Genomic DNA, 72,089 nt, shown 5'->3' on the forward strand with positions numbered 1-72,089 from the left:
AAGAAAATTTGATGATAAACTAGTAGAATAGTACATGTTATGCATGCTACAAGAATTAGTATGCATCCTTCAAATTTAAAAATTAGAATTTTAGCATACATTTCTATGGATCAACACTACCTACAGGTGAAAGAAAATATACATCAAGAGGATGTATCGTGGAAATATAAAGAGTAAAAGCTATAGGAATACAAAATAATTTTATATAAAGGGAAAGTGTATGTTCCTAATTCCTAGGAATTCAAGAATTTAGTTATGAAAGAGATGCATAACATTCCATACGCAGAACACCCTAGATACCATAAAACAATTTCAACACTAAAAAGTGAATATTTTTTAGTAGGAATTAAGGGGGATGTAACCGATTATATTTCCATATGTATGGAATGTCAAAGAGTGAAGGTTGAGGATAGATGTGTAGTTGGTTTGATACCACCATTACTAATTCCAAAGTGGAAACACGATATTATAACTATTGATTTTATAATAAAATTCCCTAGGATGGAAACATGATTCTATATGGTCATAGTGGAAAATTTAACAAATGTTGCTCATCTTATTCTAATGAAATTCAGTCATCATGAAGCTAACAATGCAAAAATATGCATGAATTTAATTCCTAGATTACATAGAGTGCGAAAGGAAATTATTTCTGATAGAGATCCAAAGCTCACTTCAAACTTTTGGATATAATTGTTTGAAGAGTTGGTTAAATATGAATTTTAGTATACTATATGATCTAGAATTATATGTGAAAATCGAGAGAGTTAATTAAATAACTAAAGATATGTTGAGAAACTATTTGATGGATAAACAATCCAAGTGAGAAGATTATTTTCATTTGGTTGAGTTTGTGTATAATAATGGGTATGAATAGTCGATGATTACATTTGAAACTTTATATGGATGAAAGGGGAATACTCTAATAAGTTGGGATAGAGCAATAAAGAGAGTAGTAATTGGGCCCTAATTACACAAGGAAATGCAAGAGTAGATGATTAAAATTAAGCATAACTTGAAAGAATCCCATGTCATACAAAATAGTGATGTAGATAAGAATATGATGTCCAAAAAATGTATAGTGGGGAAGAATGTGTTCTTAAAAGCGAATCCAAATAAACGCTCAATGAAGTTAGGCAGTTTTACTAATTTGGTAGCTAGGTTTTCTCATCTATTTGAGATACTAGATATGCTATGACCAATGACCAATTGCCTGCAATATTCCATTTCCTACTTCCATGAAAGTGCATAATGTATTTAATTTGTTTTTTTGAAAATATATGTACATGATTGTAACCATGTCATTGATTGGACTTTGACTTAGGTGGATCCCGAGGGAGACGTCTAGGTCTCACCAATGTGTATACTTGACAAGAAGGTCACGCTCTTTTGAACAAAACCTTGGATAAATGTCACTATAGCCCAAAAGAAGTGACATGGGATCTTGAAGATGTTATGCATGAGAAATACTCACATCTATTTTTAAATTTTAATGTAAATTTTTCTATGTGTACACCTTCATGGTGTTCAGCACTGAGAAAAGTGATGAAAATAAGGTGAACGTTTAATGTCTTAGTTAAATAACAATAATCATATCAAAGTAGAAACTATAGTAATATTCTTTAACAGAGTATTGAGGGACATTTCAATCTTACTACCACTAAGCACCACACTCTCCTCATTATTTATCATCATATTTATAGGGACATTAAACCAATTAGAAAGTAATAAAAAATATATTAAAAATAATCCTAACATAAACTGTAGCCCTCTAAAAAATAATATGTCATTTGTACACATAGATTAATGGAATCTACTTATATCTACAATCCACCATTGAATATAAAGATAAAAAATAAAATTAACTTACAACATTATTGCTCGGGAAAACTTTACAACATCGTTACATATACGTACATATTATATACATAATGATATTAATTGTTAAGATAATTTTTGGGTATTTTTTTTATATTTTTCGCATTACTAACCTCAGGTTTTATTACATTGTGTCGGGCGCAGCACGAGGTTCACAAGGGGGTGGCAACTCCCCTTTTCGGGGGTCTGCAGGGGGACAGTAGCCCCCTCTGCAGGAGGTTTAGGGCAGGACCCTGAAAAAAAACATGTGGACCCAAGGATTTTGGGTCACAGTCAAGTGGACCCAAAGATGGGAGTGAACCAATCCATGGTTTTTGTCATGGTTTTTTACGAATAGTTTTGGGCATAATGGTTTTTCCCATGGTATTTTCTAGATCTGGTAAAGGGAACTACGATAATGTTCTAATCCCGGGTTAATGGATTAGGGGTTTATGAATGCTTAAGAAGGTATATAATGTATTGTAACATAGAAAGGAACATAATGAAAAATTAATCTTCTTTTCCCAGTTTTTTGTTTGAAGAGAAAATTTTGTGTATATTTTATGTTCTCACGATCATATATTTTTTCATTTTTTAAGAATTCATTTGCAGGTAATTTATGTACAGTGCTAAAACCTTCAATGATGATGCTTACCATGAGAGATATTGACTTTAACCTATTGAAATTTAAGTAAATTGTTCATTAATTGATTTGATATACAATTTTTTTAGTTAATTGATTAATCATACAATGTTTTTGAATTGGTCTCTCAAGCACATAGAGGAAGGAATTTCTAAGAAAAGAAAAAATTCATCCTTTATTTTTTTATTATTATGAAGAATGCAATTACTTTCTTCCCATGGTGTTTTATGTTTGTCCAATGACAAGTTTCACTATAAAGTTTGTATGAATTTTATTTTCTTAGTAATGTCAATTTTATTCCTTTTTTTATGGTGTTCTATTAAGGCACTCTATGGTGAAAAAGGTCACTAGTTCGAAAACCCCATGGGCACAAATCTAACTCACTATACTTATATATATATATATATATATATATATATATATATATTATATATATATATATATATATATATATATATATATATATATATATATATATATATATATATATATATATATATATATATATATATATATATATATAACTTATTGATAAAAGAAGAGTAAATTTAATCTTCCAACTTATTGTTAACCATTTTTTTATAATGCATTAGCTTTCTATTTTCTTTATATCTTTACATCATAATAATTTCTCCCAAATTTTTGTTGTGATAGTATTTTTTATGCTATCAATATCTTGAAGAGTTGCCTCCACTTAAATTCTCTAGCTAGTGATTTAGCTACAAATCTAATACTAGAAAGTTTATGCACATGTATCATTACTAAAAGAGCTCTCTCAAATCACTTACTAATTTTTCATGTATACATGAAGTTCTAATTTATGGTGTTTGTGTAGTTAAAATAATCACAACCATCTACAACCTCAACACATAAGATTATGTCAAACCATGTATACACAATTAGGTTTATCATTTGTTATAATTCTATTGCTGGAGGAACAAGCTTGTTAAATAAATTGTGAATGATCACATATAATTAAATTGGAGCATGGATATTAAAGAAAACATTGTATTGTAATGGTTTCTTTAATAAAACATTTTATTTTAGAGTTTTGTTCAAACTGCATGTTAATTACAATTAATTATTTTAAATTCTTTATTAGAAAACTTATTCAAACACATTGAGATCATTGTTAGAATAAAAACTTAAATATTGCAGCGATCATAGATTTAATAGCCACAATTCATACTTAGACTTAACAATTGCAAAAAACATAGCACTTTGACTTAGTATTTAACATGCATCAAAGGATTAAGAAGAGGTTGTAGTGAATGGGATCTTAATAAGGGAGGACCTAGATGCATTAGTGAGTTCATATCTAACCAAACATAGTAGATATGTGTCACAAGGGATTCAAAGGGCCAAGTGCATTGGTAGCATGGGTAGAATTGTTAGAATGAAGGATGAAAGGATAAGTGACTATTTTATGTTGTAACATGTTTGTTTATTTATCAATACACTGAATAGTATCAAGATTATTAGTAACATTTTAGTATTAAGATTATTGGTAATAAAAATGTCACTAATATGACATTTATGATTATGAATATTGAGAAATTGATTTTGTAAGGAAAATAGTAGTTTAAAGTGTAAAATTATGCGAACAAAATATTTGAAAATATTCTAAACCCACCTTTTAATTACTTATTTTATTTTATGAGGATAATGACCATACCATATACTATGATGTAATAAAGCCACATGATGCACCATAATTAAATAGCATGAAACTTTATATGTCAATCCAACCAAAGGGACAATTAAGATATATTCCAACCAAAGGGAGCTATTAATATATGAACACCATATCATCCATACGATGACCAATATCAACGGTAACGCATAATTCCAATTGGATATCACCAAGGTGAATACTAGGCAGATCGGTTACACAGGAATAATGATATCTACCTCTGATGAGCCGAGGAAACATATTGTTTAAGTATAATGATGTCTCCCAATACTTGTATAATGAGCTAATGGTGTTTTGACTCCATGATCATGTGCAATTAAATCAACATTGAATTGATGGCCCACGACATGTATGGTTTAGTAGCCCTCTAATTTTTGGTGGGTTAGATGTATGGTACCAAAACCTTGGAGCTCCTCCACAGCGTATTGGATTTGAATATCACCCACCACGCAGTTGGTCAACTTAATAATCCACTAGTGCAAACCCTTTTCTTTTGTAGCAATAGCGAGCACATCGAGCCCTGGAATTTTTCTCACAACTATCCAATACTTCCACCTATGGCCTTGCGACTTTTCTTACTCTTCATGTAGGTCCCTCAAGTGATTTAGAGGGAGATCAATTGACCCCTCGACCGGTTATGTCTTGATTCTGAAAATTTCTGTTTAATGGGTCCCATCCAACATTGGCAGATAACGATGGCTCCTATGGTAGCAAGTTCCACAACTCCCTGTATGGTTCTCTCACACTGCAAATGGGAGGAATGAACTCATTGTATCTGCTATGTCACAGAGAATGGCCTCACTGCCTCACAATTTGATTTTCACTTGTTTCAGCGCCTCTGCCTTCTAGCTACCTGCCTTATGATTGATGGGACTGTGTGCAAGCGACTCCATCCACTGCCTAGTACTTTGATCCAGATAAGTTTGATATGATATCTGCAAAGGAACCCAAGAAACCAATACCGAGAACCAGAAATACAATAATGCATAAAATAAAAATTGGACCAGCTAGGGTGATTTCAAGAACCACTGAAACTGGATTTGCCAACTAGGGTGAAATTGAAACCCAACGAAGTTAGCTGGAAGGTATCCTTTGAAACCCTTCTTGTTGAAAACTCGTTTGAGCTCTCAAACCAATGTTAACAATGTTAAGATAAATTCAAAATCCATGTCTGCTACCATTCCTCCTCCGCCCTTTTAAACCTTGATTGCTTGAAAGAAATGACGAGAAAATACCTTGGTTGAGAATTGCCTCGGGCCAAAACCATGTGCTCTTCGCCCCTTATTCCATTATTTATTTATTTATTTATTATTGTTATTATTATTGATCCAGGTGGATGTTGGTGGCCACCCACCTATCCCATTTGGACCCCCACAACTTTCTCTTTCAATTTTTCAGTTTCCTTAATTATAGCATAGTTTACTATTTTTAGCAGTTTTTCAGGTCCTAAACTTCCGGAGCCGTTTTGAGGCCCTAAACGACGTTTTTTGGGAAATCCACCGCCAGTGTTTTTTTTGATAAGAAACATCTTTTCCATCGTAGTCCTCGGAGATATCTTTCCAACGGGCTATCATGCGCGTAAAACGGAGATAGTACGACCAATTCGCGACGCCGGGAAGTTGACGTACCAACTTACCCAAAAACGGGGCCCACAATTTGGCGTTTCATCTTCTAGGGTTAGGTTTTGGAATGTGAAGGGTTTTCCATTGTTTCTCAACAATAAATAGGCCCTCGAGCCTCATTGTAAGACAGTTCGAAACGGTTCAGAGGCACGTAGCCGACACATCTCTTCTCAGAGATAAGCTACCATCGCCCTAGCTGGTTTATTTCTATTTGTAAACATATTTCAATATTCTCCATTAATGAAATGAAGTATTATTTCCGTTGCATCTCTATTTTTATGGTTATCGCATCTCTGTATTTATGGTTATCTCTGTAATCTATTGGGGTCCTGCTTAAATCCGGATCAGTGGTATCAGAGTAGTCTGATTTTTCTCTGTTTTTCTTTGCATGTCCCCAACGAGGTCGGGATATAAGGAGTTAGGGCTTGAATTGGTCGAACCTTTGCAAGACCAGCCTCGCAAATCTCGACGACCTCTCATGGCGGATGAGAAGAAAGACGAGGGGGCAGGAGATCCTATCAGAATATTGCTCGAAGAAGCCCTGGAGCGACAAAGGAACGCGATGATGGACAACTTTGCCCAAATCCTTCAGCGGCTACCTAGAGGCGATGCATCGGCTTCCAACAGTTACTCTGGAAATGCCACACCATTTAAGGTACAAGTAAATTTTGAAATCCCCATCTTCGAGGGTCAAATAGACGCAGATGCCGTAGATAAATGGTTAAATCTGCTCAATGGGTATTTTTCTGTTCATGAATTTTCAAGTCGGGAAAAGATTGTTTTCGCTCTTCTCAAAGCAGCCCCCCACATCAAGGACTGGTGGGAAACCTACTGCGAACAAAAGGATGAAAGTACAGGCTCACTGTTTTCAGCCGCACCCACTTGGAATGACTTCCGGGATGCAATCAAGGAGCAGTACTACCCTGTCAAAAGCTATGAAGACAAATACATCAAATGGACCACACTGCGGCAGGGACGAGACCAAGATGTGCCGGAGTTCACAAACATTTTTCATACCCTTCGCACACAATTGGGTATCAAAGATTCTGAGCTGCATCTGGTACTCAAATACCGCGGCTGCCTACACAGATACATCCAGGAAGAGATGGAGTTCCTGAACATCTCCTCACTTGGCACAACATACCGATACGCTGTCAAAATCGAGCAAAAGTTCAAACAAAAGAAGCGAGACTTTGGATCTGCAAATCCAAAGCCCAAAGGACAAAGCCAAGGCGGGGTGACCCAAGACAACCCGTCAGAAAAGAACAACACCACGAAGCCGAAGAAGGACACAGGAAAGTGGTGTGAGTTCCACAAGAGTCCCACTCATAACACAAGTGAGTGTCGGACCAAGCAGTCGCTGGTGGCCGAGTTGAAGGCTTCCGAATCAGATGCATGTTCCGACTCTGAGTCAGAACCTGACAAGGGGAATGACAAAGGGAAGCAGATCATTGATGCGGATCCCAGCGCCACTGTTGCTACTGCCAAGATCCAGAAAAATGAGCCTGAAGATCCAGAGGAGGGGGAACGTCTTTTCCACTCACAGATGTGGGTGAAGGGTTCGCCGCTGCAATTCATTGTCGACAGTGGCAGCCAAAAGAACCTCATTTCAGCAGAGGTCGTGAAGCGGTTGGGCCTACCAACTACACCACACCCACAGCCGTACAGTATCGGTTGGCTTCACGAAGGACGAGATCTCAAAGTTCGCCAGCAGTGCCACCTTCCCTATAGCATCAAGCCCTTCACAGACGAGGTATTGTGTGATGTTACACCTTTGGATGTTTGTGATGTACTATTAGGCCAGCCATACTTGTGGAGGCGACATGATGTGTATGAGTCAAGGCCTCGTGCTGTCATCATTTCTTTGGATAATTCATTATACAGGATACCGGAGGTAGCCCCACCTACTGCCACCTCTTTGATCACTGCTAAGAAAGGCAGCAAGCTCATCTCACAGACTAGGAAATTTATTTTTTGTCTGGTTTGCTCCCAAAGTAAGGGGAAGATCACTGCTACGTCCATGACCCCAGCGAAGGGTTCCTCCACACAGCAGCAGCAACAGAGGGATACAATCGTGACAGAACACAGGAACAACTTCTCCTTACCCAGAGGGGTACCACACAAGTTTCAGGTGGACGACAAAGTTTGGTTACATTTGCGGAGGGAGCGCCTTACCAGAACCCATCAGAAACTCAGACCACTTCGACATGGTCCTTACACCAGTAACAAGGATACGAGAAACAATGCTTTGAAGCACAACATTCCTCCATTCCTTTGCTTGCACCAAGTGTTCAATGTGGACCATCGCCAACCATGCTCCCCACCATTTCTGGACACATCAAAGATTGCAGAACAACTCACCAGAGACCCAGATCAGCAGAAGCTTCCTCATCTCAGGGAGGAACTCAACGCAAAGGGGACCATTGCTTCCTAAGGGGGGAGGAATGATCTAGGTGGATGTTGGTGGCCACCCACCTATCCCATCTGGACCCCCACAACTGTCTCTTTCAGTTTTTCAGTTTCCTTAATTATAGCATAGTTTACTATTTTTAGCAGTTTTTCGGCTCCTAAACTTCCGGAGCCGTTTTGAGGCCCTAAACGATGTTTTTTGGGAAATCCACAGCCAACGATTTTTTTGATAAAAATCGTCTTTTCCGTCGTAGTCCTCGGAGAGATCTTTCCAACGGGCTATCATGCGCGTCAAACGGAGATAGTACGACCAATTCGCGACCTCGGGAAGTTGATGTACCAACTTACCCAAAAACGGGGCCCACAATTTGGCGTTTCATCTTCTAGGGTTAGGTTTTGGAATGTGAAGGGTTTTCCATTGTTTCTCAACAATAAATAGGCCCTCGAGCCTCATTGTAAGACAGTTCGAAACAATTCAGAGGCACGTAGCCGACACATCTCTTCTCAGAGATAAGCTACCATCGCCCTAGCTGGTTTATTTCTATTTGTAAACATATTTCAATATTCTCCATTAATGAAATGAAGTATTATTTCCACTGCATCTCTGTTTTTATGGTTATCGCATCTCTGTATTTATGGTTATCTCTGTAATCTATTGCGTTCCTGCTTAAATCCGGATCAATTATTATTATTCTTTTTTCTTTCTTTTTTTCGGTCCAACTGGGTTAACTAATTCAGGATATTACAATTCCCTCTGTCTGAAATTGTTTTTGTCAAGCAATTTCAATGTTGGATGTTGCAATATGTGCTCTCCTTCTCAGGTGGTCGTCTTCATCAAACAAATCTTTCCATCATGCCTAATATTCTCGGATGGTCTTGCTTCAAAGCTTCATTTCTTGAACCTCCAACACCTCCTCTGGAACTAGTTGAAGATGTCCTCCTCATCTAATGGGGGTAAATCAGGTGATGATTTGACATTATCTCCTACTGTCTTCTTCAAACAAGAAACATGAAATATGTTATGAATTATGATCTGTGTTGGAAGCTCCAATTCATATGCCACCTCTTCTATTTTTCGGATAACTCGATAGGGCCCATAGTACTGTGGCTTTAACTTTTCTGCTCCTTTTTGCTTCTAGGTAGACTATTTGTACGATTGTAGCAAAAGGTAAAATACATCTCCCACTTCGAAATTCATTGCCAGCCTTTGTTGATATGCATATAACTTCTGTCAATTCGGAGTTGTCTGTAGGTTATCCTTGAGTGCCCGAAGAATATCCTGACATCCTTGGATCCAATCCTTTGCTAATGGTTCCTTGTTATATCCAAATGTTGTGTCTACAAAAGATAGGGCCTCATATCCATATAAGGCTCTGAAAGGTGACATCCCTATGGACATGTGATAAGTTGGGTTATAGAAATATTCTCCTAAGTACGACCACTTGACCCATGCTCTTTGTTTCCCTGTGACATAGTTCCATAAGTAACCTTCCACCCATTTATTTATTGATTTTGTCTATTCATATATTTGTGAGTGGTAGCTTGTACTAGGAGTGAGTTCTATACCTGCTAGCCTGAATAACTCCTCCCAGAATGCTCCCATGAACCTACTATCATGGTCACTGACAATGTTTTTTGGAAAAATCATGTAGAAGGAATACTCCTTGGAAGAATATTTCTACTATCTGAGATGCAGAGCTCCTGGAGGAAATCTCAAATAAGTGGGCATACTTGGTTAGATGATCTAGCACCATGAAGATACAATCTCTGCCTTAGGATGGGGGTAACCCTATAATGAAATCCATGGAGAGACTCTCCCACTTTTGTTTCGAAATGGGCAACGGTTGTAACACGTTGGCGAGGTGTGTATATTCATCCTTATTTCTTTGACAGATAACACATTCTTAAACGTATTTGATAATGTCCCTCTTGAGTGCCCTTCCATGTGAACCTCTCCCTAATGGTCCTATAAGTTTTCAAAAATCTCGGATGTCATGCTAGAGGGGATTTGTGGGTTGCTTGTATGGTATTCATCTTCAACTGGGACTCTGGTACTATATAGATTTGGTCCTTATAATAGATAATGTCATGGGAAACTCTATATCAGTTTTCTAATCACTGTCCATCATGAATCTCACAGGATGACTGGTTCTTTGAGTATTCCACCAAAATATGGGACTTCCAGTCTTCTACAATGTTTATGAATGAGAAGGTAGTTTCCCTCCTGGATAAGGCATCCTCTACCACATTGTTTTTTCCTTTGACGTATTGAATATCTAAGTCATAGGCTTGGATCTTGCTAACCCATTTTTTTCACCTCTCATTCAATCCATTTTGATCCAAGAAGTACCCGAGACTATTATGATCAGTTTTGACCTTGAACCTGTTTCCCATTAGATATGGCTGAAACTTGGCTAGTGCATGCATAATTGCTAGCATTTCTCTGTCATAAATGGAATAAGAGCGCTCATAATCCTGGAGCTTCCTACTCTCAAAAGAAATTGGATGATGATTTTGTGTTAAAATAGCCCCCAATTCCTTCTCGAGAAGCATGACAGTCAATACAAATGTTTGGGAGAATTCCAACAAGGCTAGAACTCGACATGAACTCATCACTTCCTTCATTTGCTCAAATTTCTCCTGTGATGTCTTTGTCCATATAAAGGCTCCCCTTTTAGTCATGTCAGTGAGATGTGCTGCCAGATGTGAATATCCCTTAACAAATCTTCTATAATAAGTACAAATACCCAAGAAGATCCTTAATTTTGTTACATTTTTGGTCGTCGGCCAATTGAGAATGGCTTCAATCTTCTCTTGGTCCACTTTGACTTCTTGGCCTCTGATTATGTGACCCATATATAACATTTTTGTGATGCTTAACTTACATTTGGCTATTTTGGCATAGAATTTTTGTGCCTCTAGTATTCCCAAAACCTCGTCCAAGTGTTTTAGATGCTCCTCCCATGTTTGAGTATAAATCAATATATCGTCGAATAAGAACAACACAAATTTGCGTAGTTGATTGTTAAACACATGGTTCATACATGACTGAAATGTCATAGGTGTATTGGTCAATCCAAGAGGCATCACTAGGAACTAATAGTGTCCATAGTGGCATCTGAAATTTGTTTTTGTAATGTCCTAATCTCGAACTTTTATTTGGTGATAACATGAGCAGAGGTCAATCTTTGAGAAGTACTTGTCCCCCTTCACTTCATTCATTAGCATATCGATCTTGGGGATAGGATATAATTTTTTATGGTCTTTTTGTTTAGTTCCCTATAGTCTATGCACATCCTTAAGGACCCATCCATCTTCTTGACGAAAACCACAAATGAAAAAAAAGGGCTTGAGCTTGGTCCAATGTGTCTTAATTCCAACAACTCTTGGATTTCCTTCTCTATCTCATCCTTATATGCTTTGGTATGTCGGTAAGGGGTAGTGATGACAACTTGGGCCCCTTCCTCTAGTTCAATGATGTGCTCAAATTCCCTATCTAGTGGTCGTCCTTGTGGTATATCTCTAAAAAACTTTTGGTGCTTTTGCAGCAATGCCATGATGTGAGGGGGGTAAACATTATGTTGTTTTGTTGGTTTCTTCTCCATGATTCAACACCCCACAACCCATACAATATCCCCATGTCGAAGATATGTCTCCATCCTGTTGGATGTCACAATATTGGGTGATTATGGATGCATTCCTCGCAACATGACCTTCTTATCATTTGTACCTGCAAATGCAAATTCCAAGTCTTGATAGTTCATTGTATGAGTCCCAATTGAATATAGCCATTGAACCCCTAATACTACATGGGAGTCTGTACAATCCACAACAAAAACATTATCTGTAACTGTGTAGTTTCCCATTATTAGACTCATATTAGGGACTATTTTTGTGCATGGCATGCAGTTGTGCTCCTTCTTCCCAGTAATCAAAACTATAAAACATCCAAATTCTTTAGTTTCCAATCCTCTTCTAGCTACAACTTTTGCATCAATGAAGTTGTGGGAGGCCCCACCATCAATCAGCACGGTCACCTTCTGTCCTTGTTTAATGTCCCTGACCCGAAGAGTGTGGTATCTTGGGACCCCTATAAGAGGAGTAATAATCCCTTCCTGGGTCTTCTCCTGTATTGCCCCCATACCTTGTGATTCTCCCTGATCCAACTTTGGCTCCTCTTATTCGTCTTCACTCTCAAAAAATACTTCAATATAGTGGGCAGTACATTAATGCCTTGGTGACCAAGGTTTTTGATAAGACAAGCATAACCTTCTCCTCCTCAGATCTTTCATGGTTTCATCGTCCAACTTGCTCTTCCCTGGTGACTCCCTTTGTTGCGTAACTTCCTTCCCCCTTTGAGGAATAGTTGGTTTGGGTAGGAATCTAACATTTCATATTGCATCTTGCTTATCTCGTGGCCCCAAGTGCCCCTTTCACCCAATGCCGAACACATCCATTCATTTACTTTACCATGGAGTTGCACTAACCCCCTTACTCTTTTAAATGGAGTTTCAATTCTCCCGTACTCTTTTCCATGTAGTGGGATTCACAACCAAACATTGTTTTATTAATAAAAATATGTACAATGTTTACAATATTTATAACTTGGCCATTCGACCTTTTTTCCAACATAACATACATGTCCTAGGTCAACTAGCCCCAAAATCCATTTACATGTATACATAGGCATGCAGGCCTACAAAAATGGCTTTGAATCATCAACCTAATCGTTATGTATGTTCGTCTCACCAGCCTAATATCAAAGTATTTATATTTACATCATAAGTTAGCAAGGGTATTACATGAAGACTCTACCACCTTGGGGGTTTAACAGGTTAATGTGAGTACTCGTCAGGGCTTGGTCTCAGTGGAGAATGACAGTTGGCCTGGATCCGAGATTCATCCCCAATGCATGGTGTTTGTATCCCTGGTAACTATTTCTCTATGGTTGTTGCTTGTTGCTTGGACTATGAAGTTTTGGTCTAGCATCTTTCTAGTGACATGAGTTGCACTACCGAAGGAGGAGGATATTTTACTCCTATGTTACCTATGAGGTGGTGGGTACTTGATATTTTGTCTTTTTTCAAGATCTATTTGGTTATCTAGTAGCATGGCTCATCCTTGTGGTAATGGGTGTTGTGGTGCAGGACGATCAATCCAACCTCATAAGTCTCGTGTAGAGGTTCAAGCCATGGATATCGTTGTAGCCTTCCATGCAGTGACCCCCCCACCAATCATTCAAAATGACATTCGCAAGTGGGAAGGCCATGTTTCAAAGGGGTATCTTGCTTGATCTAACATTGAGGTGCTTAATGAGGTATCTTACTGGCTTCCTGACCCTAGTCACACTAGGGGAAGAAGGGATCAATATGTACAATTTGTCACCCTTCATTTGAAGCTAAAGAGATTGTTGGGATATGTCCTCTGCAAGAAGCATGAAGATAGAAATTATGTCATCTCTTTCCTAAATGAACTCCATAGGAATCAGTGGAAGATGCGGGACAATATGAAAAAGTTGGACTCTTTCCTGGCTCACATAGAAGAACATGTCCAATGTGAGTTTAAATTTAAAGAGCCTCCTGGTTCAAAGGTGGATAATTCAGTTATTGTTACCTCTTTGGATTCTTGATACAGATGATATGTAATGGTCTTTGCTAATGGTGCCCTCTAGAAGAAATCTAATAGCTTTTAGTGACTCTGCCCATGGGATTTTCTTCTCCTCCCGTGAACCCATTTCTGAATATGGCATCATGTTCAACCGCAATGCATTTTGTCAATGAAATGAAATTTTTTCGAAACTCAAATGGTTTTGATTCTTCAAAATTGACAATTAGTTACTACTGTTTGGATATAGACATATTAAAAATAGATTCAGATGATGTTTTCAGACATTTTTTTGGCTTTGAGAATGTGTTTTACAAATGGTTTCTACTTTCAACAAATTTTAGCGATACAAAAGTAGGAAAACGACTTATAGAATATTGTTGCAAACTCTTTTTTTACACAAATACAAAAAATGAATGTGGGTCAATGCCTGCAAACAGTGTTGGGGAGGTTGGAACTGGATACAGTGGCTTACTGAAGCTTGCTGCGAAGCATATTTTGACCGAAATTGATGTCGATCGATAGTTTTCAGCAAAGGGATTTGAGTTAATGGTTTTGAGAAAATTTTAGAAATGGATGTGGAACAATAACATAATTGAATGCGGGTCAATCGTTTTAAGCATATTTTCATAGTTAAGAACGGAAGTAAATGGCCAAGAGAATGTTTCTCAAGCAATTTTGAGAAATGAATATGGGTATTTCCACCAATTACCGACAACAGATCATAAGAGATGGTCTACAGATGGACTATATGGTGATATGGTGAATGTTTGAGAAGAAAGATAATAAGAAGGGCTTAAAGGGTTTCACTGAAAAATAATTCAAGTAAATTGGTTAGATAAATTGGTTTTCATCATGTTGGCAATGGGAGTGTTGAGCTTATTGTTGGTATCAGACCCCAACTCTGCTATGGACACCAATTCCCATATGCTACAAGATCCTCAGTACCCCCAAATGAAATTGCTACAAATGTTTTAAGTTTCACAATGACATTGTTTCACGAGCCTTGGGACAAACTAGCTTATTATAAATTAGTAGTCATTAAATGCGCAAGGGTATTGATTGGATGATTCTTTTAAACGAAATCTTCTCTATAGATAGTCTCTTTGCAAACCTGCAATGGGACAGATATCAAATAATTGGTGAGTCAAATTCTTAATTCAAAATATGAATCTTAGGTTTCTACATATATAATGGCAATGGAATATATACTTTGAGTTCTGAATTGTTTGGATTGTGGAGCATAATCATATCTTGACAATGATGGTAAACTTCTGAAGCCATTTGTATGACTTATCTAAATGAAGAAGCTCTAATAGGTGAATCATAAACTCCTGCATTACCATGAATAGACTTCACCATCATTCAAACTCGAAAAAAATGTCATGTAGACACGTGCCCTGCATGCAATGCCCGCTAGTGCCCTTTTCATAATAAAACTATGGTCAATTAAAAAAGGAACAACTAGTGGGCACGTGGGGATGTGAGCTTGGATGCAATCCACTCATCCCCACTGTGTGGAACCCATTGCTTTACATTTTATAAACACGGGCTTGATGCAATCCACTTGCCCCCACTACATGGAGCCCATTGCTTTACATTTTATAAACATTGTAACATGTAAAGGGTAAGGCTATGGTCATGTTTGTCGATTTTTTGTTACAAATAGCTTCAAGAGATGACCACCTTCTTTGAAGACAGAATTAGGACACATGGCAATCATCTTTGTTTATCTAGGATGGGTGTCTCGTGGAAAATTTAGAGTTATGAAAAGGCGTTATCACATAAGGTTAAAGTCTTGAACAATTTGGTAACGAACTGTGCTTTCCAGACTCCATTTTTAATGAATTGAATCCTCTTTTCCTCACACTCTTGAACAAAGTGGATTTTCATACTCTTGAACATAATGGAGTTGCAAAGCGCGAGCACAGAATCACTTTCTAAATGTTGGATCGACTTTTGTTGGAACCACTAGTTTAGGGTCAACCATAGGGAAAAAAAAGTTTGATAAACACTGCAAAAAAGAAATCTATTGATCAGGGTGATGACGCTACCATAGAATGCTCATGAATGCCTAGCCATTTCTATTCAACAGGGGATGAGTTGTAGAATTCTTGTTTATAATTTCCTTTTTTATGCTCTTGTTAGCTTGGGAGAAGCAAGGAGAAAGGGAGAAAGGTTCAAAAAAATTTCTTCGCCTTTTGTTTAGAGTGGATTTGTATAGGGTCTTGACTGAACAAAAGCACTATTTATTTGTGTAGGTGGTTCAGAAGTTGGTTCACCGAGCTAGCCAGAAAGAAGACAGATTGTACTCATGCATTCTTCAGTGAACTACGAAAGGGAAACAAATGGAAAAGAGGATTATGGGGTGCGTTGGGGAGGACAGCCCCTAATAGAAACTTGATTTAATGTTTAGTGTTGCACAGAGGAGAAAAACCCTGATCATATTCAAAAAAATATTGGTATTCTTGCAGGAGGAGTTGAAGGGACGCTGGCAAACCCTGAGGATTTTCAAAAATGTCTTGGTATTCTTGCAGGAGAGGGATGATGGAGGAGGAGTCTTTTTATCTGGTTTGGTGGCTTCATGAATAAGCTTTTCCTTTGCATTTCTATTTAGAAATAGTAAATAGTAAATATCTATTTTTTTTCCTACAAAGAAAAAGCACAAGCACTTTGCATATAATAAATAGTAAATAACAAAAATTGCAGTTAATAAATAATAAATATTTGGTTTTTTCCCCTAGAAACAAAAATATTTGCTTTTTTTATTAAGGTGACTCTAAGATATCTGATTAAATTGGTCAAGGGATGTAGCGATAAATGATTAATACAAGTTCTGAGCATCTTCTTTTGCTTTGCTATGATGCCTTTGCTTTAGCATCCACTAGAAATGGCTTCTCAGTAAACTACACTTGCCTGTTGCTTTGCTTTGATGCCTCCGCTTTAGCAGCCACTAGAAATATGGCTTCTGGGTAAATTTCACATGCCTATGATTTTGTTGCTAGCTTCTTACCCAATTATTCACTTGAAATACTTGAAATAGAAAAAGTTGAGGGATAGAAGCATGCCCTCCTTGTTTTGTCGTGGCTAGATGGTCCTTAGGAATCTTACTTGGCTGACTAGTATGGCTCAAAGTTCTGTTAGCGAGGACATAAATTCATGAGGAAATCCATGTGTTTCCAATATCATGAGCTAGAACAGGTAACACTACCAGATAAATATGCTTTTTGTGCCACTTTTATCTCGGTAATTTCACTGGTAATTCTATTGGTATTTTTATTGGTTATACTTGAACTACAGTTGTACCTGGAATTAAAATTGTTGGATATGTGGTAGAGTCTACGACTGTACCTAAAATTAGAATTGTAGGATATGCAGCAGAGTCTGTACCTCACCAACTATAGAACAAACGAGCCAAGTTGCACTAGAAGGGGAACAGGCCCTATGTGCTCGCCACGGAGTGTTACAAAGGACCAGATGAAAGTGTCACAAAGACAACAAGCGTTCGATCAACCAACTTTGATATTGCATTTACCTCGCATATCATTTAATGTGTGGAACTAATAAGAGCATTAGTTTAATACTTTCAAAATGTAAACAAAACATATAAATATGAATGAATATAAAATATGGTTTAGTCTCCCTGCCTTACAAAGATGCCAAATAAAATGGTGAACAACATTGCATCCACTACCATTTAACAACTTTGGTTACTTCCAGAGTCATCACAGTAATCAGCTTAAACTAATATCAATGCAGCCAATTTGGATTACTATAATCCCAACGAATAAGGCATACCCATTCTAAAATATTTCAACTTACACAAATAAATTTGATATAAATAGAAATCTTGCAGAATTCTTTCGCACTTTTTAAAACCATGCGGCTCCTTACCCATAGAACAATAGACCCTTTTTCTCATTATTAAATAGACATCCACATACTCTCTAAATATCATCTTTTCCATCAGAAATCGGACTCTAATCTTATTAAATGCTTCATGTCGGTAGAAACAAAAGACTAAGTTGTTGAATTTATATATAAAAATCCACTCTTTGTTTGGCTTGGTTTGGCATGTTTCCAGGTGGGGAGACATGATCCATAGACAAGTAACACCTACAGAGGGCGTAAATTAAAATAGTGTGATCACCTTTCCTCTCAGCTATTCTTTATGTCAACAAGTAACGCCCATGGATGGCGTAAATTAAAATAGTGTGATCACCTTTCCTCTCCACTATTCTTTAAGGGTTTTATTTCATCTCCAAGGGTCAAATCAACAAAACTCCTAGTGGATTCACACCCACAACCTTGGGTGCAAAGCCCCTTGCTCCAAATACCACAACAAACTATTTTGCACAACGAAATATAAAGAACAACAAATCTACTAATGCATAATATAGACAACTTTTTACAATTTTCAATAACCCAATTTTTTATATTAACAAATTGTAATACAACTATATAGGGCTCTCATACCGTGGATAATGGCCTTCATACATCCACTAATACAAGAATAGAAATTAGGTATTTTTTTCAACAACTATGACAACCAACTTCCCTAAATAAGATACATTGAATGTCTAGGTAATGTAGATCTCCTCACAATCACCTTGGTCGTACCCTGAACACACTTTTCAGTCTTTTTTATCCCAATCTGTAGCACTGACTCTATCAATGGTTCTGGTCTTAGGTCATTCAACACGACTTAACAATCTTCCCTCTAGTTGATCATTCGTCCATCAATGCATCAACACATAGCGACTCTTGTTGAGTTATTCACTGCTCCATTTGAGAACAACTCTCAATTGCCCACTACTTCTTCTCATCTCCTTTGGGACTTCTTCCCTCTATTTCCTATCTGCGCTACTCCAACGAAGACAAACTTTGGGTCGGTGTGTTGCCATCTATCACTGAAAGATGTCCTTATCTTCAATGAACTTGACCTGATCCAATCTACACACTTAGTTATCCTTTTTCCTTTAAGGTTTCAACACTTGATCTTCTACAACATACTACCACTCCTAGTAGATATGATATCCTTCTCTAGTTTTCACTTAGGGCTCCTTACCACCTAGTTACAATCAACAACGTGAATAATGCATACCTTGCAAATGGTTGTGTATACCTCCTAAAGTTTTTTATCAATGGTTATGGCACACTACATTCCATGTCAGCCCTCGAACTGTGGTCAAATGCTCTTCAAAAACATATGGTCTCCTTCCCTTTACAAACCTTTCCATCTGCTTCCCTAAAAGACTGCTACAACCACCTGTTTAGGCCTTTCAACCCTCCCAATTGAGACTATAGTGGCTCGACCCTATATCCTTAGGTCACAGAGCTTCTCGGCCTATATTATGAGAGAAAACTTCCACAAATGATGCACATAACTGCTCCTCCTTCACTCGGCATGATATGCATCCTACATGGCATAGAGAGTTATGATGAGCCCCAAAAAAATCAATCTATCTTCTTCGTCAAGCTCCGAACGTCTACGACCAAGACATGATTATTCTTCCCTATGTGAGTTTCTCTTTTTTGCTTTGATGCTAAAATGGAGTCTCACAATCCTTTATTTATATGAATAGGTATGTGAAAATGAATAGCCCTCTCTTGGGTTGTCCTAAAACTAGGTCAACTTGTCTTTTGTTGAACAAACCCATATCCATACAAAAAATAATCATTTCTCCACTTTGGCACATGCTATCTTGGTGCTTGAAGTTTCTCATTGTTACTTTAAGGGTGCTCTTTCATCTCCAAGGGTCAAATCAACAAAAATCCTACTAGTTTCACACCCATAACCTTGGGTTCAAATCTAACTTGCTTGTATTCTTAGCCCATAAAAGTCCATTTGTGGTGCCAATTCCTCAAAAATCCCAAATGCTATGGCTTAGAGCACCTCCCAAGCTACAAATCTCAACATAGGTGGGGTTGCAAGTCTGTAGGAAATGATGAGAACCAAAATATTAACATGTCCATGAACAAGGTGCTAACCTAACAACCATAACTCAATTAGTGTTTTTTTCCTCCCAAGTGGAATACCCTTCCTCGGGACCTACTAGTTCCTCTGTGATGCCAACCTTCCATGGATCCTTATGACTAGCCAAATTTTTTTTATTAATAGGGCTCTAGGTGCTCATGCTACATCTAGGGATTTGAGGCCATAACTTGATCAATTAGTTCCATGACCTAAGTGGCACACTGTTCTTTGGAACCTACCAATACCTTTCTGATTCCCACCTTCCAAGGCTCACCAACGGATCACTAGTATCTATTTGGTTCTAGAGTCCAAGCATATAACTCAACAACAAAAATCCCTTATCGGTTCTAGAACCCCTCACCAGGATCACCAAGTCGTTCATAACTGAATCCACTATCCAATTGAGTACCTGCATGAATGTGTGTGTCCCCAAATGATGGAATAATCAATGGATAATGAAGATGGATGAAGGTATGAATGAGATGACTAAATGAATGCCTTCACATGAAACACCTTTATATATGCATGGATTTTCCACTGCCATAAGACACTCCTATAATTCTCGTGGCCCCAGGTGCCCCTTTCACCCAACACCGAACACATCCATTCATTTCCTTTACCATGGAGTTGCACTACCTCCCATACTCTTTTACATGGAGTTGCACTTCCCCCATACTCTTTTCCATGTAGTGGGATTCACAACCAAAGATTATTTTATGAATAAAAATATGTACAATGTTTACAATATTTACAATTTGGCCATCTGACCATTTTTCCAACATAACATACATGTCCCTGGGTCAAATAGCCCCAAAATCCATGTACAAATATACATAGGCACGCAGGCCTACAAAAATGACTTTGAATCATCAACCTAATCGTTATGTACATTTGTCTCACCAGCCTAATATCAAAGTATTTATATTTACATCATAAGTTAGCAAGGGTATTACATGAAGACTCTACCACCTTGGGGGTTTAACAGGCTAATGTGAGTACTCGTCAAGGTTGGTCACAGTGAAGAATGACAGTTGGCCTGGGTCCGAGATTCATCCTCAATGTATGGTGTTTGTATCCTTAGTAATAGTTTCTCTATGGTTGTTTCTTGTGGCTTGGACTATGAAGCTTAGGTCTAGCATCTTTCTAGCGACATGAGTTGCACTACCGAAGGAGGAGAATATTTTACTCCTATGTTACCTATGAGGTGGTGGGTACATGATATTTTGTCTTTTTTCAAGATCTATTTGGTTATCTAGTAGCATGGGCTATCCTTGTGGTAATGGGTGTTGTGGTGCAGGAGGATCGATCTAGCCTCATAAGTCTCGTGTAGTGGTTCAAGCCATGGATATTGTTGTAGCCTTCCATGCAGTGACCCCCCCATCAATCATTCAAAAGGAAATTCGCAAGTGGGAAGGCCATGTTTCAAAGGAGTATCTTGCTCGATTTGACGTTGAGGTGCTTAATGAGGTATCTTACTGGCTTCCTGATCCTAGTCACACTAGGGGAAGAAGGGATCAATATGTACAATTTTCACCCTTCATTGGAAGCTAAAGAGATTATTGGGATATGTCCTCTGCAAGAAGCATGAAGATAGAAATTATGTCATCTCTTTCTTAAATGAACTCTAGAGGAATCAGTGGAAGACGCAGGACAATATGAACAAGTTGGATGCTTTCCTGGCTCACATAGAAAAACATGTCTAGTGTGAGTTTAAATTTAAAGATCCTCATGGTTCAAGGGTGGATAATCCAGTCATTATTACCTCTTCGGATTCTTGATCTGTATTATATGCAATGGTCTTTGCTAATGGTTACCTTTGGAAGAAATCTAGTAGATTTTAGTGACTTCGCTCATGGGATTTTCTTCTCCTCCCCTGAACCCATTTCTGAATATGGCATCATGTCCAACTGCAATTCATTTCGTCAATAAATGAAGTTTTTTCGAGCCTCAAATGGTTTTGGTTCTTCAAAATTGACAATTAGTTACTACTGCATGGATATAGACATATTAAAAAGAGATTCAAATGATGTTTTTAGGAATTTTTTGGCTTCGAGAATGTGTTTTACAAATGGTTTCTACTTTCAGCAAATTTTAGTGATACAAAAGTAGCAAAACAACATATAGAATATTGTTGCAAACTCATTTTTTACACATACAAAAAATGAACGTGGGTTAATGCCTGAAAATAGTGCTGGGTAGGTTGGAACTAGATATAGAGGCTTACTGAAGCTTGCTGCGAAGCATATTTTGATCGAAATTGATGTCGATTGATAGTTTTCAGCAAAGTGATGTGAGTTAATGGTTTTGAGAAAATTTTAGAAATGGACGTGGAACAATAACATAATTGAATGTGGTTCAACCATTTTAAGCATATTTTCACAGTTAAGAATGGAGGTAAATGGTCAAGAGAATGTTTCTTAAGAAATTTTTAGAAATGAATATGGGCATTTCCACCAATTACCGATAGCAGGTGATAAGAGCTGGTCTACAGAAGGAAGACATGGCGATATGGTGAATGTTTGAGAAGAAAGATAACAAGAAGGGCTTAAAGGGTTCCACAGAAAAATAATTCAAGTAAATTGGGTAGATAAATTGGTTTTTATAATGTTGGCAATGGGAGCATTGAGCTTATTGTTGGTATCAGACCCAAACTCTGCAATGGACACCAATTCCCATATGCTACAAGATCCTCTGTACTGCCAAATGAAATTGCTACAAATATTTTCAGTTGCACGATGACATTGTTTCGCGAGCCTTGGGAAAAATTGGCTTATTATAAATTATTAGTCGTTAAATGCGTGAGGGTATTGATCGGATGATTATTTTAAATGAAATCTTCTCTACAAGTAGTCTATTTTCAAACCTGCAACATGACAGATATCTAATAATTGATGAGTCAAATTCTTAATTCAAAATATGAAGCTTAGGTTTCTACATATAACTTAGCATTGGAATATATACTTTGAGTTCTTAATTGTTTGGATTGTGGAGCATAATCATATCCTCATAGTTATGCTTGTCCTTTGCATTTCTATTTAGAAATAGTAAATAATAAATATCTATTTTTTTCCTACAAAGAAAAAACACAAGCACTTTGCAAATAATAAATAGTAAATAACAAAAATTGCAAATAGTAAATCATAAATATTTGGTTTTTTTATTAAGGCGACTCTAAGATATCTGATTAAAATAATCAAGGGATGTAGTGATAAATGATTAATACAAGTTCTGAGGATCTTCTTTTGCTTTGCTTTAATGCCTCCACTTTAGCAGCCACAGGAAATGGCTTCTTAGTAAACTAAATCGGCCTGTTTCTTTGCTTTGATGCCTCCACTTTAGTAGCCACTGGAAATATGGCTTTTGGGTAAATTTCACATGCCTATGCTTTTGTTGCTAGTTGCTTACCTAGTTATTCACTTGAAATAGTTGAAATAGAATAAGTTGAGGGATAGAAGCATGTCCCTCCTTGTTTTGTCGTGGTTGGATGGTCCTTAGCACTCTTACTTAGCTGACTGGTATGGCTCAGTGTTTTGTTAGCAAAGACATAAATTCATGAGGAACTCCATGTGTTTCCGGTAGCACGAGCTAGATAAAGTAACACAACCAGATAAATATGCTTTTTGTGCCACTGTTATCTTGGTAATTCCAGTGTTAATTCTATTAGTATTTTTATTGGTTATACTCGAACTATAGTTGTATCCAGAATTAGAATTGTAGGATATGTAGCAGATTTTACGGCTGTACCTGGAATTAGAATTGTAGGATATGCAATAGAGTTTGTACCTCACCAACTATAGAACAAATGAACGGGGTTGCACTAGAAGGGGAACATGCCCTATGTGCTCACCACCGAGGTGTTACAAAGCACCAGATTGGAGTGTCAAAAAGACAACAAGCGTTTGATCAACCAAATTTCATATTGCATTTACCTTGCATAGCATTTAATGTGTGGAACTAATACGAGCATTAGTTTAACACTTTTAAAATGTAAACAAAACAGAGAAATATGAATGAATATAAAATATGGTTTATTCTACCCACCTCAGAAAAATGCCTAATAAGATGGCGAACAATATTACATCCATTACAAACCGGAAAGGGAAGATAGTGAAGAGGAACTAGCGGAACCTTCAAAAGGGGATAAAGGAAAAGACACAATGCAAACAAATTTAGAATAGGATAAGGAAGGAGGAGGCATGGGAACCCCCCAAGATCAAACCCAAATGGAGATAGATCCACAAAAGGATAAAGGGAGCAAAAAGGAACAAGTAATGAAGAGACTTCTGAATGAATGGAGGCATCTGGATGAAAGATTCATACCAGAAGAACAAAATCAATTATACAAGGACATGCTCCAAAAATATAAGGAGAAAGGAGGGGTAGCCATAACAAACCAACCAGAACAGCCAGGAGCGCAAGGAGGCCAAGGCACAGAAATGGGTAATACCAGAAAATGAGGGAGGAAAAGGGGAAGAAGACCCATGAGCGAAACCATCCAAATGGTTGGAGATATGTTAGTCAATTCAGGAAGAGTTATACCTCTCTCAGAGGTATTCCAACAACCCCTTAAATTTTTAAAATGATAATTACAATATGGAATATTAGAGTGCTGAATAGTAAGGGGAAACAGAGATATCTGAGAGACAGATTGAAAAAGGATAAACCCAATATAATGATTATTCAAGAAACAAAAATTAGTGAACAGAAATTGAAAGAGATAATGAGTAAATTTCATCCTCATTATGAAATAATGGGTTAGAATGCCATAGGCAGTGCAGGGGGCCTAGCAATTCTTTGGAACCCAAAGGAATTTCAATTTGAAAATTGGGTAAGCGTGCCCTGAATTCTTTCAGGAAAATTCAGGAATATAGGTTCTCGGGAGTGGGTCCTTCTCAGTGCAGTATACGGCCCCCATTTAACAGGAGAAGGCATGAGCTTTCTTCAAAATGTGGGAACAATCCGAAGTTTATTCCCAGATTCACCATGGATTGTAAGAGGTGACTTCAACATGATCACATCCCTAGAGTAAAAACGAGGAGGTCTGAGAAGAACTGATCCGGACATGGAAGCCTTTGGCGATATGATATCGGAACAAAGAATGGTGGACATACCCACTATAAATGGGATTCATACATAGAATAATAGAAGAGGAGGTATAAACCAAATTGCATCAAAACTGAACAAATTCTTAATATCTGTTAGGCCCCTATACTACTAGTGTAACCCCTTATTGTTATTAGTACAACCCCCTTATTATATTGTTGTATCCATGTAGTCCCCATATTGTTAGTATTGCCCCATAGAAGCCCACTATTGTTACTATTGTGCCCTTACATTATTACTGTTATGTCAGCTCTGATTATATTATGATCCCTTAGACTCCTATATATAGAAAGGAGGTCTTTTCATTTGTATCATCCAAGAATTGTTCATATATGTAATGTAAAGGAGGTTGCCCCCTCGAAGAGGCTGAATTCTAAGGCGTTGATCTATCTTTTCTATCTTTTTGTGAGTTGGTTTCATAACATTTGGTATCAGTGCTTTGGATTCTAGGGTTTCGCCACTCCAAACAGGTCATCGTGGAATTTTCGCTATAACTTTTTTTCTTCAACGTTTCAAATGATAAAACAAAAATAAATATCGTCACCATGATTATTTGCAGTCAGTATGGGTCTATCATCACTTGTACCGTCCTCCTAAGCAAGTCTCACACCTCAGCTCTTCAAGTCGAGCTTTGAAAATGGGAGAAAGACTTTGAAAATCAATGAAACTCTAGTTCCGCACTTTCTCTCACTGTCACCTGCGGTCCCCCACCTTTTGTTTACAAAAACTGCGGACCTGCCCGCTCTGTCCCTAAAGGTGTGGGTGCGGACCCTTGTGAAAGTCAAAAGGCGCAAGTTTTATCTTAAAAAACTCACTTTGGGTTAATTCTAGATGATTCTAGAAGGAATTTTGACGTGGATTGTTCGCTCTGAGGTGGTTCATGCATCCCAAAAGAGAAGGAGCTAATCCCTTGATGAGAGGAGCTATCTCATTGAAGGAGGGCTTTATCCCTTTGAAGGAGGACCTAGTAACCTCCCTCCATTGCACTATAAATTCAGGCATTGGGCTGGTTGCTGGGGAGGTTAGAAGCTGAACATTTTTTAGGGTAAATGCTAGTGAAATCAAGACTTTCTAGTTGAGCTTAAGAGGAGAGATCACATACCTTTTTGGCTTCATTGGGGAGTGAGTGAAACTTGTCAAAGTAGAGGAGACTTCTTGCTGTACCCTGGGAGGAGCTTGTACAGTGTCAAGGCACAGGTTGTAAAGTTCTTCTTCTTTTGAATTAATACAATCAAACTCATTTTTCTCAACAAGTATCTCATGTTATTCGTTTCATGAACTCCTTGACTTTCATGTTAAATATGTTTTATGATATTGGCTTTTCAGGTGCTATTTAATTTGTTTGCCTTGTTTGTGTTTGCAGATTCGCGACAAAGGAGCTCATTTGGATCGAAGGAGCGAGGGCATCCACAAACTTGCGTTGGACCTAAGGTAGGCCCTAAAAACACTTGTTTGCCATTCTTTATAAAAGCATATTTAGAGAAAGATAGTGTCTGGTTGGTTTGCTTGTCATTAGGTCTTCTTTAGATTCTAGGAAGGTCTATCTTGTCCGCAAGATCTACTTATTCCGTGTGACAAAATGGCGACTCCACTGGGGACTTGATTGTTTTCCTTGTTTTTACTTTGACCTGAGAAACTGTGTTTTTGTTTCTGTTTTTGGCTTGTTGTGTGTAAAATTGGGTAGAGTTTGTAGATCTAGGGCTATTTTTCGTTTTTCATAGCTTTGGGAGAGGACCGCACCCTAGCCTTTTGACATAGTGTGTACCTATCCGCACCTTTGCTTTTAGCACAGAGTGGGACCGCACCTGTGTTAACTGTGGGCCTGCGGACCCTGTCAAAATTTTTGAAAAACCTAAGATTTCCTCTGTTAGTTAGCTTAGTTTTTTGTTTAGAAATTGTTATCCACTGCCCAGACCTGCATATAACCCGTCAGAAGCTTTCCTTAGGTTGATTTCATTAGTGTTAGGGTTTTAGGTGAAATTCTTAGGAGTTTTGCTTGTTGGGTTTGTTTTTCATTTTGGTTTTGTAGTGGCTCTGAGCTTAGAAGCTGTAGGGACTTCAGATCACCTTAGTGTCTACCAGCCTTCTTATGAGTCTGACCATTTATGAAATCTCCCCTTGTTGAGGAATCCGCTTTGAGTTTTCTCTTTACAAAACTTCGAAAAGCTTGTGTTTAAAAGTTTGGATTTTCATTTTCAAAAAGAAAACAAAATTGGTTGTTCTTGACTGATTTGTGATTCTGCATAAATTGGTCCTTAGCTTACATCTAGCTAAGTAAAACATCCTTAAAAAAGACATCTTGTAGGCTTTGACTTCAAATAGGTTTTTATAATTTATAGATCTCAAAGTTAGTCATTTCCATAGTTTTGAGTTTTTTATAAAAAAAAAATCTCTCTTTTGGAAAAAGTTTGTTTTTTGTAGTGGTTGAGTGCTTTGAAACGAAAAAGGGAAATTTTTGTGAAATAACTAGTTGTCTCGTTTTGAGTGCATTGGAAAAGGCAAAAAGCTCTTCTTTTAATTTGTTTGATTAAGAAAGATTTGTGTTTACAAAAGTATTTGCATTCTCAAACTCTTTCTTAGTTTAGAAGTTCATCGAAGAGAAAAAGATTGTTTAAATCATCTTAGGTGCATTTTTAGTGATTTTGAGTCGAGTCTTCATACCACGAGTTTCATCTCCGCACCTTTTGACTTAAACAAAAACCAATAAAAATTAACGCTTAAAGTAAAATTCATCTAGTAACATTTTTATTTCTAGGGCTCTGATACACCAACTTAGCTTAGGCTAGTGTCTTGGAGTAGGAGAGTAATTAACTCTCCAAGACAGTAAAAACAAACAAGTAGCTGTATCTTGTGGTAGGGAAGAAATCCAATTGTTGCATTTATGCTCTGGGAAAGCTCCTCTTAAAGGAGAAGCACGAGATCGTGTCGAACCAGTGTGGAAATCAATCCTTCCTCATTTGGAACGACGCCAGATATTCACGTATTAAAAACGGTAAACCTCGGATTAACCATTGTCGAGGAGCCTGGGGTCACTTGTTGGTAAACCTTGGATTATGTCAAGGAGCCTTCAAGGGGATTGAGCTTGCTACTCTGCCCTTGCATGCGTATCGGATCGTCTGTTCCCCTAGGTATATTTGTTTCAGTTGGTAACCTTAGTGGCCATATTCTTTAGGATTCTTCCTAAGGTGACAGTGGTGGGAAGATCCCACTGTACCTGGAGCAGATGTCGGCTAGACTCACTTGGATTTTCTGGGGGATTCTCTTCACTCGAGACGGTTAAGTGGAGGGACTTGTGCCAGTCTATTCATTAAGTAGGTTGCCGGGGTAACTATTCCAACCGCCATTTCTGTATTGAACTCTGCGACGTTGGATTTCATCACCAACTAGTGTTTTCAGTACGGAAAGTTATTGTTTGTGTGTATTTGATCTCCTAGATTCTTTAGGCGTGTGATTCAAATTTGTTTGGTTCTTTAGAGACTTTAGGTGGTTTTCATTGAGATTTTACTTTGTTTGCGTGTGAAGTAGTTAAAAGTTTTTAACCGTGGCTGAATTACCAAGGAAGTCCCACAGACTTCAGGGCCAACCTCCTGAGTTTTTAACCGTGGCTGAATTACTGAGGAAGTCCCGTAGACTTCGGGGCCAACCTCCTGAGGAAGTCCTGAGCCAGCTTGAAGGCTTGAAAGTCCTCGTAACTCCTAGAGACAGTAGAGTTGGGTCACTTGAAGAAGGAGAATCTTCTTTGATAGTACATCATGATTTTCAAGCGTTAGTGGCAGATTATAATCCACAGTCAGTGTCTGTTTCCGAAGTTATTGGTAGCTTTTCATCTACTAGTGATATAGGTGAGGAACTTGAAATATCCGAGCCTGAAAGTGAATTTGCTGCTACTCCGACATCGGGGTTTGTTTCTCTAGCTTCTAGTGGTCCTGGTTCACCTAGGGTAGAAAAAGTAATCACCCAAGATCTTCCTTCTGGACTTATTGCTATTGAAGAACTTGCTACTCCGGAAGAAGAAGTAGGCATCCCTATCCCTGAAAATCAACCTGTTATTGAGCTAAGGGAGCGTGAATCAATTTTTTACAGTCCACCTAGGAGCAGTACTTGGTATCTTTCTTTGACTAATTTCTTAGAAAACCCAGGGTTAAGTTTTTCACCACCTCGTGTTCCTTATCACCCAACACCTAGAGGTTATTATCCTCCGTTAAATATGTCAGGACAGTCGTCCGTGTTTACTCAATTTCCTGAATCCTTTTTGTACGGCGGTCCTTCTGTTCCCTCTGGGTATCAGTCCCTTTCTGGTACTTTTTCGGGAGCGTCTCCTCAACCCATTGAGCAAGGGTTATTAACTGGAAGCAATGGTACTAAGCTGTTGAGCGTAGAAGACATTCTCATGATGTCAGGTTCTATTCCCAATCCTCAACCTCAAGGTGGCCAGTTACCGCCTGGGGGGCAACCTCAAGGTACCCAATTTGCATCTGGGGGGCAACCTCAAGGACAGTACATACCTACGGGACAGTACGTTCCTCAAGGTCAACCCCAGACTCAATATGTACCCCAAGGTCAACCCCAGTATCAATTTATACCTCAAGGTCAACCCCAGTATCAGTATGTGCCTCAAGGGTATCAACCCCAAGGTCAGTACTCGAACCAAGGTTTCCAACCACCCTCCGGTCAAACGTATGTTCAAGGAACGGGAAATGTACCTTTAAATTATCAATCCTACCCTCAACCCGGTTATAGTCCTCAATATTCTCAACCTGTTATGGGTCCGTACCCCAGAATGAACATAGTGTGGGATCCATCGCAAACTCAACAGGTGTTGCAGCCAAATGTACAGTTGTCATCTCAAACTGGACAACCCTTAGTTTCTGGTACACCCCAGCAACCTGTCCAGTCTAACATTCAAACTTTTGTACCTTCGGTAGTTTCTCAGCCTGGGCCTAGTACACCTCGTACTCCGCCTCAAACGACTGCTACAACTGCCGCAACATCTGTTCAATCTACCCCACCTACTTTTGGAGTATCGACAGCTCCAGTTTCTACTGTTCCTGTATCTACTCCTCAGACATCTTTACCACCGTCTGGATCTACGATTCAAACTTCGGTTCAGATGCCTATAGGACAACCTGGTTCAAGTACGGTTGTCACAAGTCAACCACAATTTACTTATCAACCGTACCAGGGACAGTACCAATTCGGTCCTGCTGTGCAGCAGCCAGTCTATCAGTATCAACCATACCCTGGGTACACTTATCAACAACTTCAACAACCCCAGTACGGTCCGGTTAATCCTGGTTTTCCGGGAGGATACAATATCCCAAATGCAATTCCTATTCCTAGTTATCCGGATATCCTCCTCCTGGGGCTGGTCTCATGACCCAGAGTTTTAGGGACCCTAATCGTCAGTTACCGTTTATCGCAACTTTGGACTTGCCTGACTTGTCGCGCCTAACGAACGATCCCATTAATTATCTTCCGTTTTGGCCGCCAATGCCGAATAAGTTGCCTAGTGACATTCCTAAGTTCGAAGGTAAATCAAGAGAGGACCCGTCGAACCATGTGATGACTTACCACCTCTGGTGTGCGTCTAACTCCATTTCAGATGATTCAATCCGTCTTAGACTTTTCCAGCACACTCTAATTGGTCTCGCGGCCAAGTGGTACATTGAGTTACCGCGAGGAACTTTTTATAATTTTAGTCAGTTAGCTACCTCGTTTTTAACTCATTTTCAGTTGCCAGTCCGATATGACAATGGCACGGAATTGTTAACTTCGCTAAAACAATCGACATCCACTTACATTTCAGATCATATTCATGAGTGGAGACGTCGACAGCGTTTAGTGAAGGTGTTTATTCCGAATCAGATCTTAGCCGAGTGGTTTGTAAAATCTTTGTTGCCAAAGATCACTGAAGATGTAGCTAAAGCCGGAGTTGTTACTGAGGAGCAAGTAATTGCTCAAGCACAGTACCTTGACTTGGTCTATACTCAGTCAGGTACGTTACACGAGAAAATCCTTGATCTTCCCAAGCAAAATCAAATCGCTGCAGCTCCTTCGGGATCTCATGCCGCCGATGGTATGATCGGTACGGTTAACACTAAAAGTAAGAAGAAGTCTTCCAAGAATTCTTCTCCTATTATAACCTTGCCTGATTCCCCAACAGGAGATTCTTCTGCAGAGATTTCCGCCGATATTCACGTTGTAGAGTCATCTACAGCCAAATCAAAATCCGGTGGAAAGAAGAAAGGAAAGAAGAAGAATAAAACAGACAAAAATCCAAAGGAGAAACCTGAAAAATCGGAATCCAATGATGAAAAGCGCAAACCTCGTTATCCTTGTCTCATTTGTGACAATGAACATTTTACAAGAGACTGCCCTCATCGTGCAGAGGTTGCGAAGATTGTCAAAGGTTCCCAAACTCCTGCTGTTTTGAAGGATCCTTTTCCAGCTCAAGACAGTAAGATGATAGGTTCGTCCTCGAGTGCCAATGAAGAACCCATACTGATGATGTCCCATGTTAGGATTGCGACTCGATCGCAAGATTATGGTAGTAAAAGTCCTGTTGATGGTAAAGAAGCAGAATCTTCTCATTCTAATCCATCAACCTCAGCTCCCGGTTCCGATCCACTACAGATCGAGAAACCTAATCCAGACTTGGTAATCAAACCGCCCGCCAAGGGTATACTTCGAAAGTCAGCTTTCAATCCACATGCGAGAGCGGCTTAGAATTATAACATTGTTGAGGATTTAGCTGTTTCACCCTCAGCAATGTCGACTTTGGAAGTGCTGCAATCATGTCCAGCACAACGTAAATTACTTTTGTCGGCTATAGGAGCTGTTGACGTTCAGGACTCGAACCTAATAATTTTCGATCTAGAAAATAGTACACCGCGTTTGCCTCATCAAATGGCTTTCCAGATTCCAGTGATAGTAAAAAACAGGCCTATTCATCAGACTGTAATTGATGAGGGAGCCTCAACGTGTATTATTTCGATACAGTGTTGGAGATCGCTTGGTTCTCCTTCGCTAAATCAATCCCCGACGATTCTAAAGGCCTTTGATGGCCGTGGGTTTCATCCTTTCGGCATTCTACAGGATTTGCCTATAGGGGTTGAAGGAAAAACCGTTAATCTAGATGTGGAGGTGGTTGATGCTCCTCTAGATTATAACCTTCTCTTGGGTCGAAGTTGGTCTTACGCTATGACAGCGGTCGTTTCATCGGTCTTTCGGGTTATAAAGTTTCCACATAATGGAAAGATCGTAACAATAGACCAGCTGGCTTACTTTTCTTCCGACCCAGCCTCTTCTGAAAGTATTCAGCATGTCTGTAAAACGACTATCCCGTATAAGGATGTTGGAGTAGGATTAGTTAAAGATGCCGGTTTACTAGGAATTTTCCTTTTCCTTCGATCAACGCATCGTCTTCATTTGCAACTATTCATATGATTACATCAGACACCATTGTTTATGATGATCCTTGGATCATTCCTTCTGAATCTGAGATAGACTCATTTGATGATGTCATGCCTTTGAGTCCATATGAAATTGCGTATGAGGCCGTGCAATCTTTTACCGACCCATTTTCAATCGAAATTGACTTCATGAATGTGGTCCGTGAGGAATCACTTTTCACATCAACCTCAGATTTAATCACGTTTTCTGAACTTGTTCACTCTGACGAGCAAATTCGTGAAATCCTATGTGTAGATGATTTACCATGGGAAGATCTCCATCACAGATCTTCGTTTTTACCCGAGAACGATCGTTTTGAAAATGATTTCTCATCAATTTTTACGACTGAATATGTCAAGGAACCTCAGAATCCAATGAAACATCCTGATTCAGAGTTAAATTTGGGAAACATCTCTCGAACTATTCCTATTGACATTTCGGTTAAGCCCAGAATTGTTGAGAACATTCATATAGGTGCCTCGTGTACAGATGACGAAATTCAGATATATAAGGCCCTATTTCAAGAATTCTGCGACGTGTTTGCCTGGTCCTATGAGGAAATGCCAGGAATTGATCCCACGATTGTTGTTCATGAGATCAAGACTTACCCGGACGCTAAACCCGTCCGGCAACGTTTGCGTCAGATTCACCCAAGAAAAGCTGCTGCAATTAAAGCAGAAGTTGAAAAATTACTCAAAGCAGGTTTCATTTATCCGATCCCGTTAACGGATTGGGTATCGAATATTGTTCCAGTTAACAAAAAGCATGGAACAATAAGAATATGTATCGATTATAGGGACATTAATCGAGCCTGTCCAAAGGACAATTACCCAACTCCCTATATCGATCAAATTATTGATGATTGTGCCGACAGCGAAATATTCTCCTTCATGGATGGTTTTTCCGAATACAATCAAATCAATATTCTACCTGCCGATCAACCAAAAACGGCTTTCATTTGTCCATGGGGGACATTTGCTTATTGCAAGTTACCTTTTGGGCTCAAGAATGCCGGAGCAACTTTTCAAAGGGCCATGTCTTATGCGTTTCATGACATCAAGCACATTGTGCAACCATATCTCGATGACTTGCCTGCTCATTCATTACATCGAGCTGATCACCTCGTCCATTTACGAGCAATCTTTATGAGGTGTAGGCATTATCGGATTCGGTTAAACCCACACAAATGTGTTTTCTGTATAGAAACGGGTCGATTACTGGGGTTTGTAGTTTCGAAAGCCGGCATTCGCGTCGATCCCTCGAAGGTCGAAGCTATCGTTAAATTGCCTCCTCCTTCGAGTCTTCGCCAACTCCAAAGTTTGCAAGGGAAAGCAAATTTTTTATGACGATTCATTCCTAACTACGCCGAAGTTACAAAGGGTTTTACCCGGTTTTTGAAACAGAATACTCCATTCTATTGGGATGAGATAGCTCAGAAATCTTTTGATGCACTTAAACACGCGTTGACCCATGCACCGTTATTGTATCCTCCCAACTACAACCAGGATTACTTCTTGTATCTCGCCGCCTCTCATTCCACCATTGGAATGGTCTTAGTTCAGGAAGATGAATTCGGAACTGAACATGTGATATATTACCTTAGTCAAACTTTAAATCCAACTGAGCTAAAATACTCACATGTGGAGAAATTGACATTGGCAGCTGTTCAAGCTGTCCAACGTTTTCGTCACTACATTTTACTACGTAAAACTACAGTAATTTCAGATTGCAACCCTATGATCTACATTTTGACCAAGCAATTGCTAGGGGGTAAGTACTCTAAGTGGATTGTTATCCTGCAGGAGTTCGACTTGGAATTTGAGAAATCCAAGTCTAAGAAATCTTTAGTTTTTGCGGAGTTAATGTGTGACTTCCCGCGTGCTGACACGAAAACTGTGGCGGAGGAGCCCATTGTGGACGAATCCTTGTTTCTAATCAGCACTTTAGATCCGTGGTATGGGGATATCATCGTTTATCTCCCGAACCAATCCTTTCGGCCAAAAATTTCAAGGTCAGAATGTCGAAAAATTCGATTCCAGTCCCAACAATTCAGGATTATTGGAGATACTCTTTATCGCTGTGGGGCGGACTCTGTGTTTTGACATTGCTTAACTCACGAGGAAGCTGAAAGGGTTCTAAATGACTGTCACTCTGGAGCGTGTGGCGGTCATATGTCTGGGTATGCCACAGCCCAAAAGATATTGCGTGCTGGCTACTTCTGGCCGTCTTTATTTAAAGATTGTATTACGATGGTCCGAAAATGCCACAACTGCCAAATTTTTGATCGAAAGATGCGCGCTCCACCTGCTCCTCTCCACCCTATAATTGCCGTTGGTCCTTTTGCCAAATGGGGTATCGATTTTATTACATGTAACCCTCACTCGGCCGGGGAGCATGCGTATATCATCCTTGCGGTAGATTATTTTACCAAGTGGGCCGAGGCGATGCCTACATTTGAGGCAGACGGCAAGACAGCTGCAATTTTTATGTTCAATCATATAATTGCTAGGTTTGGTGTCCCGCAAGCGATAATCACTGATCATGGGCGTCATTTTCGAAACATTATGATGACCGAACTTACAGGCCAGCTTGGTTTACGTCACGATAGTTCAACCCCTTATTATCCACAAGCTAATGGTCTGGTTGAATCCATCAACAAAGTTTTAGTTATCATGATCCGACGAATCATTGGGATTCATCGGTCGAATTGGCATAACATGCTATTTTCAGCGCTTTGGGCGTACCGAACTTCAGTAAAAACATCAACAGGGTTCACTCCTTTCCAACTAGTCTATGGTTTGGAAGCTGTGTTACCCATTGAATGCGGAATCGCGTCACTACAAATGGCCATCGAGTTACTTCCACCCACTTCCGAAGAGGAAACCGTTTGTTATACTTGGCTCAATTAGATGAGAATTGACGTGATGCTGCATTGGTGATCGAGACTCACGCAAAACGCATGAAAGCTCAGTATGATCGAAATGTGACCCCTCGAAATTTTGTGGAAGGAGATCTAATTTTAGTTTACGATCAAGCTAATGATAAATTAGGCGCCGGAAAATTCATTCCTATGTGGCATGGTCCCTATGTTGTCAAGCGAAAGCTAGCAAAAGGGGCCTATGAATTGGTAGACTTTGACGAGGACTCTTTGGGTAAACCCAAAAATGGCCTTTACTTGAAGAGGTATTATGCTTAAAGAATGGGTATGGAAATTTTTAGTTAGGATAGTTTTTCTTTCTAGCTGGTGTGTTTTAGTTTAAACAGTGTGCTTAGCTTAGAGAGTGTTTTTTCGTCATTATTCCTGCTTATCTTGGTTTTACTCTTGATATTGCAGATGTCGATGCCTCTCCAAACATACATTGGTTTCTCTGATGGTGCTTGTCGTAATACACGGAACATTTCTTCCGCAGCTTGGGTTATTTATTCGCCCTCTGACGAGTTAGTATCTATGCATGGGGTAAGCCTCGGTCAAACAACGAACAACATTGCCGAGGATAGTGCAGTGATTGAGTTATTATCTGAATCTATTTCATTTGGGATTCGGAGTTTGATAGTGAAGTTAGATTCTGAACTCGTTGTATTACAGCTTAATAGAGTGTATGCCATTAGAAATCCAGTGTTATTAAGATTATTTTTTAGAGTGCGTCTCTTGGAACGTGAGTTTGATTATATTGAATATCAGCATATTCCAAGGTCTTTAAATACATTAGCAGATGCAATTGCTTCTCGAATGTTAAATAGACATTTGCAATAATCATACATGTAAATTTAAAACCATTTCATAACATGATTTACAAGATAAGCCAGTAATAATGATATATATATAGGAGTGTGTCAAAATATACGCCGTCTTCGATATGCGATCATCCTATCACTGGTGATGATCTCGATAAGAAACCACTGCACAGGCCACCTTGCAAAGGAACCTCATAAAAGGTCCTGGGACCCCAATCACATAGCACTGAAGTCGATGAGGAATGTCATCTATAGTGGTCTCCGGAATATCTCCTATCAAGCGCTCGAGATGACCCTCCAACTCGGCCAAAACCTCTGCTGCTTCGTCCTGTGGGGCTGGCGCGGCTACAATTGGTTTTTTCCTCTCATAAGGCCGGAGAGCGGCTGGTCGCTATGGACCCACATCTGCATTTGAAACTTTTTCTATCAGTTTTGAGACGATGGAAAAATAATAAAAAAAATTAAAATAGGAAAAATGTTGAAAATGATTTTACCTGAGTCATCCCACTGCTCTCCTGGTGGAAGAACCATACCTGGGTCACCACGAAAATCTACCCCAGCGTAAGGGAAGCCTTGAATAGAAAAGACCGGTTTTCCAACCATTGGAAATACTTAGGTTTGAATCGAGCAACCTCTGTCCTCTCGTCCGGGTGATGGGCCATAACTGCGACCCATCGCATCAGTTTGGGCTCTTGAGGAAGCCCATCTCCAACAGTAAGGTGTTGTGGGATCAACATGGGAACCCTCTCCAGGCCAAAACTCACAACCAAAGCCCCATAACCAAAGGTATTTAGTTGTCTGTTCTTGGCCCTGGTCAGTTGGCCTTTCAGATTGGCCAACACAGCATCGCACCAGTTGAAGATGGTGCCTCGAAAGAAATCAACTGACATACGCATCTGGGATTCGGTGACAATATGTAATGCGGCAGCCACGCAAAGTCTAGTGACAGTAAACGCAATCACCATGAGTTCAGGACGGGATATGGTCTTTATGTCTATCCCTTTGTCTCTAGCCTGGCTGTTGCAGTACTCTAGCCGGAGGCTATCGACATACTGGCCACCTAGCCTAGCCCCAAATAGAGTCAAGTCTTCGCCTCTCTTAGGCAAACTGGTCAAGAAATATATGTACGCCAGCTCGATTTCAAGCTGGTGGCCACCAATGAAGAAGCATTGGTCCTGTATGCTCCATCTGTCAACCAACAACTGTAAGAAATCCACCTGAGCCCTCATGCCAGGAATGGCCCAGAATTTGTACAAGCCGCACGCCCTCAAAGCATCAAGTGAAGGCTGATGATTCCATGCGGTAGCATCCACGTCCTCATGGTCTCGTTCACGCCAATATAGCATGATGTACTCTCTGCATCAAGTATAAAGATAAATTAAAATTCTAGAAATTATTTTGTTTGGTCCAATTTTGAGAATTTTTGGGTTAAAAACCCTTGCGACGGGGACCGCACCCTCCAGGTTAGACACAGTGCGTGGGACTGCACCTTGTCTACATGGAAGGTGCGAACCCCTGGCTTTTTCCCAATGGAGAAAAAGTCGAGGTCCGCAGGCCAGCAGTGGTAAACCTGCGGGCCCCCACGCGTGGGTTTTAAGCCTAAAAACCCTCCCAAAAAATGAAATGAATGACTAAAACAAAAATTGAAACGGTCAAAAATGAAGAGTAAGATGATGTGGATTACCTGGAGAAGACGACGTTCGATTCCGATGGTTGGATTTTCCGCAATCTTCACGGGAGTTTTCTGAACAAAAGCACTATTTTATCACCCAAAACTCAAACGGTAAAATGAATTGATGAAGGCCCTTTTTATAATTTTTTTGAGTAAATAAATTGCAAATTTGTTTATGTTTCACTTTGGAAAGGTATTTTTGCGACATTTTTATCCATTTCAAATAGGTATGAGTAATGTTTGTGTTTTTGTGCAGGATAACGGATTATTCAGGGGAAATCTATCGTTTTCAACGAAAAAACATTTAGAGTCATCTTTAAGCTCTTTTTTGACTCCTGAAACATGAAAAGATTGCCGTGTTTTTCTTTTAAACTCGTTAAAACGGAATTAAAATACGGTCCACTTACAGCTCTTTTCTGACCGTAAAAACATGAAAAGATTGCCGGATTTTTGTCATTTCAAATTCGATATTGGTTATAAAACGACGTGTCGTTGATCGCTTTTTTACTTTTTTGGATCAAGGGCACTAATGACGAAAAGTACTCCTTGGTCGTAAAAGATCAAGCGGTTCTCTCAAGTATTATTTTATACTTTTTCGGGCTTGGGAGACACAAATTTACGAAAAAGGTCAACCCTGGAGTCTTCTTAAGTTCTTTCAGACTCTCTAAAATTGAAAAGCGCCGAGTTTCTCCTATACTGGACTCGTTAAAATTTCCACAGTAAAGGACCTGTTCAATTACAAACAGGAATGAACCACTCCTTCTTAGGGTTCAAATTAAAACTAAGTTGGACTCATCCGAAGGATGAGCTTATAATCAAGCAAATGTTATCCTCCTCAAGCTTGTCAAAAATAAAGAGGTACTTGCCAGAAATGGTGGGGGAAAAAAGAGAAAAATGAGCCTGTTTGTCATACTTTATAACCACTCTTGAACATGACACTTTCATTCACCTGGGTTGGGAAATCCTTTGCCTAACAGTTGATCAAACCACATTGAAAGTCTTCAGCCAGTTTCTGGGTATTAACTTTGGGTCAATTGTCACCAAACCATCTGTCGTGTCGTTATGTGTTCAAGAGGTCACTGCCAATAAGCCATTCATTTGCAAAATATCTGTCATCCATCTTGACCATCCCTGAGTCAGTCCTTGCAACTAAATTTCTTTGACTTGATCTATGATTTCGTGTTGTGGGCTTGCCTACGACGGATCGCTTTCTATCGACTTCAGCTCATTATCTAGAAAGATGATCTAGAAATCGTTAGTACCTTGAGATCTGCATGTCTCAATGGCAGGTTTCTCGCCTTTGACGACAGGTTGCATCATTGACCTTTGATCAAAGGATTCGTGACATGTTTGACATCAACACATTTATTCGCATCTCATGGATTGTACTGGGTACTTTGAGAGCCATTGACATCACTGGTGGTTTCTCTCACACTTGTTAACAGTTTACATCATTGACTGGTAATCAAGTGGTTTCTACCATGTTCGACATCAACACATTCATTCGCATGGATAGAATCGTACTGTTTCGGGAAGTAGAAATGAAGACCCTGGATCTAGTTTCCACAATCCAGGCTACGAGGAATTTTGTATTCATTATATAATGGACTATTCATAAACAGATGGCTGCGTCCATACTGTGTCCACATGAGTCTATACTTGTGATGTTTTACAAGATCATTCCTGTATCAGAGCAGTAGTTAGTTTTCTAGTCAGTTTTGATCTGAGTATGGGAATGCCTACCTCAGCGATGATATGATCTCATATATATATCTTGCATTGAATGTTTTTACAGGTTCCAATCGGGCTCTCCACAAGATGATCCTCGAAATGATAAAGTACTTCACTCTTCCTAAATGATAAATGAAATACTCATCTACTACAGTCTCCGCACTTTAGGGGGAAATCTGTTACACAAAAATATCGTCACCATGATTATTTGCAGTCAGTATGGGTCTATCATCACTTGTATTGTCCTCCTAAGCAAGTCTCACACCTCAGCTCTTCAAGTCAAGCTTTGAAAATGGGAGAAAGACATTGAAAATCAATGAAACTCTGGTTCCGCACTTTCTCTCACTGTCACCTATGGTCCCGCACCTTCTGCTCACAAAAACTGCGGACCTGCCCGCTCTGTCCCTAAAGGTGTGGGTGCGGACCCCTGTGAAAGTCAAAAGGTGCAAGTTTTATCTTAAAAAACTCACTTTGGGTTAATTCTAGATGGTTCTAGAAGGAATTTTGACATGGATTGTTCGCTCTGAGGTGGTTCATGCATCCTAAAAGAGAAGGAGCTAATCCCTTGATGAGAGGAGCTATCCCTTTGAAGGAGGGCTTTATCCCTTTGAAGGAGGACCTAGTAACCTCCCTCCATTGCACTATAAATTCAGGCATTGGGCTGGTTGCTGGGGAGGTTAGAAGCTGAACATTTTTTAGGGTAAATTCTGGTGAAATCAAGACTTCCTAGTTGAGCTTAAGAGGAGAGATCACATACCTTTTTGGCTTGATTGGGGAGTGAGTGAAACTTGTCAAAGTAGAGGAGACTTCTTGCTAGACCCTGGGAGGAGATTGTACAGCATCAAGGCACAGGTTGTAAAGTTCTTCTTCTTTTGAATCAATATAATCAAACTCATTTTTCTCAACAAGTATCTCATGTTATTCGTTTCATGAACTCCTTGGCTTTCATGTTAAATATGTTTTATGATATTGGCTTTTCAGGTGCTATTTATTTTTTTTGCCTTGTTTGTGTTTGCAGATTCGCAACAAAGGAGCTCATTTGGATCAAAGGAGCGAGGGAATCCACAAACTTGCGTTGGACCTAAGGTAGGCCCTAAAAACACATGTTTGCCATTGTTTATAAAAGCATATTTAGAGAAATATAGTGTCTGGTTGGTTTGCTTGTCATTAGGTCTTCTTTAGATTCTAGGAAGGTCTATCTTGTCCGCAAGGTCGACTTATTCCATGTGACAGTATCATCCAAGAATTGTTCATATATGTAATGTAAAGGAGGTTGCCCCCTCGAAGAGGCTGAATTCTAAGGCGTTGATCTATCTTTTCTATTTTTTTGTGAGTTGGTTTCATAACATTTGGTATGAGAGCTTTGGATTCTAGGGTTTCGCCACTCCAAAGAGGTCATCGTGGAATTTTCGCTATAACGTTTTTTCTGCAACGTTTCAAATGCTAAAACAAAAAACCCATTTGGGTTGAAATCGTTCTAAACCTCGGGTCCAAATTACAGAGCTTTTTGTTCTATATTTACAGAGATATGATCTAAGGAAGTTGGCCTTTTTGCAGACTCCAAAATTACATTCCAAACAGGTGACCTGGGGAAAATAGTCATAACATTTGTTTGAGAATCAGATTGAAATTTTGTAAGAAGTTGTAGAAAGAGGACAGACTGTAGTTTCTTGTGTACATTTTTCAAATCCTAAGGTCAAAAAAGTGACACGTGGCACTTCATACAAGTTTGATCTTCTGAAAAGGTATATAATCAGGTCATCTTGGGAGATTGTGCATAACTCTTTCTTGGAGAATATAAATTTGATCAGACTGGTGGCATTAGAAAGAGGAAGTAGAGGGCTACTGCAGGTCACAATTTTAGAACTTAAAGATCCGAAAGTATAGAGTTACAGTGATTTCAAGATCGAGCTCCTAAAATCAAGAAAAAGAGAGATGAGGAAGTTTGATGGCAAGGATTCGGTAAATTGGTTACTATAGATGGAGAAATATTTTGATCTACATTGTGTACCACTATTACAAAAGGTATTTATTGCATCTTCATATTTAGAAAAAGATCAAATTTTATGGTATAAATGGATTTGTTCTCATAAAAAACTTGTTACGTGGTCAATTTTCAAGGAGGAAATTATAGCACATTATGAGAATACAAAGAGCAACACCTTGTTTAGAGGAGCACCACAACAATTGGAAGAAAAAAAGAGAAAAAGGGCTTTGTTGCAAAGTGGAAAGAAAAATTATGGAAACAAGGAATTCTACCCCTCACAACTATAAAGATGGAAGTGTTGTTTCTCCTAACCTTCCACAACCTACAAGGGTTACACCACAACAATTGGAAGAAAAAAGAGAAAATGGACTTTGTTACAATTGTGATAGCAAATGCAATAAAGGTCATAAGTGTGCTGAGAAGAAATTATTTTACATAGAGTATGAAGAGGAAGAAGAAAAGGATCTAGAAACATCAAAAGAAGATGATATACGCTAGGACCCAACCCTAGAGAAAGAAGAAATGAATCTGACCATATCTTGTAAATCATTGGCAAGAATTACCACTCCTCAAACTCTCAAGATAGAAGGACATATCAAGAAGAAAAAGGTTCAAGAAGTGAAATATCACATCAAGAAAGAAGAAATGAATTCAACCATATCTTGTAATGAATTGGATGGAATTACCACTCCTCAAACTATCCAGATAGAAGGACATATCAAGAAAAAAAATGTTCAAGAAGTGAAAGATCAAATCCAGCATCAAGAAATGAATCTGACCATATCTTGTAAAGCATTGGAAGAAATTACCACTCCTCAAACTCTCAAGATAGAAGGACATATCAAGAAGAAAAATGTTCAAGCAGTGAAAGACCACATCGAGCATCAACAACAAGTTCTCCAACTTTTAAAGGATAACACCACTTTGGTGTGAAATCGAATGAAACAATAAGTAGATCAACATTGTAGAGAAAAATACTTTGATGTAGGTGATTGGGTATTTTTACTGCTATATCTCAAGCAAGCTGTTTATGAGAAGGAAATGTTGGCAATACTACATGCACTTAAGAAATGGCGACTTTACCGAATGGGAAGACACTTCAAGGTAAAAATGGATCATAATAGTCTTAAATACTTTTTAGAACAATTATTATCTTTAGAAGAACAAAAAAAATGGGTCACAAATATGTTGGGTTATGACTTTGACATCATATATAGAAAATGGAAGCAAAATTTTGTTGCAGATGCACTCTCAAGAAAGGATGAGGATGTGGAAGCATTGTTTTGTGCTATTTCTATTATCCAACCAGATTGGATAAATGAAACAAGGGATGAATGGAAGAAGGACGAAGAAGTAAGGCCACTGATTCAAAATTTGCAGAAGATCCCAATTCAAACAATATTTCCATAACTTGAAGAGGAAGGAAAAATCATATTGGAACCTGAAGCAGTCACAGAAACAAGAACCAGACAGCTACAAAATCGATCAATTTCAGAGTATCTCATCAAGTGAAAGAACTTACCCGCTGAATATTCCACATGGGAGGACAAGAATTTTATACAGAAGCATCAAGAACTACTCAAGCATTGAGGACAACACTTTTTGAAGGCGAGGGGCATATTAGACCCCTATACTACTAGTGTAACCCCTTATTGTTATTAGTACAACCCCATTATTATATTGTTGTATCCATGTAGTCCCCATATTGTTACTATTTCCCCATAGAAGCCCACTATTGTTATTATTATGCCCTTACATTATTAATGTTATGTCAGCTCTGATTATATTATGACCCATTAGACTCCTATATATAGAAAGGAGGTGTTTTCATTTGTATCATCAAACAATTGTTCATTTATGTAATGTAAAGGAGGTTGCCCCCTCAAAGAGGCTGAATTCTAAGGCATTGATCTATCTTTTCTATCTTTTTGTGAGTTGGTTTCATAACAATATCTGAAATAAAAATAAACAGAGATATATTTTTTGAAGCAATGATCCTACCAGGAATGGGTTCAGATCATTGGCCGATCCGACTAGAAATTGACATTAAAGCTAGTCCAAAAAAACATCCTTTTAGGTTCAAGGCCTTCTGGCTCAGAGATCAGAAGTTCATGACAAAAGTGGAGGAGTGGTGGAATCAGAGCCAACAGAGAGGAAGAAGAAAAATGCAGACCTTCCAATTAAAATTAAAAGAGCTTAAGGAGAAGATTAAAAAATGGAACAGAGAAGAATTTGGGAACATATTCAAAGACCAGCAGCTCTTAGACCAGAAAATGAAAATCTTGCAGCAAGAAATAATATCAGAAGGCAGAAGCGAGGAAAGAACCCGAGAAGAAGGGATATTAATAAGTCAAATTGAAGAACGAAGAAAACAAGAGGAGATCCTATGGAAACAAAAATCAAGAGTGAACTGGCTTAGAGAAGGAGAAAGAAATACGAAATTCTTCCATCAAGCCATGATTCAGCAGAGACAAAGAAATCGAATTTTCTCCATCACAAATGAAGATGGATTTCGCCTAACACAGCATGAGGATATGGAGCAAACTCTAGTAGGTCACTTCAAAGACCTCCTTATGGAACCCCAAGTGAATAGAGGAGACGCTATTGGAAGGATCTGCAATGAAATCCTAGGTCTGATCATGAGAGATCAGAATCTAGCCCTTACGAGAGCTGCAACCCTAGAGGAAGTGGAATAGATTGTGAAAGGGATGAAGAAGAATAAATCTCTAGGACCAGACAGATTAACAGTGGAATTCTACCAAGCGGGCTGGAAATTCTTGGGGCAAGACATTTTGGAGGTGGTAGAAGAGTCGTGACGAAATCAGAAGGTATGTCCTAGTCTTAACTCAACCCTCTTGTCTCTTATTCCCAAAACTGCTAACTCTGATACTGCCTAGGGTTTTCGACCCATTGCTCTTTGTAATGTAATTTATAAGATTATCGCCATGCTGATGGCTAAGAGACTGAAGCCAATTCTGTCAAGCATTATCTCTCTCGAACAAACCGGGTTTGTGGAAGGGAGACAAATCCTAGATGGCTTAGTAGTATCTCAGGAGGTGGTACATTCCTTGAAAATTAAGAAGGCAGTGGGAATGATGATCAAACAGGATCTCTCAAAGGCATATGACCGACTGAACTGGGAATATCTTAAATCGGTATTAGCGGCATTTGGTTTCTGCAATAGGTGGATAAAGTGGGTGCATGATATGATTTCCACACCAAATTTCTCCATTCTCTTGAACGGAATGCCAACTTCAACTTTCAACGCCACAAGAGGACTGAGGCAAGGGGACTCCCTGTCCCCATTTATGTTCATCATTGCAACAGAAGGACTGGGTAGATATATCAAGAAAGAACTGAGAGAAAGGAAAATTAAAGGGTTGATGTTATGGGGAAAAACCTACCGATCACCCACCAGCAATTTGTAGATGATATTATGCTTTTCTACGCAGTCTCCCTAAGAGAATTAAAAAGAATAAAAAGAACTCTTGACCTCTTCATGGAAGCTTTAGGTACTCAAATCAACAAGGAGAAATCATGTACATTCCTTTTCAATACTCCGGGTAATGTCAAATCCTTCTTGACTAGAATATTGGGCTTTCTCTCTGGGGACTTACCCATAAAGTACTTAGCAACCCAACTAGCCCTAAATCCTCTAAAGATGGCCAATTGGCATCAAACCATAGGGAAACTCAAGAACAGACTGGCAAACTGGTCCTTCTGAACTCTGAATATAGCAGGAAGAACAATGCTTCTTAGATCGGTCTTACAAGGAATTCCCATCTACCCTCTGTCGGCAACGGCTGTACCCAAAGAGGCATGCACAAAAATGGTGGATATATTCAAAAAATTCATCTAGGGGGGGCCACAGCAACAAAAGAAATGGGCCCCGATATCGTGGAAGGGCCTAACAAAAAATAAAGCAAAAGGGGGATTGGGTCTAAGAGATCTTTATACCCTAAATCAAGTAATGGGGGCGAAGCTGTGGTGGAGATGGATGAAGGGAGGAGGATACCTATGGAAAAGAATTTGGACGCAAAATACAACATGCCCACAACTATTGAAGATCTCCTAAGACCCTAATAAACGCCAAGAGGTTCTATAATATGGAACCTGGCCAGTCAAAATAGAGACATTATATCCAAACATGCATTCTGGGAAATTCGGAATGGAAATTCTGCTAAATTCTGGGACGAAGCTTGGTAGCAAAGAGAGAAACTGAATGAAATGGAGGGCCTTATAAACACATCTCAGTGGGCAAAAGAGGAAGGACTAAATTATGTAAGTGATTACTGGAATGAAGAAAGCCAGGAGGAAACCTGGAGAACTTGGAAGGATTCGGAAGCGTGGGATAGAAACACTGATACTGAACAAAGAGAGCTATATATAAGAGAAATGAAGTCTAGGAGAATAACTACCAGAACAGGTCCAGATATATTGAGATGGGGTATATCCAAAAAACGAACCTTAACGATCAAAGAAGCCTACCATCTAACCACGCAGCAAGGGCAAGATGAAAATGCACCCATCTAGAAACAAATATGGCAGAGTAACTGGTGGTCAAAAGTAACTATGTTTTTATGGTTAGTATGTAAAGGTCGCACTCTGACATGGGATCAGCTTCAGAAACGTGGAGTCCATGGACCCCCCAGATGCTGCTTATGTAAACAAGCCCAAGAAATGCAAGAACATCTTCTAAACTCATGCCCTTTCGCTTAGCAGCAATGGGATGAAATCAAAAAGCTTTTTGGGAAGACAAACAGAGATCCTCACAACATTAAAGAAACCATTAATCAATGGGGGCGAGGCCAATTCTTGAACCTGGTGGTTAGAAGGGCCTGGAGTCTAGTGGTGGGATTGAATATGTGGATGATATGGAAAGAAAGAAACCGGAGAATATTTCAAAACAAAGAAATGTCACTAGAACTGATTTGGAAAAGAACCCAAAGCCATATAAGAGAAACTATCTTAGTAGAAACCTGGAATCAAGAAGATTGGAAAACAACTCTGGAGGAAGAAAAGATCCTGGCATACCTTCATTTAGAACAAGGAATGGTTCAACCCCAGAAGCAGAAAGATCCGGCAACTCTCAACCATAGCCCTGCCAATTTTAATCACCCTCAAGACGGCTTCATCAAACTGAACTTTGATGGAGCCTCTAAGGGAAATCCAGGGCCAGCAGGGTTGGGAGGCATCTTGCGGGATAATCAAGGGTGGAAAAGATGGGTGTATGCAGATCATGGGGGTATTATGAAAAACAACGAAGCAGAACTAATGGCAGTCTACCAAGGATTAAGAATAGCGATTTGAAATGGATACAATAATCTGGAAATAGAGGGTGACTCAAAGCTAGTGATAGAGATGCTCAAGAAACTTAATAATGACAAGGATTGGGAAAAAGTGGCGCAGAGTTGGAGGACGGCAGGCCTAATTTAGGACCTAGAAACGCTTATAAAGAGAATCGACTATAAGATCATAAATCATGTCAGAAGGGACGGTAATAAGGCAACAGATTTCCTTGCTAACTGGGGATGCAATGAACAAGGGGGTAAGTTCAACAGTATATGGCTGATGCATACGGAAGAGCAAAGATGGGAGCCCCTCAAAACAATCATTACCCATGACAATAATGCGGACACGAACTCAAGGTAATAGATATAGGTGGCCCCCGATCGGGGTGAGAGACTAGGAAAAGACGTGTGAAAAGATTATGAAGGGGAAAGGCTGGCAAGGCCGACCACCAAACATTCTCATAATACAATAGGACGCGGGGGCATCATGCAGGCAGGATAGAACCCCGAGGCATAGAGGTAACAGGGGAGTGGGGGAAGAGGTAGTAGGAAACGACGATAGAAGGATGATGGGATGTAGGACAGGTGGGAGGTGGTTAATAAGGGTGGCGAAGAGTGGTAGTGAGATCATTACGCAGCGAAGGAAGGAGACGGCCAGAGCGCAGCGTGAACTGGTTTCTTTTGAGGTTGAGCAAAGGTCCAGGTATGTATTCTCAAAGCCAAATCTTGCATTTATTTCAATCTTTGGTAGTATGACGGAAGAGGGGGGGAGATAGGAGTAGCAGAGAGAGGGAGAAGTATGCGAGATTTGGAAATCTCCCCTGTTGCATGCAGTAAAGAGGCGGAGGGTGACAAGATGAGAAATGCAGAGCAAGGGTCTAGCATGGTAAGGAATCGCGAAGACCAGGGTAAAGGCCTGCCGGGATTCTGCAAGTGCTGGGCACAGGGGCAGCCTAAGGAGGTCAAACAAGCAGTCTGGGAGGCAGATAAGACTATAGAGAGCACTCACTTGCCATGCCCAAGGGGAGGGAAGCCTAGGAGTAGCCAGACCATTGGAAGAACATGGAGTGGGGAGGGCAAAATTTGGGAGAGGGAAACTCAAGAGACGAGAGCAAAAGTAATTGTGGAGAATCTAACCTTTGTTGTTGGCCATGGTAAACAGGTGGCTGTAAAGAGCAAAATGGCGCGCCCAGGTCGAGGAAGGGGGCGTGGTGGAAGAGGCAGGCATAACCAGCCAGGTTGTAATGACCCAACGACCTCTACGCCAGCTCCTCAGAGATGCAGTCGGAAAACCATGAGGAAAACAGTGCAAGAGGCTGAAAGGGAATATAGAGAAGGAACTGATGAGGATATTCGCAAGCTCATTCAGGAATTCGAAGAAAATGTAATGGAAGGAGACTCGGAGCCTGAAATGGAGGAATGGGGAGACCTCATTCCTGACCCAGGAAACACCAGGGAACGAATGACTTTATATAAGCAGGCCTTGCACGTTTACTGGGTGCTTAAGCGTTTACTCGCCAAGGTGTTGGAGCAAGTAGCAGGTGATATGGCTGAGCTAGCCCAGGGTATGCCTAATATGAAGAAAGAAATGAAGAATCTTCAAATCATAATGCTTATGTAGGACAACAAGCTAGACGAAATGCAGCAACAGCTGAAGAAGATTACTCCAGCAATGAGGGACGCAGCAGCAGCTCCTGAGATCATGGCAGATTGAAAATTTAGTTCATGCAGTTGTTTATCATGTTTGTTTTCGGAGGATAGTACTCCATTTTCTTGTTAGTAGTTTCATGACTGTCTGGAACACGCTTAACATTTGTTGTTGCGAAGTTTATTTAGCGTGGATTGGTAGACTTATTCATTTTTGTTATTGGATGGCTTATAATAATTTGAGGTGACCAACAGAGCCGGTTTCCCGTCTAGGCGGGTTGAGGTCACCAAAATGATGTATATGACTCAACCTGTTTTTATATGAATAGAAAAAAAAAGACACTAAAGAGCTTACAAAAAATTGCATCCATTACCATTTAACAACTCTGGTTACTCCAAAAATCATCGTACCAGCTTAAACTAATATCAATGCAGCCAATTTTGATTACCATAATCCCACGTGTGCAGAGAAGAGCGTACCCATTCCAAAATATTTCAACTCACACAAATAAATTTTATATAAAATAGAAATCTTGGAGAATTCTTCGGCGCTTTTTAAAACCATGCGGCTCCTTACCCATAGAACAATAGACCTTTTGCTCTTTATTAAATAGACATCCACATACTCTCTAAAGATCGTCATCTTTTCCATCGTAAATCTGACTCAAATCTTATTAAATGCTTCATCTCGATAGAAGCAACAGACTGAGTTGTTGAATTTATATATAAAATGCCACTCTTTGCTTGGCTTGTCTTGGCATGTTTCCGGGTGGAGAAGTTTCCGGGTGGAGAGACACGATCCATAGGCAAGTAACGCCCACAGATGGCTTAAATTAAAATAGCATGATCACCTTTCCTCTCCGCTATTCTTTCTGTCGACCATGGGTTGCTTTCTGTCGACCATGGTTCGCTCACGTTTCCTCTCCACTATTCTTTCTGTCGACCATGGGTTGGTATCTATCCTCGTGCTTGCTGATCTGGAAGGATATGTGGAGTTAGTTGAGTTGTATTAATATACCCCTTCCACGTTCTGAGAGGCAACAAACTAGAAGTGCAGTGACATTGAGAGAGAGAAGCAGACCCTGATTCTGAGACGGAGAAAATTAAGCGATTGACCATTGATCCCAATCATGAGTTCTTCCATTGTTTCTCTTGGAGCGGCTCTGCACTTATTGATGCCTACTGCTGTTCATGGTCACGGCAAGCGTAAGAGGTCAAGAAACATGCCAGCCTCCATAGAGAATCCGATCCTCGCTGGTTTTCAGTACGTACTTCGTTCTAAGGTGGAGATATTCATGCAGCAGCAACAACAACAGCCGGAGTCATACAACTTTTCCGCCGCTTTTCTTCGACAAGCGCTGGACGTGGTACTGTTTATATATTCCAATGTGAAGGATTTATACCAGCATGTGCAGATCGACAATAATAATGACGGCAAATGGTTAAGCCAACATATGGAGGACCTGGTCAATCTGCTTGATGTGTGCAATGTGTTGAGAGAGAGCATGTCAGAAATAAAGAAGCACAACATGTCAGTACAGATAGCCCTCCATGGCTTACTTCACGCCCATGCCCAGACTCCCAGTGCATTAAGCCATGATCACACGATGAATAATGAAGTGGCGAAAGCCAAAATGTCCCTTGCCAATTGCATGGATGCTTTAAGGAAGAAGAAGGACATGGAGTCTAAGTTAGTGAAATGCATGTCTACTTTGAAGCAAATGGTCGATAGCCTTCGCTCAAAATCAGAAATGGTAACATCGACTGGCCGATCAGGAGTTGAAGAAGTCATCAAGGAAGCGAAAACCATTACCATCTTTGTTCTCACTGCACTTGTAGCTGCTTTCTACTTCATCGCACCATGCCGATCCTTTATGCCGGGTGCATGCTTTCTTAAGAAGAAGAATAGAATCAGTCTTAACCCACTTCCTCCTCTCATCCACATCAACAGCTTGACTAACATGATGCAACAAAAGTTAAAGGAAGCTATGGACATGAAGAGAAAGAGTTCATCATCATTCAAGTTCCTCTTGCATGAGTTGAACACGGTGGATGTTAGAGTTGGAAACCTCAACAATTTACTGGAAAGATACATCATCAACAAGACGTCCAACATGCAAGATGAAGTGAAGGACTCCATCCATGAAGTCAGCATGTCCATCACAGAGTTGGACAGTGCTCTCACCCACATCGACCAGAGAATGAATGAGCTCTTCAGAATTCTTATCTCTAGCAGGGTGACACTGTTGAACAATCTCAGTACCCTCTCTTCGTGATCAGATCAATGCATGTACAAAGCAGAGGATGCAGTGCATCCATGTCCACACGGCCTCCCACCTATTACCCTACCAAATTGACATTTTTACGATCATATTCCCTCGTGAGTCGTCACGACTTCCTCATACAGATACTATTCCTTTTACATGAGTGTAACATACATATACATACATACATAGCAAATCAAAATCAAGTGATTTCTTTTAACTGGATTTGTTTTGGTTGAAACTTATGTTTTCTCGATGCTTGAATCTGTTGCCATTATTAAGGTATATTATATTAATTGACTCAGTGTATTTCAATGATATGATTTGTTCCTATTTGATATACATCCAAAGAAGGAAATCACAACCAGGCTGTAAAGGATCTTGATCTTGATCTTGGTATATATCAAAAATCAAGATCAAATGATTTCCTTCCTCTGGATATATTCCTATACAGCCTGGTTGTGATTTCCTTCACCTGGATATATTCCTATACACCCTGGTTGTACATATAGGAGGTGAATTCTTCCTCCTCTGAGGCGGTAGAGCCTAACTGTCGTGGGCCCAGGCTAAGGAGACTGCCACGAAGGCAGTGACTCAGAAATTATCCATGATTCTCAAATTCCTCCCTGAATTATGGAGGGCCGAGGCATGGTGTTGAGAGAGCTCTGGTTTTGTTGCATGACGGCAAGTTATGTGCGTTTCGAGTTGATTGTAATAATGTGTGTTTCGTGTTGACTGTGATAGTGTTGTTTGCATTACTCTGGATCTAACCTTCGTCAAAGTTGGGAATAATGGAATTAATAAACCTATTATTATAAGGAAATCTTTGTATTTTGATTACACTCGACCCAATCTCTCGGTGCTGCAATTGTTCCATTCAATGGCATGCAAGAAAAAATTTTGAGACCCAATCTCTCGGTGCTGCAATTGTTCCATTCAACGGCATGCAAGAAAAAATTTTGATCAACCCCACGAAGTTTCTACAAGACAGATCATTCTATCTAACCCGCCAGAGTTATGCCTGTGTTGAAAGTTACAATTGTCAAAATATATACATATAAATACGCTGTTCTGCCTGTGTTGAAAATTACAACTAAAATATAAACACATACGCACGGGAGGAGATTTATATTTAAATGCGTTTTGTGAGAGGTAGTTCTTTTATAAGCAAATGTTGGTCCGGCAAATATGTAATACTAGGTTAATTTATATAGCTATTTTAATTATTTAATATTAAGGTATTAATATTTATAAATTATTTATTTTATTTTAATGTTCATTCAAAGAACTTTTCATCAATCCACTAATAATTTTAACAATGATATCGGAAGGCTTTTACTAAACCCATTAAGTAAATGGATATTAAAAACCTATACAATATATAAATTTTTAATAAATTTATTTGAAATATAATATATGTAAAAAATAAATTTATTTAAAGTATAATATATGCCATTTTCTTGTATAAATTATCTTAAATAAAAATTTGAAAGATGAAAAAATGAATAATAATATTAAATCTTTAATATATTATTATTGTGTGGTGGGGCCCTTTACAATTTAGTATGGGAGAGATGTTGTTATATTACAATAATAAAATAAATTATTTTTGGCCATAATTAAAAGACAATTATGAGTAAGAACATCTTAAATATATACACAAACAGTTACAACCACAAGTAAGAACATCATAATATTCAAATCAACATAATAATATACAAAAACACTTATCTGCATAAAATGAAGGAACTAGTTGCATGCTCTCCACGGCCCCCCCATCCATAGACTTTGTGGTCCATCAATATTGACCATGAGTCATCCCTGAGCTTGTTGTTTTTTCATAGTATTCAAAACTAGGTTAGGATCTTAGAATTTCTCACACTACTAATCCAAATACCACAACAAACTACTTTGCATAGTGGAATACAAACAACAATAGACTAGTCCACAATATAGACAACTTTTTACAATTTTCAATAACCCAACTTTGTTATATTAAAAATCTATAATACGACTATCTACGGCTCCCATACCACCCATGCATCCACTGATACAAGAATATAAACTAAGGCTTGTTGTCAATACCAACTACCCTGAACAAGATACACTAACCATCTAGCTAATGTAGAGCTCCTCACAGTTTCCTTGGTCATACCCTGAACACACCTATTAGTCTTTATGCTCCCAATCTATAACATTGCCTCTATCAATGGTCTTCATCCTTTAGGTCATTGAACACGACTCACCAATCTGCCCTCTAGTTGATTAGTCACCCATCAATACATCAACACAAAGGGACTCCTGCTAAGTTTTTCACTACTTCGTTTCTAGCAACTCTCCACTGCCCACTACTACTCCTCAACTCCTTCAGAACTTCTTCTCTCTATTTCCTTCCTATGTTGCTCCAATGAAGACAAACTCTGGGCTAGAAGGCTACCACCTATCACTGCAAAATGTCCTTCTCTTCAATGAACATGGGCTAATCCAACTTGCTCACTTAGTTGTCCTTTTTCCTTCAAAGTGTCAACACTTGAGTTGCTCCAACATACTGCCACTCCTAGTAGATATGATATCCTTCTCTGAGTGCAAGTAACAAATTATCTTCAAATCGTTATATGGAACCGAACTGTTTATAGAAATATAAAATGCAAATGCATAATGAGTTTCTTAGTTTACAGAATTAGTGTCTATCTTACTAACATGGTGGTTCGATGAATAGTTGGTTGGTCTGGAATGTGTTGTGTTGTGTGTTGGTCTCCCCCTCCTCTCTCGGTATGAGATCGCAAACATTGTAGCAAAAAAGCCCTATTTTTGCACAAATATGATAAGAATATGTCAGAATTCAAATTTTGAGATGTGGGCAGTGCTCCACCATGCTCCAAGTTCCTTGCATCATGCTTCATGGAATGATGCACTTAAGGGATTATGTTTACTTAAGCTCAATTCTAAATTGATTTAGGTCATTCAAAATTTAACCAAAACCCGAGGTTGACGAAAAATCTAAATTTAACTTCATGTATCACTATAATGGGGCACCAGAAGGAAGTTCACAATCAAAGGATTCAGGAGCACGTGACTGACCTTAGACATTGCAGGACTCACTCCTATGTTTTAGCTGAACATGCTGAAAATACTAAACACCACATATGTTTAGAGGATTCTCAAGTCCTTGCTAAGATTGATAATTTCCATCACAGTAAATTAAGGGCGGCCATTGAGATCGAGAAAAGGTCTAATATGCTAAATATGTATGATGGATGGAAGATCGGTAGCTCATGGATTCCATCCCTATATTACTAGACCTTCCCCCAATTTCCTTTTTCTTTCGCTGTTTATTTGTTTTATTATTATTATTATTATTTCAATTAATTAATTTATTTATTTATTCTAAACATTATTTATTATAGTAAATAATTATACTCTTTTATATTTTCTTATTTATATAATAATTTTCATTAAAATAAATAATATTTTAATATCCTATTGAATTGCATTAGTTTTTTTTTTGAGGTTGTTTCTAACTAAGTTATTTGATTTAGATATATTAATAATAATGGAAACTTTTTCTTTTTCTTTTATTATTTATTCTATAATATTATATAATGTTTTAATTTATTTTATTATTATTTAATTTCATAGTCGTTTGAATTTTATCGTTGCATCTCCACTGAAAAGTGAAAATAGAAAATATTTTTCATTTTAGAATGTGAGGCCTTCAAAGACAACGAGGAAAGTTATGCATATATTTTGGCATCTAGCACTTGCGATAATCTATTTAGTGAGGGGTTTGTCAAGAAGTTGGGAGTGTTTATTATGAGGCTTCAGAGGAAAAGGGTCGAATACATCAACCAGATGAAGAAGAAATCTGTCCCATAGATTATCTTTTGCTTCATGGACGTTAAAATAATTTTATTTATTTCTTTCTTTACTCTTCCCTCGACCATGTGCGATTCACTTATAGAATATCTGCTAGTCCCTAAAGAATCGTTCATCGTGCCCACATTCTTTTGTTGTATGGTAGTAAGAATAAGGAATAATCAGTGTTTTTAATGCGTATATCATCCCATGGAATTTATGGTCATTTTAAGAGTTAAGTTGGGCCAACAAACTTAACTAAATATCAAGTGTAAAAATTATCTCGTATTTTCTTGTTTTATATACTTTCATGTGAACCAATATTTTATTTATTAGTCATACTCTCTTACTTACTCAGGTTTGGGTAAGGACATTTAATTAGGCGGGTAGGGGATGTTACAATGAGCATCAAGATTATAACTATATCATATCGAATATCTCAAACTATATGAACTATGAAGAGTTTAGGAGCCGCAATTCCATGGACTAGATACTTGACCAAGGCAATCTATTCAAAGTCTCTCAACGGTTTAGGCACCACAATGCCACATACTAGATTCTTGACTAGGGCAATCTATCCAAGTGGGACTAATATGGACTAAAGATTTTAGCCTCTCTAGGTAGCATCATGCTTACTTCCTAACCATCAACCTAGGGATCTAGGTGCATGTCTGAGGTCAGAGCTCCATGACCAACACCACCCTCCCTACTTCGGGAACTAGACATCAACACATAGTGTTGGTAAAATGTCCTCCTAGGCAATGCGTCTCACACACAAGGCCTCAAAAAATATCTTCCAAAATTTTATCCTCATAAACAAAATTAGCAATATCAACTAAACCAAACATGCTTCTAAGATATTCAAACTTCTTATTAGGAAGAGACTTTGTTAGTATATCAACTACTTGACCATCTGTCAGACATACTATAGCTTCATGATCCCATCCTGCACCAAGTTCCTAACACACCAATAGGATTTTTTCTACTTGTTTTATCAAGAAATATAATTCTATTAATGAAACAAGATGACTATGTAATAAGCAAACGCTAACACTCAAAATAGTTATTTGAAAAAATTCCATCACCTAAGGAGAAGATATAGATGAAGGAGATACCAAAGATGAGGCTCCCATAATAGGTACAACTTGACCTCCACCCATCAATATCCCATTCTAGTAGTTTGAGTTAATTTGATTTTCCCTCTTTAATGCATCCATCACTACAACACATGAACTCTTGGAGCCTAATATTTTCATATATTGAAAATGCTTGGTCGATCCAATCCCTCTACTCTAGTACTTCTCACATGTATACGTTGTCAATATATTGTGTGTAAACTTGAGATAATTTTTGATCCCATTTTTAGTATCATGAATTAAATATTCCCATCCATTCTCTACTTTATTTTGTATAAACATGAGAAGGAGACATGAAAACTTGACTTACTAGTGACGTGACTTCTAAATAGCCCATAACATCATAAAATGATCCATAGAAACATCATTAAAAGTCAACCCATACTAAATATTTATCATTTTAATAATTCATTACATAGTTTAATATATGTTATTTTCTAAATAAACCATGGTTGATAATAATTTTGTTAACAATAACAAAAAATCTTATATAATAGAATATGTTTGTCTGTTTTTTCGTTAGCAAAACCAAAGTTGATCATATTTCTATTCGATTTGAAAGAAATACACATAGTAGATACTTATATCATTCACAAGGAATTGAGGTCATTATATTCTGGTTACAAATTTCTATCTCAATATTTAAAATTCCAGCAAAAAATTTAGAATCCCATAACCCTTTATAAAATTGATCGTAAACATCTAGTATCTTAAATATTTATAATTAAATTATACCATGATAAAAGTTAAATTACCTCCAATAAGGAAATGATGTACTCTATCGTCACCTAGAATAGAGTACTATCGCAAAGGTTTATGTAGATATGACATTCTATTCACTCAAGATTTATTATTGCAAAAAATATTTGGAGTTCTACTCTTCACCTAGCCATAGACCTTATTGCTCCAGATATTTCAAAAACAAGTCACGCATGAGCCATCAATCCATTACTATGTTCTCTTTTCTTAGCCTTGTCCTCAATTACACAAGAAAAAGTGATGCCATCTTCTCCTTCTTCTCCCTCCTTATATAGAATACATCTATGGTAAGGAACCCAACCCCTATGGTCCACCTATCATTATATAATTATTCCTTTGTCTTAACATTTTCCATTCACATAAAGCTACATTATATATTATTCTTCCTTTGTCTTCAATTTTGCAATACTCAATATAATAATTAACTAGTAAAATTTATACTTATTACAAATTTCAAATTTATGAATGGAATGTCAAGAAAAGGTATCATGTAGATATTGAACATTGAATGTCTTAAATCAATATAGAATTTGCTTATCTTTGAAAATTGCACCACTAAAAGCTACACCAATGCTCATTTTGCACATACCAAACAAGATTTTAGAAGGAGACCAAAATGTGAGATGAACACCACTAGCGTAGAAATTTAATTTGGAAATCCCACCCAACTTTCCCATAGATAGGAAATGTAGGTGAAAATGTTGAAAAGCATAACCACTTGGCCCTTTCTCATATAACTTTTCTTGATGAATGAAAATAATGTATTCCTTTGTAGAAAAGTATGAGCTCTGAAATGTTCCATGATAATTGCATATTGTTGGGGCTTGGTTTTCAAGGAAAAGTCCAACATTCACTCTAAACTAACTATGATCTTCAATAACCACTTGGTGAATGCTAGTAGTCAACCAGTAAACCAACCACACTAGAATTTGAAACCGAATAGGTCAAAATGAAAATTAAGTATGTTAACACAAGAGTTCAACAAGAACTTGAATTTGGTTACTTGTGCCTACTAGGGAGATATTTCCATTAAAGGAAATCATAACACAAGAAACAATACAATAAAGTATAAGTGATATGAATGATGACGTTACCAAAGATGTAAGTGAAGGACTGGGAAATTTATGTTGATCATGGGAATGATAGATCTCGGAGACAACATGATGATGTTGTTGGTGAGGGACATATCATTGTGGAGGGATGGATTTATTTTCTAAAAGGGTCTCAACTCAATCTACCCAGTTGGATGGCTTTTTTATGCCAGATACAATGAGATTAGTTAAATTTAGCTTATCAGGTTCATGAGGGTAGGACAGGGAGGTGAAATAGGGATGGGAAGCTTAACAATCCTCCACAAGGAAAATATATGCTTGCATGTAAAGGTAAAGGGAATGCTAGGGGGGTAATTTACGCAAAGCAAGGGTGAATTATGCCTCCCTGAATGCACATCATGAGACTGTGTTTAAGATTCGCCATTCTGAAGCTGTGAGAAGACTAGAGTGTAAGCACAATAGAGAAGCTAAATGTATTGTGGGTTGAGAAGACGGCCAAGAAGGCCCTTTCTGGTTCTTCCTCTTTTAGATTGGAGACACAATATTTAAGAGTGTTTATAAGGTAGCAGTGAAGATGAGATGGATTTTCAAGCATATGTTGGCAAGGGTGTTGTTGGACTATCACAGTGGAAAAAATGATCTAATGGATAAAATGAATGCCTGTTTCCAAAAAAAATTTCAATGTTGAGGAGAGACTTGGGAGGGGTTGCTGATGGTTCCCTAAGCTAGGTGAAGTGCTTGCAATGGATTAAATATCAAATTCCTCCGCAAAGTCTCATGATGAGTATGATTATGCAATAAATGCACATGAAAAATTGGAAGTCAAAGTCTAGGACTCATTACAAAGAAGCGGTTCAAACAGTCACCACTAAGTTTTGAATGGGATCTAAAATTTGACTTTCTCAAAATTGAATGAAGTTGAAACCACTTTGAAACAACCTGAAACAATTAATGTTAATATTAAAAATATAAGTAAAAGTTGACATTATGTGTCAACTTTTACTTTAAAAATTAAATATTACCATTAATTACTAGGGTTAGGTTTTGTAGGGCCCTAGAATTAAGATATTTTTTTCCTTTTAAGTATTTTTTATTAAAAAATTAATATTTGGTGGTCATTATCTATGTTGCACTACATTCTTCAGAATTAGTAAGTTTAGTAGACAACTAGTCACTTTGGTGTTTTACAATACAAGACCAACCTTAGCCAATCTGAACCACCAAACTAGACTAGTACAACCCTAAAACCATTGGGACCAACCAATTCCACTAATTTTAGGCTAGTTCCAATAAGAGTGCACCCTTCTCATCTTCCTTTCAAGTTGTTTTGTTGGATCCTTTCAGGAATGGTGATTTAGAGAGTGCCATAAACTGTGGGACTGTTGTGAGCACCTAAGATCATAAGTAGTTAAGCCTTGAAAAATAGAAATTTGCAAGGAACTAGTACAGACATCCCAAAACATATTTAGTGAGGACGCACATGCAAGGAACTATTACAGACCTCCCAAGATACTTAGTGAGGACGTTCATGACCAAAAGGCATCAGAAAAAATTATCCACCCTCAAAAACCCTGCCCAAAACATTAAAGTGTGGTTCAAAACAAATTGCTAGTAAGCTATTAATGCTACCAAAAATCATTCCCTCTCCAATTTCACAAGAAGCTCCTACTCAAGCTACCTCCTCCACTATGGTTATAGTAAGTTCTTGCAACTGTGTGAGCTACAAGAAATTAAAACTGCCTTGGAATCTGCACCAATCTTAGGGAACTTGACTTCTCTGCATGCCCCAACTATTTTGGGTTGATTGATCAGTTCATTGGATGACCACTGAGTTTGATTGAAGTCCCACTGCTTAAATGACCTTCCACTAGTTCCTCCAAAAGTTAGAACTCGTTTAACTGACAACAACCTGAGATAATTGACCTTTATTGCTACAAATTAGTAATCACATATGTAGAACCAAACTCTAACTCCTCCAACTCAAATTTTTTGAGTAAACTAGGTGACATAAGCCATGTCACATAAGTTAACATCATCCAAGTTGTTTGTTGATGTGTAAATTCGATTTTTTTCAATTTAATCAAGGAATAATCAAATTGAGAATTTCTTGCTGCATTTTTCAACACATAGTTCATTGGAATGTATTACTTTCACTATGTACTTAGCATAGTTGACAAGTTAGGTTCATAAGGCTTTGGGCTAATGTGGTTCTATGTGTTGTGTATATAAAGAATAGGTGTCCATCTCTTGCTATTAGAAACAAGACTCCCTATGAAATGTGGTATGGCCACATTCCTTGAATGAGGCATCTCAGGGTTTTTGGTTCCTCCTGTTATGCCTTCATACCTAAGGAACAGTTAAAGAACCTCACTGCAAGGAGTCACAAAGGTATCTTATTTGGGTACTCATACCTCCAAAGCATACCATCTCTATGATGAAGTGAATAAGAATTTTATAATATCTAGAGATGTGATCTTTCTTGAGTCTTCCAAGATTGACAATGTTGTTGAGTGGTAACTTAATCATTTGGATAAATTCAAACATGCAAAGTATTTTCAAGAGTTTGATAGTGAGATTCCACATCTCCTTCTCTAAGCTCTATACTTTCTATGAAGAGCCTTGAAGAAATCAGGTTGAAGGAAATTCCTTCCCCTGCTTTGTTAGGAAAGAGCTAAGAGACTACTCACAGCAGATAGCCAAATCTGACAAGCAGTGAGGGTACATGCAAGATACAAAGCAAGGATTAATGCAAAGGAGTAATGCAAATGAGTGTCTGGTTAGTCATAAGATCATGTTGGTCACAACTTCTGTAGCTTAAATAAACAAGTGGTAATACTCTTCATCTTCTAAGCTATGTAATAAGCAAGTGAAAGGGAACAGGACAGGTAGATGAAACACATGGAATGACATTCAATTCTTGCAACCATGCATGTCATTGAAGACAGAATGATATGACAATGATAAGCAAACTTTTAAGCTATAGTAAGAGTTGTATTTCAAAAGATGTGCTTTGTTTTCCATACCTAGCTTCCAAAGGGTTATGCATCAGATGGAGTCTTCATGCGGTCCTGATATTCTATCATACCTTGGTTTCCTTGGTCTCCTTATTTTTATCCTCGGCTCCTTGAGAGTCATCTATCATGTCATCTTTCTTCATGGTCCCTGAGAGACATAATTATGTAGTTTCAGTGGGCAGTGATTATTGCGGGATGAGGGCTGGGAGGGCACATTTACACAGTTTTAGAATGCAAGGCACTGGTATGCGATGAGGCCCTGGGAGGACACATCTACACAATTTCAAGATACAAGGTAGACTGGGTAGTCAAGGGACAAAGATGCACAATTTTTGGAGACAGTGAGTTTTGACTGAGGGAAGGACATTGGAGGAAACCACTGTGCAGTTTTGAATGCTAAGGGAGGTTGGGATTTCTGCACATTGCACAGTTCCAACATGAAAGGGAAAATATTGAGGGTTGCATATGTGAAGTACGGAGTTCAAGAAAGTTGGATGAGGCTAGGGTGCTAAGGAAGCTCTGAAATTTGGCTAAGTGTGGGATCAGTGGAATTGATGTGAACAATGATAAAAATTGACTACAATCACACACTTGAAAACTTAACGATACAACATAGACCATCCAGAATATATAACACATACTTCGCTTAATGCAACAACCCTTGTGGCAACTTACAACAAGTGCGGCTCCGATGATAGACTTTGGGAGGATAAAGGTGACACTAGTGTAAGAGTGTGTGAAATGAGTGTGAAACATGTCTATGTAGTGAGGACAACCCATTATCATAAAGATTTCCCCTTGAAGCAACACAAATCTCCCTTTGCATGACAAGTGATAACCCCCATGCCCAAAGATGACACATTCTATGTAAAGATAAAAGCATGAATGACTCTTAAGATTGAAAAGGGGATCTTGAGATTATCAACTTACCAATAAGTGACTAATGAATGATCGATCACAATATCCATAGTAGGCTCCAAAATTCAAGTGCAAGCCAAATTTTGGAGGGTGTTGCAGCCACTACAACAGAGCCTTCACCTTCTTGCTAGCTTCTTTTTCAACGAGTGTCTTGAATTCTACGAACTTGGAAAATGTCTCATCTTTCTTCCACATGAAGAAGATCCAACACTTCCATGAGAAGTCATCAATAAAAATGACAAAATATTTGTGTCTGACAGTGTAGGTTGTCGAGAAAGGTCCATAAACATCATAGTGGATCCTTTCTAGGACTGCATGTGCTTTGTTGTCCCAATCATGGAATTTGGATTTTATGTACTTCCACAATGTACATCCTTTGCATACATCCTACTAATTAAATGCTCCTTTAGGGAAGCGAATGGTATTTGTTGTATAATATTCAAGGTACCATGATGCAAATGACTAAGTATTTTGTGCAAAATTTCATCGACATCGTGACCTGGACTTTCTCACCTTAGTGCTTAATGCAGCACAATCTTCCACATTTAGCTTACACAAGTTCTCCACATGAACCCCAATCTACTTCACCTGTCTCATGGCTATGTGTCTCAGGAATGCTTTTCCTTTGTTGAATATCTCTTCACAACCACGGTCAACCAACCACTTGATGAATGCTAGTAGACAGACCCCTAATCCTTTACCTCTACCTTTTTTTACTAGTGCCTCGTATTGAAAATTTGAAGACAAAATATTTTTTTTTCTCTTAAAAAATTGACTTAAAATCCCCTTCCGTGTAGCAGTGCTGAATGCAATGATAGACTGTAAGTTGTCTCTAATTGTATCAAAAGATATGAAAGAGACAGAAGAGGAATTGATGTCCGAAAAATCTACAAAACAACCTCGGTATCGGTGCAAGACAGTAATTGCCTGCAAGATGACGGACTTAGGGCACACTGTCAGAGTCAATTTTGCAGTTGTTAGATAATATTGTCTTAAATTGATATGTTTGTGTCTTAATTGTTAATTGTATTAAATAGGTTCCATCTAAAGTAGTCATTGTCTTAAATATAAAGTTTTGTCTTAAAATATTTTTGTCTCAAACTGCTTTTGTCTTAAATGTAAAGTTGTCTTAAAATAATTTTGTCTTAAATTTTTTTTCTCTTAAATATAAAGGTTTGTATTTAAATGTTTGTCTTAAACTACTTTTGTCTTAAATATGAATTTTTATCTCAAAATATTTTGGTCTTAAATTATTTTTGGCTTAAATATAAAATTTTGTCTTAAAATATTTTCCTCTCAAAGTGATTTTGTCTTAAAATATTTTGTTTTAAACTATTTTTTTCTTTGATATTAAATTTTAATGTAAAATAACTAAAATTAAAAGTGATTTTTAAAACGAAATATTTATTTTGAGTTAAAAAAATTCCTTAAAAATGCCCTTGGTGTAGTAGTGTGATGAGTGGAATTTTACTCTCAAATAGAAAATGTAGATCCTGATTTTCAAAAGATGTATAATGGCATTGATGAAGATCTCTATGGGCCACTCAAATGGAGTTACGATCATAACTTACATAACTGTTTCTATATTGTGGTGTCTTTGCCGAAGATGTAGAGATTGAGGTGGAGCAATTGGTGAAGATGAAATGTATAATGGCATTGATGAAGATCTCTATGGGCCACTCAAATGGAGTTACGATCATAACTTACATAACTGTTTCTATATTGTGGTGTCTTTGCCGAAGATGTAGAGATTGAGGTGGAGCAATTGGTGAAGATGAAGATAGGGGAGGGATTGGTTAGTAGCAGAGACGTGAGCATGTTAGCAATGATATTGTCATGTGGATGCTCACTGACCAAAGGCAGTGCATAAAAGTTCACAACATTCTTGGTAATATGGCACTCCATATTGCTGAAAAAGAAGAGAAATGTTTATTTAGAACAAGTCAAAAGCTAGACCAGTTTCATGCAGAACAAGTAATGGATGATTACAAAAAAATAGCAATTAGCTATTATAATTATACTGCATCTCTGCCCCAACCTTTAATGAATGTAAAATAAAAACTTAATGCATTTGTAAATTTTAAGTTACATAACTTTTTAAAATAAAAATGACAAATTAACTGAAATAAAACCTCTTATCTATTCAGAAATATCATATAAATTTGAGAGCTTCATCTTGAATGGATTTCTAACCCAATACCTTTATAAAGAGTCAAATATTTTCCGAGACTCTCATTATATTTATAATTACACCAAAGTTCGGTCATTTGTAATTATATCAAAATCTACTCTCCAAGATCTATAATTATACAAGTATAATTATATTTCTGCCATTCTATTTCTAATTATACGAAAATATACATTTGTTGTTAAAGTTCCAAATTCGACGTGACCTGAAATGGACGGTTGCGTTCAGATTTGTATATGCCACCTTTTGATAATGGCCTTTTACGCTATTTATAACTCATTATTTCAATGTGAAAGCGTAACTTGAACCTATTATACTGTAACATTAATATACGGATTCTTTTTGACATATTAACCGATAGTAACCTATTATACTGTAATATTAATATACAGATTCTTTTTGACATATTAACCGATAGTAGTCAGCCAGAGGAATAGGAATCGTTGGACTGGTCGGAATCTGGATAAAAAATTCAAAAATTTTGGTAGAGATTGTGTTTGAATCCTGTCGAAATAGATTTAACATCATAAAAATATTTGAAATTTTCGAATTTAACACCTATAATTTAGATTTACAAAAAACTTTAACCTATAAACCCTAATAACATGCTATTTGACATCTTATGCTTGCCGTGACTTATAAAACCTAATAACATGCTCTTTGACGTCTTATGCTTGCCGTGACTTCTAACAGCAGCAGGCATCAATGAGTGCAGAATTCATGACTGCGATAAATGCTCCACCGCTTAATTTTCTCCAATAGGGTTCATCTTACTTTTCATCCCAATCCATGACCTACCTAATTGCATTAACTGGAGGAACAGTGTTCCGTTCCGAATCCGTGACCTACCGAATTGCATTAATTTTAGCTCATGTTTTATTTGGACGAATGTGGCTTTTATCAATGAAGAGATATCATGAGTGATCGTCGGAACATTATTTTTTAACGATTTCTCCCCTCAAGATCAAGATATGCTTACAAACTCAACCGTGTGTGTTTCTTGTGTAGGGAATGTCTCTTACTGCCCGCTAACAAACTCAAATAGGGGACGGTCATTTTATATATGGGACGGTCATTTTATATATGGAGTCAACAACTCAGCTCTTGCTTTGACAGACAAAAAAACATCAAATAAGATTAGACTCAGAATTCAGCATCAATAGATAGCCATCAGAGCAGATCCAGAGAAGGAATAGCGGAGATGAATGTTATAACAGCAATATAATTTGAGTCCGCTCCTTGTCTATGGAGGGGAAGAAGGGTATTTTATATTTTACTGCTTCCACATACATAAAGCATCAAATAAGAATACAGTGAGATTTAAGCAGCGCTACATATATTTGCACGTGGACATGGAGGTCAACTGTAGCTAATTCACGCTGTTTCATTATATAATAGTGATGAGTAGTAATTGCGTGTATGTAAATATTGCAACAGTTAAAACGGTTGATAACTTTTAATCGCAACTATAATATTTATGTATTATTTGTGAGATTGGGAATGTGTAATATCAAAATAGAATTGAAATTTACAAAATAAAAATTCTAAAATCTCATTTATATAGAGATAATAATCATACTTCATAATTACTTAGCCATGTATATCCCCCACATGTTTAACTGTATTATATTGTTTAAAATTTTATTATGATTATTAAAATTTTCTAAATTATCTTATTGCATTTTTTTTTTAAAAGTAATTTATCATATATATATATATAATAAAATATTTATTTTTATATAATTAATATATATTTATTTCAAGTATGGATTTAATAAGTATTGAGGGGATCAAATCTTTTAATGTATAAATCTCTTTTAGACTATAAGATTTGGAAAAAAATGTTAGTATATTAAGAGTTGCAATTAGACATGCTATGTGTAAATTTTCATTGTTTAAATGCATTTTTGAATGCATGAATTGACTCAACAAATTGAAAATCCTCTTGAGTATTTGGAGTTCCCCTTGGATACTTGGATTTTGTAAATTATACAAAGGAAACTTGCATTTCCAATAAATCTTTAGTTGGATTTCAAACAAGTTTAAATATAAACTGTGATATATTTGTAAATTATCAAAAGATATGTAGGATTTGGTTATCAAATAGATATTTTTTGAGTGATAATAAAAATAATTTTCTAAATTTTACTTGAAAAGTTTTTTGGATGTAAATGATTTTATATCTTCACATATGGCAGGTTGTCTCTATTAAATTGCATACAGATTAGCTATTGTTTTTTTATAGATAAATGTTAAGGTACTATATGATATAGTTGGGACCTTTGGGAATTTCAAGTACAAAATCACCAAGAGCTTGATGGGTTTATGGGACGCCTTGAGTTGGGTTTAGGTCTAGTTTTCTATTTTTTGTCAATTTGGGAGTTGCGGCCCATCTCACTATGCAATATAAAGGTCCAAGCAGCTTCCACTGTTCAAAGTTGAATCATAGATCGTTATTGTTTCCTTTCCCAACCCATGTAGAATTCACTAGATGTAGAATGATTCACACTTTTTACCGTTATCCTACTCCTGCAAATTTGCACAGTGCCTTGGCCATGTCTTGCAAATTTTCTCAACTGTCAAGTACTTGCATGATCATCCATATTGCCTATCGTTCAATTATTGTCACACATATTTCCTCATGTAATCTGTCGGTTATTGCTACAAAATATAGAGCTATAAAATAGATTAAATTGATACTTCTTTCCTCATTATTTCCACTAAAGGTTGTGTGCTAGATTCTGCATTCATAGTTAGACTAGTTCTAATTTAACAAAAGATGAAAGGGGAGAAGATGGAGAAATGCTCACCATTGGCTTTAACTATGGATTGCATGTTGGGTTTAGATGGCATAGGGAGATCTATCATTAATGACTCCATAAAGATAATAGTCATTCTTGTTATGGGGACTCGATATTTTTACCACATGGTGGGATGGATGAAGGGGATTAATCCGCAAATCGAGAGAGTCATTGGGAAATAGTCAAATATGATATCATAAAGGATCCCAACAATGCAAAGATTTCTTCAGTATAAGGTAAAGTATGTCGATCTTGACTCGAGGCACTCGTTTCATGCCATATGAGAGGATATCTTTATCTCCAATAATACCTCTATGAATCCTACCCCATGAATGGATTTGAATAACACGAAACATCCTTGGGCAATCCCCAAAATGTCTCTTATTATCATGAATGGATTCAAACCTAAGGTAATGAGTTCGAAGTATTCGATTGTTGATTCTATCATCAATATTAAATATTTCATCAATGGTTGAGCGAACTCGTGAAGAGTTACCACACCACAACTCATTGAAATTGGAATGGGTATCATGAAATTTTGAAGAGATACTAGCGCATCAACACGTTGAAATTTGAAGGAGCAACACCACCATAGAATTTCATTCAGCCTTGTACTTTTCCCCAATTCATATTTGAAGGGTTATCAGTGAAGCAATAATTTAATTTTTTAAATCCAATTATCCGAATGAATTTTTTGTATAGATATGGATGAATATAACAAAAGGAGAAATAGACATACACATAGTAGAGGTATAAAACAAAGTGCTTTTTATTAGCTATAGTTCATAGTTTTTACAACTCAACTATAATTGTATGTTACCGCAACTCTATTTATTGTCTAGTCACTGCAACTCCATTGTCCTATTGTTGCAACTTCATTGAGTAAAGCTATAACTTTTGATGTAATTCCATTGCTTGTAGTTTTTCTTGTTGCTACAATTCCACTAAGTGTAGTTTTTCATGTTGGTACAGCTCTATTTATTGTAGCTATTACATTGTTGCAACTCCTCTGTTATAGTTGCTACAACTCCTGTATTATAGTTGTTGCAACTCCTTTGTATGTTATTGCAGCTCCTTTGTATGTTGTTACAACTCGAGTTGTAGCTATTACAATGTTGTAGCTCCTCTATTATAGTTGTTGCAACTCCTTTGTATGTTGTTGCAGCTCCTTTGTATATTGTTGCAACTACTCTAAACATTGCTACAACACCTTTGTTTTTTTTTTGTGCAACTCTATTTGATGTTATTGTTATTGCAACTCTGTTGTAGGTGAAACTTTGTTGTAGGTGCAACTCTGTTCACTTTTACTATTGTTGCAATTTTGATGTAGCTTCTTGTAGGAAACATAATATGCTATTTTTTATAAAGGTTATTTCAATTGATGAAATATGTGTTTTTTATGTTGCAATTGTCACACTGCTCTTTGGTTTTTGTTTGAATGTTCAATATATTTTTGTGATTTTGTAGTTGTAGCTATGTATTACATTGTGTCTCTTTCCTTCTGTTTGGTATAAGCTCTAAAAAGAACACTTGACCTCCATTTGAAGATTTAATTTTTCTAGAAGCTTAATTTAAATGGTGTCAAACATTAGTATGGATCAGTCACAAGTACTTATTATGACTAAGAAAAAATATGATACTTGGATTATCAAAATGAGAACATCTGCATTCCAATGACCTTTGGGGATTTGTCATTGATGGGTATCTAGAGCTTGTTGACCATGTAACATAAATGACTCTATTGAATGTTGAGAGAACTTCGTTGAAGGAGAACAAAATGAAGAATAAAAAAGATCTTGTTCTTAATTATCAAGGCTTAAATGACATCATATTTCCAAAGGTCTCAAGAGTAGAGTCTTGAAATAAGGCTTGGGACACTCTTGATACATGTTATTAGGTTTTATCCAAAGTGAAGATGTTAAGTTACAAAACTTGAAGAGAGATTATGAGAATCTCAAAATGGAATATAGTGAGATTGTGGATAATTTTATGACTCACATCATGCACATTTTTAATCAATTGAGACAATATGGTGATGACATATTAGGTAATAGAGTGATTGAAAAATTCCTTCGAAGTTTTCCAAAGAATTTAAAAGTTGTGGTTATATCCATAGAAGTGTTTAAAGACAATAGTCAAATGAAAATTGAGTCATTGATTGGTTCTCTATTTGAACATGAATCCAAGATGATAAGATATGATGATATATTAGAGAATTCTTTAAAAAATCAATTGCAACTTTCTAAAGGAAGAGGTAGAGGAAGGTCAAGTAACAGAGGAAGAGGAGGGATAATAACTTATCAATGAGACAACAAAAGTAATTCTAAATCTAAGTAGAAACCTCAATAGTGCCTGTTTAATTTAAGGGGGAGTAATAGTAGAACATGGAAGCAAGGAAATCAAAGGTATGATAATTCTAATGTAGAATTTTATTATTGCAAAAAATTATGTCCCTTTTGCTAGCAATTTTTGGGAGAAGCAAACAAATGCTAACAAATAGTCTATACACATTACATAGGAGTCTGAAGGTAATCAAAAACCTATGTTTTTAAATTGTAATGCACCTTAAGAAATTTCAAATGATGTTTTTTTTTTTTGGAAAGAAGGTGTGGTGATCATGTGATAGGAAACATACATTTATTTGCTAGTATAAACACTAGTATTCAATATGAAGTAAAGTTGCACAATGATAATAAGGTTGTGTTAAAGGTAAAGGATTGGTCGGTGTATATAGTAGAAATGGTGAAAGATGAAGGATTGGTGATGTGTATTGTGTACCTTCTTTAAAATGAAACCTATTGAGCACTGAACAATTAATAGAGAAAAGATAAAAAGTGTTATTTAAGAACAAGGTATGTACAATTATTAATAAGTATCAAAGTAACTAGGTGATAACAAAGGTGGGGATGAAATAGAATAGGATTTTTCCACTTAAAATGTGAAATAAATTTACTAACTCTTTGAATGCTTTTAAAAGTAAGGGTTTGGATGAATCTTGGTTAGGGCATTTAGGATATGGTCATTTACATTTTGGTGGTCTATATTCATTGTAAAAGAAGCAAACGATGAAATGGTTTCCTAATATTTAATAACCAGTAAACTCATGTGAGAGTTGTATACTTGCAAAGCCTCACAAAGAGAAATTTGTATTTGGAGTTTCGTATAGGGTAAAAGCTCCATTGGAGATTTTACATACAAATTTGTGTGGACCAATGCAAATACCTTCATTGGATGAAATGTTTAATTTTTTGAACTTCTATTTATGATTACAACTAAAAAGCTTGAGTTTATCTTCTGAAACAAAAATTTGAAGATTTTAGTGTATTCAAAAGGTTTAAAGTCACCGTTGAAAAGGAGAGTGGTATGTCTATTAAAGTTTTAAGATCAAATAGAGGTAGTGAATATATGTTGAATGATGGTTTTGATAGTATCATGGAATCAAGAGACAATTAACTACACATTATACTCCATAATAGAATGGAGTGGCTAAAATGAATAATCGAACCATTATTAATATGGCTAGAAGCATGTTGCAAGAAAATCATCTACCAAATGAGTACTGGGAAGAAGCGTTTTATTTTATTTTATTTTATATTCTCAAGAAGAGTCTAACTAAGAGTGTGAAGGAATGAGTTCATAAAGAAGCTTGGAGTGTAATATATCTCATTTGATGATTTTTGAATGCGTGGCTTATGCACATGTACCCAAAGAAATGAGACGTTACATGAATAAAGTGAAAAGTGTATCTTTGTTGGATACAGTGAGGATTCTAAGGCATACAAACTTTATAATCCCATCACCAAGAAGTATATTATCGATAGAGATGTTGATTTCAAGGAAGAAGAGGCTTGGGATGGAAGCATAACTAAAAATGTTGTAGAGGGAGCTATATTCGGTCATGGAGATGATGATGGAGATGAGAATTTACATGGTGGAAAATTGATTCCATATGCACATACACATACTACAAGTACTTCAATTAGGCAATCACGAGGAGTTAGCCCATTAGTTCAGAACACCCAAAACTCAAGAACATGGAAACCAATCAGGTTATGGTGGAAAATAAAAAATACGATTAGATGTAAGTAATGAAACAAATTCTACCTTAGCTACATTAAGGAAAGAAATAAAAGGTCAGAATAATATAGGCTTAAGGTAAATATATGAGTAGAATGATGTAATAGATTAAATTTGAAATTTTGCATTAATCTCATATGATCCTATAAATTTTGAAGAATTCATTAAATAAGAATTTTGGGTAAAGGCTATGGAGGAAGAGATTATGCCATAGAAAGAAATAATACTTGGTATATTGTACATATACCTAAAGGAAAAAACATTATAGGTGTTAAATGAATTTACAAGATGTTGAATGTTAAAGGTGAAGTTAAGAAACAAAAAATAATACTTATAGCTCAAGGGTTCAATCAATGAGTAGACATTGATTATGATGAAACTTTTGCATTTATAACCAGACTTTATACAGTAATAATGGTGTTACCTATCACAACAAAAAATAAATGGAAACTATATCAAATGGATGTTAGGTATGCAATTTTAAGTGGATTTTTTTAAGAAGAGGTTTATGTAAAACAACCTCAAGGATATAAAATTGATGAAAAAGAAGATAAAATCTACGGGTTAAAAGAAGCATTATATGGGCTAAAAAGGAACCCTAAGTATGGTATAATAGGATTGAAGAATATATGAATAACAAAGGATTTAACAAAAGTCCAAGTGATCCAACTCTAAATACGAAGGTAAATCAAGAAGGTAAGATTTTGATAGTTTTCTTATATGTTGATGACTTTATTTTAACTAGAGACCTGTCAATAGATCATTTTAAAATAGATATGAAAACAAATATTGAGATGACTAATTTAGGGTAATCAAATATTTCCTTGGTATTGAAATAACTCAATGTGAATATGGTGTTTTTACTTCTTAATCTAAGTACGAAAAAGATATATTGAAAAGATTTAGGACGATGAATTGTTAGCCAAGAATAACACATATTACAACCAATAGAAAACGCAGTAAGAAGGATTAGGGTCAAGTGTTGATTTCACCTTATATAAGGAACTGGTTGGAAGTCTCATGTATTTGAGCGTAACAAGGCTTGAGATAATGTTTTTTGTTAGTTGAATTTCGAGAATTACAAAGCCTATAAAGAGTACCCATTGACAAGCTGGAAAAAGAAAAAGAATATTAATATTTATTGTTGGAACAACAAATTATGTTCTCATGTATACATCACATTTAGATTTTATGTTGACTAGAGATACAAACAATGATTTTGCATGCAATGTTGATGACAGGAAGAGAATGTATGGGTATGAGTTTAATTTTGTATCAAGTGTAGTAGCATGGGAATCAAAGAAGAAATCCATAGTGACTTTATCATTTGTTGAAATAGACTATGTTGCTACAATAGCATCAGCTTGTCAAACTATGTGGATGAGAAGAATTTTAACTGAGTTGTTGCATGAACAAGAAGAACCAAATTAGATTTTCTATGAAACCAAATCTACCATTGTAATATCGAGAAATCATGTTTTCTGTAACAGGAGTAAGCATATTGATACAAGGTATCATTTCATCTAGGAATTACTAAACAATAATGAAATTTGTATGGAGTTTTCCAAATCAAAATATCAATTTGCAGATATGTTTACAAAA

The sequence above is a fragment of the Pinus tabuliformis genome, chromosome 1_1, assembly GCF_031772625.1.
Source record: "Pinus tabuliformis cultivar Carrire ecotype Pingquan chromosome 1_1, CPIR1, whole genome shotgun sequence".
Classification (NCBI taxonomy): Eukaryota; Viridiplantae; Streptophyta; class Pinopsida; order Pinales; family Pinaceae; genus Pinus; species Pinus tabuliformis.